At 37.1% G+C, this 72,089-nt stretch overlaps 1 protein-coding gene across 1 annotated transcript; it reads left to right on the top strand.

The window, feature by feature from the left end:
• The first annotated feature begins 25,091 nt into the window (after positions 1-25,091).
• Positions 25,092-65,674, top strand: FAM241A (family with sequence similarity 241 member A). Its single transcript, XM_021684482.1, has 2 exons — positions 25,092-25,413; positions 64,605-65,674. The coding sequence occupies exons 1-2, from the start codon at positions 25,252-25,254 to the stop codon at positions 64,848-64,850; spliced, it is 408 nt and encodes a 135-aa protein (XP_021540157.1). The 5' UTR covers positions 25,092-25,251; the 3' UTR covers positions 64,851-65,674.
• Positions 65,675-72,089: the final 6,415 nt, after the last annotated feature.

Below are 72,089 nucleotides of genomic sequence, written 5' to 3'. Positions count from 1 at the left end.
AGTTCATGGACTTCTGGGTTGTTTCCACTTTTTTGGTTATTATAAATAATGCTGCTATAAACACTCATGTGCAAATTTTTGTATGGATACAAGTTTCCAATTCTCTAATTGCTGGGTCATATGGCAATTCTATGTTTAACTTTTTGATTATTTCCAAAGCAACTGCACCCTTTTTGTATTCACACCAGCAATGCATAAGATTTCCAATTTCTATACATCCTGACCAAACTTGATATTGTTAGTCTTTTTTTATTATAGCTATTTTAGTGGGTATGTAATAGTATCTCATTGTGGTTTTATGTTGCCCTTTCCTAATTATGAGCATCTCTTCATGAACTTATTAGCCATTTCTATATCTTCTTTGTGAAATGTTTATTCACATCTTTTGCCCATTTTTAATTGAGTAGTTTGTCTTACAATTAGTGGGTTATAAGTGTTCTTTATACAGTCTGGATGCAAATAGTTTACCAGATATATTATTTGCAAATATGTTCTTCCAATCTGTGGCTTGTCTTTTGATTTTCTTCAGACTTTCAGGTTTTGAAATGGGAAAAAATATAATTAAACTCAATATTATGTAAGAAAGATACTTAATCTCCTAATAATTTTATTTTTTTAAATCCTCAAACACAAACATTAGAGCTTCTGGGTAATGATGCAGAATGAATTTAACTGGAATTAAAGTCTACCTCCTAAAGGATAAACTATAAGATGTTTTGATTAAAGACTAGTGGTTTACAGCTAACTGGCCTGCAGGGGGTGGGGGTGGTGGGTGGTGTGTGTGGAGATCCTGATTTGTAAGCTTTTCCGATTTCCATGGTGTAAATACTTCCCCTAGACTATTTCAAGGTACTAATGGTTTAACAACCAGCTCACAAAATACCTGAATATTTAGCGATTGTCTCTAGAGACCCAGAAGAAGCTAACTCTAGCACACTGCTGAAAATCTATGATTGGACCGGTAATAAGTCTTGAAGAGAAACTCCTTTTCAAAAAAAGGAAAAAAGCAACTGATTTGGAGGCATTTGCAGATTACCAAGAAAGAAGTCACTGATACTTCACATAAGAATGAAAGAAAGATGAGTTTTTAAGATCCAAGTCGACAGATTATAAAAATTTATAAGTAAATTCTACAAAGGATGAAAATGAAAATAGAAGCATTCTCTGGAGCAGAAAATAGAGAATATTTTATAACAGTGGTATCGCTGCTATTAATCAGGCAAACCAACTGGAGTGAACTATGAGAGCTGTATGGCACTCATTCCATGTGGTTTGAGTGGTGCTGACCCTTCCCATCTCCCTACAGCTGCAAACACACAACCCTGGCCATCCAGAGTACTTCACCCCCTTATCCTCTGAGATTGGTTCAGGAAAAGCAGATGAACCAAATCCAGAGTCCTCCCTTGAACTTTTGCTGGAAGGAGCAAGAAAGAGGTCTACTCTTTTTGCTGCGGTCACAGGGCATGCGGACAAGAGAAGCCTGGAGTTGTAGCTTTCTCAGATGGTGGTCCACTCTTCTCCCACTATTTAGACATGGGATTTGGGAGGAATTAAAAAACATCAACTGTCCCATCTCAGTACAGTGCAAAGCATTCCCCCTGGCTGCAGTGCTGGTCCAGAAGTAATCCAATTAAAGCCAAGTTCAGGAGTTTCAATCAGAGATAGGGAAGTTAAATGCTCTCTTTCCCAGGAAGTGACCTGGTGGCCTCTAGCAGTCTGAGAAAAGTCAGCCTAAGGATAAACCTAACACAAGGAAGATGGCAAAGCTTAGAGATTCTCAGAGAAAGATCCAAAGTCCTAATGAAGCTATTCTTGAAGACAGTGTATGAACAAATAAGTCTTTTCTTTTTTTTTTTAGTCAGTTTAAAATCAATGTTATTTTACTTACAACAAAAGTTTCCTATCTGGTTCAACATCTTTCTGCCCTGAGTTGTTTTGTTTTGTTTTGTTTTTCAGCTTTTTAGTATCATTGCTAATGATACCACTGCTAATACCTTTCTGGAATGTTGTCCTCCTGGGCTTCAACCCTTGACTCCTCTTCTGCTCTTTAAAGGTATACAGCATATCCACAGAAACAAGCATGGAAAGACATAAAGACATAAACAGCACAGCACATTGCTGTTGATCCAGGATCGTTTCTTCTTTTTCACCAGCAACCTCTTTTCATGCAGGCTATGTGACCCAATTTTGGACTGTATGCTCACTCTGACCTTGCACACTATCAGAACAGGGCATCTGCTAATTACCCACTGGATCCCTATGGAGAACTCCGGTCCCTCAGGTAAGAAACATCCCCAAGCCTGAGCTCCTGAGACTTGAGCCCATAGGATACCCTTGTCAAGAGAGGGAATCACACATCTGTGTCAGCACTTTCTACCAGTTCCCTTCCTGCCTTTTCAACAACTCTATTTCAATTCTTTTCAATAGCTCTACCTGCCATGCCTACTTCCTAAACATTAGCATTTCCCCAGGTTCCAGTGCCACATAGGAATCCCAATTTTTATCATCAAATAAAACTAAATCCTCGGGGTGCCTGGGTGGCTCAGTCGTTAAGCGTCTGCCTTCAGCTCAGGTCATGATCCCAGGGTCATGGGATCGAGCCCCGCATCGGGCTCCCTGCTCAGCGGGAAGCCTGCTTCTCCCTCTACCACTCCTCCTCCTGCTTGTGTTTCCTCTCTCGCTGTCTCTCTATCTGTCAGATAAATAAATAAAATCTTTAAAAAAAAAAAAACTAAATCCAGAAATTGAGTGATATGCGTCCATAGTAACAAAATCAGGCTTGGAATTCAACTTTCTAAACACTTCCCAGGGAAGTGTTTTATTTACTTCTACAGCAGGTGGAAAACTCCATGGAGCACTTTATATTTGATCCCGGGGGTGAAATTTTAAGCAGAATATTGATATTATAAGTCATTCTAAGAAGGAAGGATCAAAAAGCCATTTTCAGGTGAAGAAATTAAAGGGACTAAATGTGTCTCTTGGGAAGAAAATTCATAGGAGAGAGCAGACAGCTGTCTCAAATATCTAAACATCTGGGCTGTGTGAAGAAAACCAGATTTATTTCCTGCTTCTCATGAGGAAGATTAGGAACAATGAACAAAAGTTACAATTAAGTCAATCTGGGTGAAATACATAATAAGAGAATTTTCCAATAATTAGGATTGTTCCCAAATGTCACCTTGTGAAGTGGTGAGCTCCCATCAGTAAAAGATTTCAAGCAGAAGTTAGATGCCAAGAAGTTAGGGATATAGGAGACACACACTCTTGATTTGAATTGATCAGATGGCTTTTAAGATTCCAGATACTTTTTAAATTCTAGAATGTGTCTCAAGTGAAATACAATCGCTAACATTTTAATTGATGCTCCTCAAACTTCAGTGTGCATAACAATCACCTGGAGAGCTAGTTAAACCACACACCCAGGGCCCCACTCCCAAAAATTTGGATTCAGTCAGTCTGAGGTTGGGCCCAAGAACTTGCTTTTTTAATAAGCGCCCAAGCGATGCTAATTCTGCTGGTCCAGGGACCATGCTTTGAATAGCTCTACAAATCACAACTATTTATTAGGTATTTCTGAAGAGATGAAAGAAAATTAAGAGGCTTTGGCAAGCAAAAAGGGAACTAAAATGTAATGTGTACTTGGCATTCATATAGGAAATAAAACAGTGTAATGACTACTTCAAAGGAAAGAATCCTTCCAAAACATAGGCCACATCTACCCGACAGTATAAAAACATTTGGAGAGGAAATTAATTGGTACATATGGTTGTGGGTGTTCGTTTCTAACCATACTAAACATTCCATCAAAGCCTTTCTTTTACTCGTTTGGTTAAGTAATTCCAATGAGATGATGCCCTGTTAAAACTTCCTATTTGGAGTCAGATATCTACTCAGACCCAGGGATCTCTTCTGCTAACACCATCTTCAGCAACTCCACCTGGACCAGTAATAAAACTGAGGGTGAGTTTGTCAAGAGTAAGGGAGAGCTGTTTGGGACAAACAGTATAATTCAATTCGTAAATGTCTTTACCTTTGAAATGGAAATCTGAGACAATCATTTTAAAAATGTAAGCTCCCCAATGGCAAAAGGAAATCCTTATCCATCCTTCAAAGTTCATCTCAAATTGCATTCCCTCATTAATTCTTTACTGATCCTATCAACAGGCTGTGAGCTCCAAATCCTTAGCTCATGTTCAGATATCTTAAACGCTATTTCTATATTCTGAGTTGCAAATATTATCTGTTGCATTAGTGTAGGCCCAATAACACAGTGGGTTAAACAGAGAATGTGTAATGTAGATTATTAAATTCTGATACTTGAGTATATAGGAATACATATAAGGAAACTACGTGGTAGCTTAGGGTCAAGGGAGAGTAGCCAAGGAAGAATAAAGTTGAAAAGGATTCCCCTCCCCAAGGCTGGGGTTCAGACCTCATTGGAGAAGATATGGTTTAGCCCATTGGGTAAAAAAAGAGTTCACTGATTTGCTCTAGCCGGAGCTAAATTGGGGTCATGGAGAGCAGGAGGCATTCCTCTAGAGTATGGGTTGAGGATAGCTGATCAGCAACTAGAGGTGTGGGTATGTACAAAGGATCGGGGCCCTGGTAGCCTGCAGTCCACAGGAGCTAGAAGAAGGAGTGATGGCTCCAGGACTGAAAATCCTCCAAACTCCTGGCAATCCACATGCAGGCCTGCACAGGGAATTAGAACACTGATGTGGGCAGGAAGCCTTCAGGACACCAGTCTCTATGTCAAGGACAGGGCTGCTATGGGACTTTTATTGCCAGGCTAGGCTGAAACTGCAAGATCACCTACTGGTCACACATTCCAGGCATGTTGCTAAAGCAGAGCTCTACCAGATGTCCTCACACACTCCACCAGCTGGAAACAGCAGGAGACACCCTTCAAATAGCCTCTATTGAGAAAGCTTGGCATCATGCTTACTGTAAAAAAGGGTACTTAAATGAATTCTGCCCATTTTGAAGAGCATATACTGAAGAACAAATTTGGAGCTAAGAAGCAATAAGTTGATAATTGACACATCTGTGTAATTCATAGATCATTGGTTCTTTTAAGATTAAGAACTGTATTTCATTTTAGTAGTCTCTGTGGTGCCTAGTTTTTACAATAACCTATGCCTTAGTAAATATTGAGAATTTCCAGCTCCCTTTTTTTTCTTTTTCTTTTTCTTTTTTTTGCAGAAGTTGACAAGGTGATCCTAAAATTCATATGGAAATGTGAGGGACCCAGAATAGCCAAAACACTCTTGGGGGAAAAAAAAGTTGAAGGACTCATATTTCCTGATTTCACAACTTATCACAAAGCTACAGTAAACAAGACAATGTGGTGCTAGCATAACAAGAGAAATATAGACCAATGGAAATGAATTGAGACCCCAGAAATATACCATGAAATTTGTGATCAATTGATTTTTGACATAGGTACCAAAACCATTCAATGGGGTAAGAATATCTTTTCAATACATGCTACTGTGACAACTGAATATCCACATGCAAAAGAATGAATTTGGGTCCCACCTCACATCATATACAAAAATTCACTTTAAATTGGTCATAGATCTAAATGTTAGAACCAAAACTATAAAACTCTTAGAAGAAAAGACAGGAGTAAATCTTCATGACTTTGGATTAAGTGAGCACAAGTGACAAAATTAAAAAATAGATAAATTGGATTTCATCAAAATTCAAAACCTATGTGTTTCAAGGACATCATCAAGAAAGTAAAAGACAGCTTACCAAATGGGAAAAAGTATTTGCAAATCATGTATCTGATAAGGGACTTGTATCCAGAATATATGAAGAACTTGTACAAATCAAGAAATAAAACAAATAATCTATTGTTTATACTAGGCATGGACTTGAATAAACATTTCTACAAAGAAGATACACAAATGGCCAGTAGACATGAAAGAGGCTCAATATCATAATCATTAGGGAAATGTACATCAAAACCACAATGACCTACTACCTCATACCTACTAGGATGGCAATAATTAAAAAGACACTAATAAGTGTTGGCGAATATGTGGAGAAATTGGAACTCTCATGTATTGTTGGTGGGGCTATAAAATGGGACTAAAAACAGTCTCATAGTTTCTCAAATGTTAAACATAGAGTTACCATATGACCTATGAATTCCATTCCTAGGCATATACAAGAAAAAATGAAAACATACATCCACTCAAAAACTTGTACATGAATGTTTATAGCAGCATGTTTACAATAGCCAAAAAGAGAAAACAACTCAAATATCCATTAACTGATGAATGACAACAAAATATGCTATATCCATACAATGGAACACTTATTCTGTAATTAAAAGGAATGAAGAATTGCTACATGGTAAACATGGATGAACCTTAAATACATTATTCTAAGTGAAAGAAGTCACACACAAAGGGAAACATATGATTCTATTTATATTAAATGTTCAGAATAAAAAAATACATAGAGTAGATTAGTCATTGTCAGGGGCTGGGGATGAAAGGAAAATGGGGGATGATAATGGATATGGTGGGGAGAGATGAAAATATTCTAGAATTAGGTAGTAGTAATATATTCACAACATAGTGCACATGCTAAAAACCATTGGATCACACACTTTAGAGGGAATTTTGGTATGTGAATTGTATCTCAATAAAGCTATTATTTATTTTGAGAGCTAAGATTTCAATATTTACTTCCATTTTCTTCTTTCCTTTCCAAGTACAGTTACAGTCAAAGAACCTGTATTGAAAACCTAAAATTTCTCTTTCTTTTCTTGGAACAATGAGGATATATAGAAAATTGGAATGTACCAACCAGTCACTTCAAGTTTCAGACATTCTTATTAAGATATCTAATTACAGTTATTAGTCATCATGAATTTTGAAAACTCATGAAAACCACTGAGACAGTGGGGAGACTATGGGGCTAAATAACCAATGGAAGAGAAGACTTGGGCAAGCCACCTAGTTTCTCTCAGAGTTTCCAGTTGCTCACCTGTGAAATAGGGACGTTGGGATAGATGACCTCCAGCATCTACATGTCTCCCTAGAAAATTAACTTCAGAATCAAGTTTTCAAAGACCTTTAATGTTTATGAATTAAATATTAATAAGGATTATTTTCTAACCAAAAAAAACTTAAATGTAGATAGAATTATATATTATGCTTTTCTTTTTCTCCTGATGAAGCCTGTGTCTCTCTATCACTAGGCTAAAATATATAATTCTAACCCTGTGTGCATATGTATTATATTATTATATTTGAATTTTTATGTATTCTTTGAAGGAATCTTTATCCACTTGACAACTTGGGCCTTCTGATTTCTATATATACTTATGCATACTTTGATTACATAGATTTCATTTTTCTCTGTGTAAAGTTAAAATACAGGCAGCTAAAAAAAGCATGAGCTATTTCCGCCAGCCCTCTCCTGGGACTTTGTTCCCAAGTTAGGCAGTTATTTAAAACTCAGGATTGTGTTGTCTTTTTTTCTAATGGTTATCATTTCAAAAACTCATGGCACTTTAAAAAACAACAACAACAACAAAAACAGAAACTAAAGCAAACCTCCTTCAACTGGTTAGTGTACTTTCTTGAAACACAGCAGATACTCTCCTATCTATCCATATTTGGATTTAAGTATATATTTAGACTCTTTATCCTAGGGAGCTGAGTGCTTTGCACTCTAAAAGCACATGCTCCTCTATTAGTCATATTAGAAACCATTTTTCCCCTTCCCCCATCAAAAAAAAAAAAAAGTATAAAGGCTAAGAAAAAAAAATTGATCAAGAGCAGAAAGGGAGTATAACCAGAAAGAAAAAACCATGGCAAATCAAGTCTCTTGAGTCCTTATGTCCATCTGCTCTCCACAAAAGATCACTGCCTACTCACAAAGTCATCCTTGATCGTTGCATCAAAATTAACCCTGCCTTTCCTCTGCGTACCCACAGCATGTTACTTGAGACTCTTTTTAATATTTATTTTATACCGCTATGCATTATATTATGTAAATGTCTGTCTCCCCCATCAGAATTGTATTTCCTTGAATAATGTGTCAGAATACCACTAAGTCATATCAAATAGAAACCTACCCATTTTCCAATTTAAATCTCTCTAAATTTTCCTAAAAGGGGGAAGGATATCTACTCTATATTTATATTCCTTGAATAGCTCCTTGTACAATGATTTCATGAAGGGGGTTCTCAATACAGGTGGTTGAATTAAATTCACCTATGAGTTAAACCAAATGAAAAGGCCATTCCTCAGGTCAAAATTTAGTAATAATGCTATTACCCTGGCCCAAATGCATTTCAGAAACCCACTGTTCAGTGTTAGCTTTTTCTCTTCCTGTAGATGGGCTCTCCTATCAGGCGCTTCACATTCAAGTGATTTTGTCAACATTTCATGTGGGTCTATTTAATAATTTTCACCAAAAAGTTTTAAATTTATAGAAGTATATTCATTATAAAAGCACTATTTGAAATTAATTTCCTCCTGTCTCTTACAGATTTCATATTTAAAAAATGTAACAGGGCAGGGAACCTGGGTGGCATTCAGTATAGAGTCCACTTGGGATTTTCTCTCCCTCTCCCTTGCCCCTCCTGCTCATTCCCTCTCTGTCTCTCTATGTCTCTCTCTCTCTCTCAAATAAACAAATCTTAAAAAAAAAAGAAAGAAAGTGTAACAGGGCAACACGGCCAGTTACTTGTGAATGGAATAAAAGGTGGATTAGTCTTTTGGAGCAATGGTTCTTAGTCAATGGTTCTTACCTTTGAAAATATGGACATACTTCCCAGAAAAATACACACACACACACAACATTTTGCATATAGTTTCAGCAGGTTAATAGATCTTTTTATCTCCACAAAGCCATCAACTAATAACTCCTCTTCTAGAGAACTGCACTCAGAAAATTAAGAAAGTGTTGGGTAATTAATTGTCCAGTAATTCCAGTCATTTACCAACTTTAGAACCAGAGGAAAAAAGTAATCTGTTTTGGGATCTACCCAGTCCACAGATTACCAGATGGTTGCTACTCTTTGCCTATATAAATACAATTAAAGTGGAAGATCGTGTAATGCATTATCCAAACTGAGACACTTTTGACTGTGAAAGGAGCATTAATAATTACACTAAGACAACAGAATCATGATCTATTAAGAAATATTATCATTAAATATTAAATATATCAGACTTCTATTGTCCAGATGACCATCTCATTTTTTCCATTTTCCACAAAGAACTAATGTCCACCACCATAAAAAAATGACCAAATTTATGGATTTTTCTTCCTTTTATATTTCAATTGGAGTAAATCAGTTAAATCTATAGGACTCAGTCTCCTCACCAGTAAATCCATAGGTGGAATAGATGCTCTCTTAAGGTTTTTAATTGATTAAAAGTCTCTAATAGCTAACAATCTACCAAAATCTAATTTTGAAGCATATATTGTTAAAATGTATTATTATCGATAACCATATGACTAACATGTATATTTACTATATGCCAAGCACTTTGCTAAGCACATCATGTATTTCTCATATAATTATCACAAAGAGGTACATATCTTAGTCCCACTCTACAGACAAGGAAAACAGAACTTAGACACTTGACTGAGGTTACACTCCTAGTATGACAGAATTGAAGTCAAAACCCAGTCTGACTGCCCAGCCTGGGCCCTTTACTCCTAAATTAAAGTTAATGAATTTACCAAGTAATGTCCCTGCTTTGAACTTAGCTGTCATTCTACCAGTAGCCCTGACATAAAAAAATAACATTTCCAAGGTGTCATAAAAGATACCTCTCTTACAATCGCTAACTGCTTATTATCATAGTAAATCACAAAAGCCACTCTCTTGGTTTATATGGGGAGAATATAGTATATTCAATTACTGTTAGTACATATTAAAAATATCAAGTCTGTTGAGACCAATTATCTAAGGAATAAATCATAATGGACTACATTCCTGAATATGAAATAGCTGCGATTGTGAGGGATATGACTCCATCTGAAAGGATTTTTAAAATGACAAACTACAAATTACATTCTATATTTTTACCTGTGGTACTTAAAACCAAATCCTATTGAAGTTTTTTTTTTAAATCTTAAAATATGGTTTAAATGTGAAATTGTCAATTGCTTTCAGTATTGAGAAGCTACATTAGCACAACATATGATTCCTAATAATGCCATTTTAAAGACCCCACCTTATATTACCTAAATACTACGTTAGAGAAAGTCATAGGCTTTAGTGGATTTTTAAACCTAACGATAGGTTTAAAATGTCTTAAAGTGAAACTTATTATTGTAGGTTAACATGCAAGATTGTTAATGCAGATTTTCCTGGAGATATATGGAAATGACAAGCAAAATTTGGCAAAGGACATTTCATTAAATAATGAAAATAATGAAAGTGAATTGCTTCACCAACACTTAAATAAAATTACTGAGGACTATGCCATTTTATATGCTCAGGACTATACAGTAACTATACAGTTAACAAACATAAACAACCATAGGGTATCTGCCTGTAATTGCCCTCCTGTCCTTACATGAATCATATGATTTAGGTCTGGGACAAGGCAGAACAAAGTATTTTTTTTCCAGAATAGAAATCTTTGAAGACCCTGGCGTTGTCCCACTAACTCATTCTGACATTTTCTCAGCTCCAAAACATTTATTCTTAGTTGTATAAATGCTTTGTATCCCCTACAAGATTTTAAGCACTCAATAACATGGAAGATCTCTTAAGAAAATGTGTGATGCTAGCAAAATAACAAAAATAACAATAATATCGGAAGATGTAAATATTAAATAAGTCTATATTCTTAGTGATCTTTTAAGAAATATCTTAGAAAAGACGTGTTTTGTGCCTTTCACTTAGCACATAACTTAAGGTCATGTAAATCTTAATACTAACATAAATTATAACCAATTTATTTTCCTCCTACAATTACACTGAGAGTAGTATAAACTTCCCCTGGGAGGTCATTGAATGTACCAAATTACATAATTAAAGCTAAAAATAGTAAATATTTGTGCAAAATGTATCTAATAGAAATCCAAAGCTGGAGATAAATTGACTTGTAAATTGTATCAAAAAACAGGTCCAAAAATCAAAAGCATCTTTAAACACAGGCCAGAATTCCTATTAAATCAAAGGCAAAACCTGAAGGTTGTTATAGCACTGCTATCCAGAAACTTAAAACCAGCTGGGTACAGGAAAAATAGAGGGAGGTTTCTTCAAAACCACCCACACAGTGGCTGTCTTCCTCCTCCCAGGTCTGCCCATGGAGACCAGCTTCCTGCTCACGCATGAGGAGCACACAGTGCGTATGGAAAACTGTGAAGTCAGCCAAACTCCCACCCACCTCAGTTCCTATCCTCAGCAGCTCCCTGACAACCCACAGAAACCAATCAGTTCAATGTGATGGCAAGATGAAAGCCAGGACCCACTTCTCCTGTAAATGGAAATCTTTAGGTACATTGCAGAGACTCAACCAACCCCCAGAGCAGATGAATGAAACATCAAGTTTTAAAAAGCAAAAGTCGGGGTGCCTGGGTGGCTCAGTCTTTAAGCGTCTGCCTTCGGCTCAGGTCATGATCTCAGAGTCCTGGGATCGAGCCCCGCATCGGGGTCCCTGCTCTGCGGGAGGCCTGCTTCTCCCTCTCCCACTCCCGCTCCTTATGTTCCCTCTCTCACTGTGTCTCCCTCTGTCAAAAAATAAAATCTTTAAAAAAATAATAATAAATAAATCTTTAAAAAAAAATAAAAAGCAAAAGCTAAAAAAAGTGCATTTTATTAGAAAAGGAGACTTGGGCCATGAAGGACTGGAGTTTTCCTAATTATAAATGGAGGAAGGAGCAAAAGATACTAAGAAATTTAACTTTAGTGGATTTTAACTGCACAGGCCCACTTACACGCAGATTTTTTACAGTATAGTATGATAAATGTATTATCTCTTATAATTTTCTTAACCTTTTTTTTTTCTCTAGGTTACTTTATTGTAAGAACACAAGTATAATACATATAACATACAAAATATGTGTTAATTGACTATATTATCAGTAAGGCCTCCAGGTAACAATAGGCTATTAGTAGTTAAGTTTTGGGGGAGTCAAAAGTCACATGCAGATTTTTGACTCCACAAGGGATTGGCACCCATAATCCCTGCATTGTTCAAGGGTCAACTGTAGTCACACAAAGAAAACTAATATGAGAAATTAAATCCCTTTCAAAGGCATTAGGACAGTAAGAAAATAAATTGAGTGATGTAAACAAAAATGAAAACCCTGTCTTTCCAGAATCATTAGTGAATGAATTAAGGTATGCAGTTTTCAGAGAATTATATCCTTTATACACATGTAAAACAAATTAAACCATCTAGGGGTAGCTGGGTGGCTCAGTCAGTTGAGTGTCTGACTCTTGATTTCGGCTCAGGTCATGATCTCAGGGTCATAAGATCGAGCCCTCTGTTGGGGCCCAGTGTGGAGCATGCTTAAGATTCTCTCTCCCTATCCCCCTATCCGTACCCAGCCACCCCCGACCCCATGCGTGCACTTTCTCTTAAAAAAAAAAAAATTAACCATCTTGAATGCAAATATCTCTAAAATTTATTGTACATTACTTTGACTTCTTAAATGGGTTTATTCTTAAAGGTTTATGATAAGAAACATTTGTGCAATGATTTACAAACTGCAATCTGAGATCAGTTGGTAGGTTAACTCGTAAGAATCACGTGGGCCACCTCATAGAGGAAAGATTCTCATTTTCTAGGGCAGGAGTCAAGCCCAGAAATATGTGCTTTTTAAAAACTTTCTCAGGTGATTCTAATTCATAGCCAGTTTCATGAACGGAGTGTAAAAGAAAGAACACTTACCTGACTGTTAGTATTCAGGTAGCTTTATTTCTAATAGTTGTTCATGTACTCAATACACATTGATTGGGCATCTAATATGTCCTAATATTGAGCACCTAAAATGGACTTTGGTATATAAAGATGAATAAAACATGGTCTGTCAAAGAGTTCATATTCAAATAGGGGAGCCAAATACATAATTATGGTACAGGGAGTCAATCCAATAACAGGATGCCACAAAAATCAGTCACTGGACAGTGAAAGACCTCTTAGCTTAGCCAGGGCTTCCTAGAGGAGATGGCATCCGAGGTGGAATCCTAAAGGTTGAGATATTAGCTGAGTGAATTTGGAGTGAGAATGAGAAGGGAAAAGGGGGCAATGTGCCAAGTCTGCCGCTAATTATACATAGTATCAGGAATTGATGGTAGAAAGCAGGGAAGGAGTGGATAGGAGTTGGAAGTCCATCTTGCAGACCATGGAAAGCTGTTGCAGCATAAAGTCAGAGTGTCACCATCACACTTGCATTTCAGTCAGATGTCTCTGGCTGGATAAGTGGTATATAAATTTAAGAAGAATAAGAAATGGAAGGAGAAAGAGGATTTAGGTAATTGGTGGAAGAATTCCAGGCACGGGATCTCGAAGGCCTGATGTAGGCAGTGAAAACTGATACGGAAATGGGAATACAAATTTGAGGAAAATGGAGGCAAAAAAGATAAGGTGATTGATTAGATGGGGATGGCAGGTGGGGAGGGTGGAAAAGGACTGGGAAAGAGAAAAACGGAGTCAAGGATGACTCCACCCACCAGCAAGACTATAAGGCAAGTAACTAATCCTTTCTAAATGTCATTTAATAAAATGTGGAGCCTAGGGGCACCTGGGTGGCTCAGTTGGTTAGGCAGCTGGCTCTTGATTTTGGCTCAGGTCATGATCTCGGGGTCCTGGATCAAGCCCCATATTGGGCTCCCCTCTAAGTGGAGAGTCTACTGAGACTCTATCTTCTCCCTCTGCCCCACCCCCTGCTAGCTTGCACATGCTCTCTCAAATAAAAAAAAAAAAAACTTTAAAAAATAAAATAAAACAAAAATATGGAGTCTAGATGGCCTTTAAGAGAACTTCTATTCTAAAAGTCTTCGTAGGGACGCCTGGGTGGCTCAGTCGGTTAAGCGTCTGCCTTCGGCTCAGGTCATGATCCCAGGGTCCTGGGATCGAGTCCCGCATCGGGCTCCCTGCTCCACGGGGAGCCTGCTTCTCCCTCTGCCTCTGTCTCTCTCTCTGTCTCTCATGAATAAATAAATAAAATCTTTAAAAAAAAATAAATAAAAGTCTTTGTATCATTATAATACAGATTTTTGTATTATTCAATGATGTCCTCAAAGCCTCTTAAAGTTGACCTTACACTAAGTGACTCCTGGGCATTTTAAGTTCACATACCTGTTTTCTAGAACACTGCTAAGTTCTCTCTCGGTGTTAATTTATTAGCTATTAATAGTAGCTGCTGACAACATGCCAGCCTGCAACAGTTCTTCCCTCTTCCAAGTTTTCTATTTCATATGTATATTGTAGGTATGGAAGTTAGGTAACTAAGTAATCTCCCTCTCTTCTGAACTACATAGCACTTCATTTATAATTCCCTATGACATTTCTTCATTCTACACTGATTTGGTCTTAGTTGTATAAATGCTTTATATGCCTTGTTAAGGTTTAAGCAACTGAGAATAAAAAAGATCTCAATAGTCTTTGTGCCCTTTTCCCATAAGTGACCCCTTGCACAATCACACTGCATACAGAACTTAAATAATACATAGGTATCTTTCTGCACCAAGATTGTTAAAATTCTGAATAGATTATGAATAAACAGACTGAGGACCCAAGCAACAATTTTTTTCCTGAGTAGAGGTATTATAATGTTCAAAAGATTTAACAGTTTTTCAGAAGGCCTTTTGCTTAGTTCCTTATTCCTGTGCTCTAGATAGACAACATTATTAAGAGTCAGAGATACAAAACAGCAAAAACATCATTAGCACAGGAAAAACTGAAGATACTCAAGTACAGTTTGAGAAAAGAAGCAACTATCAAAAAAAAAAAATAAATAGAGGCAGCCCCCAGTTTTGCACATAATGAATTGCTGTAAATCTATGTGAGGGTTAAATGTGTATATTTTAGTTACAAAAATCCATTAGGTCCATACATTTCATTAGTGCAATTTGAGAATATATGTCTAGCAATTTGTATCAACCCTTTACTCTTATCTTCCCTGGTAATTGAACCTCACAGATGAACTGAACAAATTAAAGCTAAATAGTGTGTTGCTGATGCCAAAACTGTGCCATTAGGGACATGCCTGATGATTCTGACCTTTGTTCAACTGCAATTAACTTTATGAGGCCTTATATATGTCTCAACAGAACTTTTATTTATCTAGCACACTGCCACTTTTATCTATAAAATGTTATATCAAATTTCAATTAAATAAATTGTCACTTGTTCCAAAAAACACCACAATGGGGCCAAACTGATCTATTGGCCCTCTTCCTCTAATGGCTCAAAAGAATCATTCTCCAGCTGCTGAACACAACAGTACACATTTTATTTAAAAGTGTCAATTAATGATGTGGAAAGTCCAAGTTGGAAAAAGTCTCAGAAATTGTGAGTTAACAACTGCCTGTAATTTGAATAAGAAGGTAAGGGATCACAGAATTTTGATTTTTTTTTTTTTTTTTTTTTTTAGTTTTTAATAGATACTATATCTAATGCACTGCAGAAGCAGAAAGGAGCTGGTTAGTATTCACAGAAGGCCTAAAATTTGCTTTTCTAGAGTCTCCCAAGTCTACTCCCTACTTAAATTCTGTCCTACATGAACTCCAAAAAAAGAGTTTAGCTATCAGGGGCTTACTGCTTCTTCTCTGTAATGATCTATAATGATCAAAGTTTGGCAAACATCTTTTTTGGTCTTACCTTACTCGATACAAGATGGGAATTTTCTAAAGATATTTTTAATAGGAAACAAAGTAGAGGAGGAGACCTCAAAATAGATACGAGATGAGTGTTACAGAGTAAGCCTTTTAACTCAAACCTAATAAAAATTTAGATATGGCTGAATCAGCTCAAACATTGATTATGTACCTACTACATACCTGGCACTTGGTAAAGCACAAAGGATAACAGTGGATCTTCCCTCTAGAAACACATAGTTCAGAGAGAGGAACACATAAACAAAGGAATTACTATAATGTGGCAAATGCTAGAATAGACATATACACATATTACTGGTTTACTAACAGGCTTGATGGGATATTTCATTTAAATCTACTAATTTTTACTCTCCCCTCAGTCTTGACAGTATTTATTAGAAAGTTGTCAAAGTCACTCCTTATTCCTGAAACTTGCCTTCTTTGTCTTTCATACCTAAATCAAGGATGGCAAACACAGGGCACTTGTGTCGTCACTCATATTTCCCTTGCCATGGCAGTCATTCTTTCCCAAAAAGTTCTCACAAGCCATCTTATACAGTATACCAGGCAGTCATTAAGAGTAATTGGCACATGAGATGAAACCCATCTTCTTCCTTTATCTGGATTTACTTCCACTAGTACCATACTGGCAGATGGTATTTGAAACTTTCAGCATGGGGTCTGATTTCTTGCCCAGCAAAAAACACACACTCTTTAATTTCTGTTAAAGCTTTTTGTATTCCTTTTTGGGCCAACAACTAATTTATTTCTTATGTGAGGAAACCCAAGGTCCAAGCTCATCTGCAGAGCAGAGATAACTATGGATAGGTTTCCCATATGCAATGAAAATTCACACACACCTCATGTTATTCTACTCACATAACATTAGCACTAATTAATATGTTTTGAGTATGAACTTGAGTGCCACTAATACCTGTATATTGCAAATATGAAGACTGAGAATTAAAGAGAGTCAGGATTAGCATTCAGGCAAAGACTCTTGAATTGCTAACTTGTACTCTCTACCACCTTCATTCCTCCACTTCTCCAGATCCTTCTAAATCTTCCCAGACAAGGGTAGAATTCCTCTGAGAAGTCCTTAGTTTTTTTTTAAATTTTTTTAAGATTTTATTTATTGGAGAGAAAGAGAGTGTGTGTGTTGAGAGAGAGAGCATGAGCAGGGGGAGGGTCAGAGGGAGAAGCAGACTCCACGCTAAGCAGGGAGTCCGATGTGGGACTTGATCCTGGGACTCCAGGACCTCAGGATCATGACCTGAGCTGAAGGCAGTCGCTTAACCCACTGAGCCACCCAGGCACCCTGTCCTTAGTTTTTTTAAAAAGTCCTTAGTTTTCTTTATATGCTATTATAAGCATACATTGAGAGTAATAGACTTCCTCAGGAAAACACCCACAGGAAAGCAAACATGACAAAACATTAACACCTGGCCAATCTAGGAAAAAGCTCTCTTGGTATTCATTGTACCATTCCTGCAACTTTTTTGAAAGTTTGAAATCTTTCTAAATAACAAGATGGAGACAAAAGGGTTATAGACCTAATTTTCACTGAGTAAAGGGTCTTAAAATTATAGATCCCTTAGAATATTAATAGAACAATTTATATGTTCATTAAAACATTTTTAAGAATTTGAGGAGGGTGTAGAAAATAACCTTAGGTAATTTAAGTATGAGTGATAAAGGAATATGCAGCATAGGAAAATTGTTTCTATCCTTTTGCTTTTGAGAACTAACCTCCTAATAAGAACAGCTTGACCAACGGGAATAAATGCAAAGGACAGCAGCCAAGACAAGCAGGCTAGATCTGGAGGCAAAGTCATATGGAAATCATAGAATTTTAAAGCAGGAAGAGGTTTTTTAAATTGTCTACTTCAATCTGCTCATCTTACTGATGATGGAATTCAATACCAGGCTTTAAATGAACTGTCCAAATTTCTGTAGTCTGATAGCAGCAAAACTACTCATTTCTTCTGTGTCTCAGTTGGAGCCTGTATCATTCTAACTCCTTTATTAAGTGATGAAGCCATCCCAAGATGGCTTATGAGAAAAGGGGTGGGGGGGCCCACAGTGAACATTATGGTGATAGATTCATTGGCCAACATGACTGAAAAAGGCATATAGAGGTAACTTAACTTTTAGAGGAACTGGCTAAAAATGTTCATCTCTCAGTCATGTGTTCCACTAGGCCAACTTCATTATTAGGCTATAAGGTGGTTCTCCTGTAGTCCCCAGCTCATATCATCACACACCAATCCTATAGACAAGATTTTGCTTTTCCTATAATACAAACAAAAGTCCCCAAATTAAATTTGATTGACCCTGATCAGCCTGACTTGGGTCATGTGCCCATCCTTTAACCAATCACTGTGGCTATGGGAGGAAAAGGCCAAATGCATTTGATTTACTTAGTAAAGGTCATATTCCCCAGTCCTGGACTCAAGAAAAAGTCATAGTCACTGAAATCACAGACTGAGAGTGGGAGAGAGTTGGATCAATTACAAAAAGCTGGGATACTGTTAACACAAGAAGTAGGTACAGGGGTGCCTGGGTGGCTCAGTTGGTTAAGCGACTGCCTTCGGCTCAGGTCATGATCCTGGAGTCCCTGGATCGAGTCCCGCATCGGGCTCCCTGCTCGGCAGGGGGTCTGCTTCTCCCTCTGACCCTCTTCCCTCTCAGGCTCTCTGTCTCTCATTCTCTCTCTCTCAAATAAATAAATAAAATCTTTAAAAAAAAAAAAAAAAGAAGTAGGTACAGATAACAAATGGCAAAATCCAAAAATTCTACAACATCTATCCATAAGCAAAAGTTGAAAAAACAAAGGCTAAGAGAAGACAAAAATTGCCTTTTAAAAAACACCCCCCCAAAAAAAAACTATCTTAAGGAGAAAAGAAAGACTAATCTGTTTTCTAATACTTTAGGAAAGAATAAGGACAAATAGGCAGAGGAAAAAAGGATACAGATTCAATTCAGTAGTCGTGAAGAACTTTCTAACAATTAAAGATATCCAGTAACTGAACAGGTAGCATCATGAAGTAACGAGTTTCCCATAGTTGGAAGCCTTCAACCAGAAGGAGGGTGACCATCTGTCAGGAATGTTATAGAAGGGATCCCTATACTGGGTGGGAGGTTGCTCTAAACTGCCTGTTAGATTCCTTCCAACTCTAAGATTCTAAATTATTGAGAACAGCATGAATAAAAGATCTAAACCCATTCAAAAACTAAATTATTCAACAAAAGGTAATAGAACTTTTAGCTATGAAGTTGAATCAACCAGACTTTGGGTGCCAGCTATCCCATTTTATAAGGAAAACAGATACAAATCTTTAAAAATTATTATTTTTAAATTACAACATTAAAGTTAATTTTACAAGGGAGCACACCACCCTCCCCCCCAAATTTAAAAATTTTCTTTCAAATTTGATCAATGTTTACATAATTTGACTTCTATCAGACTTATTCCCTAATTGAACAAAGCTAACTTTTATATTACTCTTTTTAATCTTCCCAGCTCCTGGGATATAGGAGAGCTGGATGGCTCTGCTACCATCAAGCTGTACTTTTTCACTCAGCATTACAATAAATATGTTTACTACACTGATACAAAATCTACATTGTTAACATTTTAACACCTTATACATTCAGTTGTGTTGGTGTATCATATTTACTCAGCCATTTCCCTGTTGGCATTTAGGCTTCTTTGAACTCTTCACTATAGTTCTACCATGAACATCTTTATTCAAACAGCCTTTTCCCCTTTTGAATTATTTCCTAGGTCTGGGGTTAGTCAGCCAAAGGGTATGGATAATTTTATGGTTCTGAATATGTATGACCAAAAGAATGTTAGCAGTTTGCAGTGTTACTAGCAATAACTGAGTTTAACAGTTCCTTAAGGCATTGTCCTTATTAGGTTCAATTCAACATTTAAAAAATTTTTAATATATATTTAGTGGTACTTTTTAATTATTTACTTTGTTTTTTTTTTTTTCCCTCTACTAGTGAGTTGGAATAGCATTCTCAACTTTTTTTTTTTTTCTTTTTTTAAGCAAAACACAAGTCTTAATCTGCATTTCTACTGTAGGGAGAGAACTCAGCAGTGCATGTAGATCTAAAGTCACACCAAAGGAAGAGAATAAAACAGTGTTAAAGTAACCAAATTAGGCCCTAGTTGGAGTCCATTCATGCTAAGCTCCACGTTAGCAAACCAAAACTTAATTAAGTTTGTATGCTAGGCTCTCCCAGGAAACGAAGGCCTAGCTCAACCAGTCAGCACTTGCCTGCACAACACAAGTTACCTAACCCAGCTCCAAACTTCTCTTTGCTCCAATCAGCAAATGCCCAGTATAACTCCCCTGCTCCTCCTCACTTTGGTCTATAAAACCCTCTCGAATTGAACAATTCTTTGGAGCTCCCTTCTACCTGCTATACTGGATGTTGCTCAATTCATGAATCACTGGACAAAGCCAATACGATCCTTAAAATCTACTCAATTGAATTTTGTTCTTTAAAAACAACAAGTATAAAAATTAATTCCAAGAAGAAGGGCAAATCAATTTCTCCTCTGAATCAGAGTGGTCTCTCTGGGAAGGCTAGAGAACATTGAGCAAGCATAGGTTCAACATCTCTCTGATACAGCTTCCTGAAACTGAAGGAATGCTAAAGAAAGTGCAGGTTTTCCAATAAATTCCTTTTTCTTTAAATTCACATATGTTAATCCAGAAACCATACTTTTTCCTGGGATTTGAACAGAAATTTTTAATATATATTTAGTGGTACTTTTTAATTATTTACTTTGCTTTTTTTTTTTTCCCCTCTACTAGTGAGTTGGAATAGCATTCTCAACTTTTTTTTTTTTTAGGGGCGCCTGGGTGGCTCAGTTGGTTGAGCAACTGCCTTCGGCTCAGGTCATGATCCTGGAGTCCCGGGATCGAGTCCCGCATCGGGCTCCCTGCTCAGCAGGGAGTCTGCTTCTCCCTCTGACCCTCCTCCCTTTCATGCTCTTTGTCTCCCATTCTTTCTCTCGCAAATAAATAAATAAAATCTTTAAAAAAAAAAAAAAACTTTTTTTTTTTTCTTTTTTTAAGCAAAACACAAGTCTTAATCTGCATTTCTCCTGTAGGGAGAGAACTCAGCATTGCATGTAGATTCAACAGATTCCAAACATCTCAAAAATAATTCCCCATACTGAAGGCTCTGCTAAACAGAAAAGCAGATAAAAAATCATATATGAAGCAAAAATTAAAGCACATGAAACATAATAAACTAACATCATAGTATTATGAAAAAAAGCAAATTTTTTTGATTTGCACTTGTTTTTATAAGATTCTGTTACTAAATGAGTACAGATTGCTCTGATTTGTTCATTTTCCTCTGGAAAGATGTCCAAATAAGAGTGAAAGAACATTAAAAATAAGCTATTAAAGGTGTGAAAGTGAGAGATTAAAAGTTCTTATTCCCACAGCAACTGCACAAGACACATTTGCACTACATAGGCCACTCCTTAGACAGGCATCTATTTCTTACTACTTAACTAATTCCTATGAAAACACAAGGTAAATACACTAATAAAATCACAACTAAACTACGCACAATTTGAGACCAACATGTCATAGTTGCCTAGGTAATAGCGAATATATTTGCCACAGGTAACTAGCAATAATAGCTTTTTATGTATAATATCCATACTGTGCAGCCCAGTGAAAACAGGCTGCCCCCCCCCATAAGATGTGGTTGAAAGTGTGTTATCTGGGATGTAACCTGAATAATGTCTTTTTCACAAAATGCTACTATTAGATTTTTTTTTTAAGAGGTGATTCCCTAAATCTCCAGGAAAGACCAAAGTCTATGAACAAAAGAATCACAGTTCAAAGAGAAACTCATTCACTAAATGAAAGGTAGACAAACTAAGAAAAGGAAGAAGTTGTGACATCAGTCCTGGCTGAGGATCAGAGGATTCTGGCCACCCTTTGGCGGAAGTTCTTAAATTTTGCCAGATAATCAGATGAGAATTTGAAAGAGAATAAAATGGAAGCTTCTTAAGAGTAGGGACATAGACCTGGGGCTAATGCCTAGTGGTGTTCAATAAATACATGTTAAATGACTGACAACAATTCAGAAGAAGCCTGAATCTCTGAAAGGCCAGAGAGTATATTCTAAAGGACTTCTGTAAGACTTGACCACCAAGTTGAACAAAACTAATCTCTGTATTACTCTTTTTACCTGCCCTGCTATATATATATTCTGTGCCTTCTGAATCTTCATGTATATAAGCAATTTCTTTTCACTCTGTAGCCTGACTGAAGAGCACATAACTGCTTGACTTATCAAGTTGTCAGACACAAGCCAAAAGAGGGAGAACTTCAAAATGTGCCTTAAGCTCCATCCAGAGTTGGCAGTAAAAGGCTGATGTTCTCTGTGCCACTATATATAATCATAAAGCTTTTTGTAAAACATTTATAAGGCAACTTTTTATAAGAAACACTATTGAAAGCCAAAGCAAAATTTCAAGAATGAAAATGTTGTCATTAGAGCAAAGCAGAGAGGCCCATCAGGGAATGTTTTTGGCTTCCCATGGTGATATTTGTTTCTGATTATATATATAATATTAAATACTTTCCTCTGGGTTTTAAAAGGCTTTTAAGAAAGGAAATAGGGGCACCTGGGTGGGTCAGGTCATTAGGCATCTGCCTTCAGCTCAGGTCATGATCCCAGGGTCCGGGGATCGAGCCCCACATCGGGCTCCCTGCTCAGCGGGAAGCCTGCTTCTCCCTCTCCCACTCCCCCTGTTTGTGTTTTCTCTCTCTCGCTGTGTCTCTCTCTGTCAAATAAATCAATAAAATCTTAAAAAAAAAAAGGAAATAAACCAGATTAATTTTCTTTCTAATTTGTGATATCCAAAGGCATATCTTCTAGTTTCTATAGTCCTGATTATCAAAAACAGGAAATAGGTCTTTAAAATAAGTCTTTAAGGGGTGCCTGTGTGGCTCAGTCAGTTAAGCATCGGCCTTCAGCTCAGGTCATGATTCCAGGGTCCTGGGATTGAGCCCAGAGCAGGAAGCCTGCTTCCCCTTCTTCCTCTGCCCGCCGCTTCCCCTCCACCAACTGCCCACCTCCCGCCACCCCCCTGCTTGAGCACTCTCTTTCTCTGTCAAATAAATAAATAAAAATCTCTAAAAAAAAGATAAAAACAAGTCTTTAAGTTTCTGTCTATTTTAATTCCCTCTCTGGGCCTGAAGACATTTTAATCAAAGAGTCCAAGTAACTCATTCTTCTCCATACACAGGCATATTTATTTTCCATTGACAAATAGCTTGATATTTTCTCTATACAATAGTCTATAATTTTCTCAAAGAACAGATAAAAGATATAAAAAGTTTTTTTGTTTTTTTTTTTTTAAACACTGTCCAACTTCCCTTCAACAAAATGGGTAGGGTAGTTTGATGTGTGTTTTCTAACATCACCAAGCAGTTAACTCAGTTCTGACACTATCCCCTGGAGATAAGATCACAGATTTCACACCTTAAGAGCTCAGCGCCACAGACTGCCCTCCTTCTGATGCCAAGTGCAGGTCCAGGTTGTTACCTGTGCTTCTAACCAACTGGTTCTAAATTGGAGGTTTCCATGACCCCATCCTTGGTTCAGTGAATTTGCTGGAACAGCTCACAGACCTCAGAGAAACTTTTACTAGTTTATATATATAAAGGATAATATAAAGGATACAGATGAATAGCCAGATGTAGAGGTACATAGGACAAGATGTATTGGAAGGAGCACTGAGCTTCCATGTTCTCTGTGCAAATCACTCTGCTTACATGTTCTTGTGTTCACTAACCCAGAAGCTCTAGGAACCTCTGTCCTTTTGGGCTTCCATGGGGGCTTCACTGTATAGACATGATTGATTAAATCATTGACCATCATTGATTCAACTTCCAACACCTCTCTACCCTCCTGGAGTTCAGGCGGTGGGACTAAAAGTTCTAACCCTCTAATCACCAGGCTTATTCTCCTGGCAACTAGTCCCTCTCCTTAGTTAACAAGAGACTTTCCGAAAGTATCCTCATCAGCATAACAAAAGACATTTATTGCTCTCCTCCAGTAGGAAATTCCAAGATTCTAGGAGCTCTGTTCCCAGAATGGGATGAAAACCAAATATATGATTGACCCTTGAACAACACAGGTTTGAATTGTGCAGGTCCACTTATACTTGGATTTTTTACGGGACTATTAAGTATTTTTCTTCCCTACTGTTTTTTAGTAGCATATTCTTTTCTCTAGTGTAGTTTATTGTAAGAATACAGTATATAATACGTATAACATACAAAATATGCTAATCAACTATATATGTTATAGCAGTAAGGCTTCCAGTCAACACTAGGCTATTAGTAATTAAGTTTTGGAGGAGTCAAACATTATACATGGATTTTTGATTGTGCAGGTCAGTGCCCCTAACCCCTGCATCCTTCAAGGGTCAACTGTATATTTCTTATAAATCACAATATCACAGGTAGTAAGGAAAAGATTCATGAATTAGTTGTATCCCCCTTACCATCCACTGAGAGAGAGAGACATATCCTTGCCCATTTATAGAAATATACACAAAGGCAGATACCCTACCAAATGCTCTCAAGGCTCCAACAACCAACACACACCAGAGGAACACTTAACAGAGACAAAGACACAAACCTTCAGAGAGATACTAGACAGAAGACAAAAGGAACAAAAGAGACAGAGAAATGTGTATTACTTGCAAAGGATGGACGGCTACTCAGGCAGGCATCCAGCAGCACACCCAGGCACAGCCCCCGTGCCAGGGAAGAACAGAGGTACCCCGCTGGGGTGTAACTGTGTATTACACACACACCCCAATACACATGCTCTCCTCTCTCCCTCACAAACACACTTTCTTACATACACACACTGTCTCTCTCACACACTCCTTTTCTAACACTTTCACACACACACGCTCACACATACAATCTCTTAAAATCTGTTATGTAATCACTCTCACACAACAGTCTCACACACACACACAATCTCATACACACAGACACTCTCTTCACATACAATCTCACACACATACATACAGTCTCTTAATGTACATTGTCTTACACACAGTCTCACAAACGCGCGCGAACACACACATTCGCTCTTAGGTCTCACACACGCCCCCGTTGGCTCCGCCCCCGCCGTCGCCCCGCCCCCGGGTGGGCTCCGCCCCGGAGGCCGGGGCGGGGCGAGCCAGTGACAGGAGAGGCCGGGCCGGGCTGGTACTTCTGGCACCCTGGCCAGCGGGGCGCGCTCCGGAGGCTCGTGTGTGTGGCAACGCGGCCGATCTCCGGGCGGCCCTCGGGTGGCGGCCGCTGCCTCGCGTTTCACGCTCGGCTCCTCCGGCGGCCGCCCCGGCGGCGGGAGTTGGCGACGGGATGTGCTCGGCCGGGGAGCTGCTTGGCGGCGGCGGCAGCAGCGGTGGGGAGCGCGACGAGGACGGGGACGCGCTGGCGGAGCGGCCGGTGGCGGGGCCAGAGCCGGAGCCCAGGGCGAGCCCGCGCCGACGCGGGCAGCGGCCGCTGGAGGAGCGCGAGCAGGTGAGCGGGGAGAGGCGGCGCGGCCCGGCCGGTTTCCCGAGCCCCACCCGGCGGCGGAGGGAAGTAGGCGGGCGGGCGGAGCCTGTGCTCTGCTCGGCGTGGGGCGCTGGTCGCTGCGGCGTTCGGGGAAGCTGCCCCGAGGAGCGGTTAGACGGCGCGCTCTGGCCCGGGCTGCGGGGTCGTGCGTGCGCCGTGGCGAGTGCCCCGGGATCGCGTGCCTGGCGGGGTCAGCACGGCCCTTCCCCTGCCGTCGGGCTGAGGAGGCTCAGGGCGGCACCCAGGGCTCTGTGGAAGTACCTTCCATAACGGTCACTTATCTAAAGCCTTACATGTAAACACTTTTTTTTCAACTTCAAGCCCATACCCCTATGCTGTGTTTTAGGGGATAGCTGCTCCCTTCCTGCACTCCATCTTGGCATTTCTGAACCCACATGTAGCGCCTCTGAGAAGGTGTGGGTGTATTTCTCTAGATAAGCAATCAATGTCTGAAGGCATGTGTAGGAGCGAGTATTACAATGGATATCTTGACAGGGACTCTCCACGAGTAGGTTCTTCACATGAACACAAATGAGATCTAAACTTCATTTTAAAAGTGAAAAAGCAAGAAAATTGCTTTCAGTTAGTAGCAAAGGGAAAGAAGTATTAAGAGGCTAGAGGTAATAAGGGAAAGAAGTTGGGTAATTTTGGAAACTCTCTGAATTTGTTCTCACTACAATGAAGTATGATAATAGGCATTACAACATATCAAATGTCTTCAAGATTAAGCAAGAAATTTAATAAAAGAAATTGAATTATATGTAGGATGGATTTTCACCAGCAAAAACAGTAATTAGACTCTTGAAAATACCTGAGATCAGCCAACCTTCAGAATCACATTAAGGAGCAGAAATTCAAATGATTATTTGCCTTTGCTCCAGCCTATACTGTTGGGACAGTCAGCTGATACCTGTCTCCTTTCATTATTCTCCATCTGTCCTTTTTGTCACATTTCACAAACTCCAATATCATCACTAAATGCATTAATAAAGTATGACTTCTAGTATTTCAACATTTTATTTAGGAAACAGAAATACCATTGCATGGCACACACAAAATACGCCTTAGCATTAGGCTGGCTCACCATGTGGAAGTATAATTTTTGACTGAAGCAAATAATTGAAGCAAATTATTGGTCGCTAGGAGATCTTCCTGATTCCCTTCCTAGTGCCCCCCCCCCCCAACTATACCATGACTCAGTAGCTAAAGGGCTTAGTTTCCTCTTGGTTTAGTTGTTCAACTGGAAAAGTGAAGAAAACAGCAACAGGAACTCCCTGGATGTGGTGGTGGTGAGGGGGATACATTTGAACCGAGGTTCTCAAAGTAAATTTTCAAATGTTTTAAGGGAGCGTGTAAAATATTACTTCATTTACACTTCTGTGGATTTCACATCATCAGTATCTCTGGTCTTACCAAAACTGCTTATGGTACAAAGAAAAAGGATGAAACAAACAAACAAAAATGAAACATATATCCTAGAAAACATATATCCTATCACTTTGCGTACCTGCTTCTTTCATTGCCTGTCATGGAAATTTATTTTCCTATACTCCTTTGAAATGTTTGAAAAATTTTTTTTTATCAGATGATGTATTTATGTACTGTAAGCCTACATAGACAATAATTGAAAATTACACCAGAGATATGCACTTACCCCAAATCCATACCAAAGAAGAACTTCTTATCAAGAAACCAAAAATGAACAAAAAATTGGGGCAATGCAACCCTTTGGTATAAGAAGCAAGCTTTTGTGATAAATCATTTATTGATAATATTATCACCAAGGCTTGTTTTCTTATTTTTTTTCAAGTCCTGCAAATGAAATTTAAAATTTTTATGCACCCCCTTGCAATGATGGTGACTACAGATACACAAATGCTTGAGGAAGAAGTAAATGAATTCGGTGAAACCTAAGGATTTGTTTCATCTAGTTTTTCTTTAGGGGATGGTATGTGTTTGTTATTTTAAGAGCGCACCGACTCCAAATTACAAATAGAATATTTTTGAAATTTGGTTTGCAGACTAGTTATTTAGAATTTAAAGTGAATTTTTTCCACAGAAACAATGATAGAAAGAGAACCAACACTAATTAGCTGGAAATGAGGCAGAGGCTATCTTGCCGGTGTTCTTTCTGCTCAGCACACTCACTTGGTGTTCCACAGTCTTAGCCTTATGGATGTTGAGAGAGAACTGGTGGCATCCATGGGGGCAGCGGCAGCGGCCTCCATAGAGGCTCCTTTTTATGTGGATCAAGGCTACGGTGGTGCTCTTGAACGCAGTAGCTTTAGAAGACACCTGACTTTTGCTCCTCCAGCTTTCAGTGATTTTTTTCAGCCCCTAATTTTTTGTATTAAATTCTTTCTATTTTTATTTCCTTCACTGAGTTTTGCCCTTACCTGGTAACTTGATGAAGTTTCTTCAGTTAGCTCATTGGTATGATACCAGCTCAGAATGTATCTATAGCTTGGTATTTATTTCATGTAAAACTGAAATAGTTACATAGGTATTTTCTTTTCTTTTAAGATTTTATTTATTTATTTGACAGAGAGAGACACACCAAGAGAGGGAACACAAGCAGGGGGAGTGGGGGAGGGAGAAGCAGGCTTCCCGCTGAGCAGGGAGCCCGGTGCTGGGCTCAATGTGGGGCTCCATGCGGGGCTTGATGCCAGGCTCGATGCCGGGCTTGATCCCAGGACCCTGGGATCATGACCTGAGCCGAAGGCAGACGTTTAACAACTGAGCCACCCAAGCGCCCCATAGGTATTTTCTTAATAACTAAGATTGTCAGCATCATTTTTTTCTTACTATTTGTTCTTAAATGCTACTCCATCTGAGAGAAAACTAAGGTTCTTTTGTCTCTCCAGGTAGGGTGATTGACAAAGGAGGCCTGGTTAAAATCAAGGATCCTAATAGTCTATACCAACAGGAACATTGGGCTGATATGATCCAAATCTATACTCATCTGGGATTATATAGTCCTCCTTGCTTTCATCACTTTGGCCATCTGCACTTTCACTTGTATCTTTGTTGGGATCATCAGCATTCTCAGCAGATTCAGCACCTGGTTCTGTATTTTCCTCATTTTTAATTCCATTTTCCAATGCTGCTTCGTTTTCTTGATCAAGTTCCTCGATCTTGTCCACCTTTTTTAGCTTTTCCTTTGCAGCTGCCGAACTATGTGATACCTAAACAGGGTTTTACTGTAAGCTGTGTTCACTCTTATACAAATGAAGAAGTTGCAAAGAATACTCATTGCAGCAGCCTTCCTCATTATCAGAAATTAAAGAAATTTCTGAATAAATTGGCAGAAGAGTGCAGGCAGAAGAAGGAAGCTTAAGATGTGCAAGAAGCTTAACGATTTCAAAGAAAATAATGGTTCTTTGTTTTTAATGTTAACCTTTTTTAAATACAATACTGATAGAAGAAAACTATTGTACTCTTTTGTTTTAGTGCAAAAATCATAGATGTCTGTTCATGTGTTAAGAGTTACAGCAAAAATACATATACGGTTAAGTTAATGAAGAATTGTTTTTGTTAAGTTAATGAAGAATTGTTTTTGTTTTATCAGAATGGTAACAGACCGAAGTACTTTGTAGAGACTGACTCGCTACTTAAGACAACTTGCACCACTAAGAAAAATGATGTAGAATCATTCAGAGAAATGAAATTTAGTTCCAAGCTTCAAAGAAATGTCAAAACTTTTGATTCCATTCAATAAAGAACAAAACCAAAAAAAAAAAAAAATCAAGTATCCTAAGAAAGGAGGACTTGAGGGCGCCTGGGTGGCTCAGTTGGTTAAGCGACTGCCTTCGGCTCAGGTCATGATCCTGGAGTCCCGGGATCGAGTCCCGCATCGGGCTCCCTGCTCAGCAGGGAGTCTGCTTCTCCCTCTGACCCTCTGCCCTCTCATGCTCTCTGTCTCTCATTCTCTATCTCTCAAATAAATAAATAAAATCTTTAAAAAAAAAAAAAAAGAAAGGAGGACTTGAAAGAATAGAACAGGTCCTTTAGATGAAGGAACTGTGTCAAGTTTGAAGTAGGCATCAGGCATCTAAGAGAGATAAGCAAGGGAAAGAAGCAAAACTATCTCACGTGTGTGTTGTTCATTGTGTGTATGAGAGATGATTCAATTATGTTCATGACTATGAACGTCAGGTGGCTTTATATAAGAGAGTCTCTGATCTACTGCATAACTGAAAAGGCTAAACATCTGTAGTCCTTTTATTATATGCCTACAATGTGAATAGCATCTGCCTAGATGTGGCGGTTCACAACCTGAATAACCTAAGATGGCCTTTCTTACCTCCTAGAGCATAGAGATCCCATTATCCTCAGATTGACTTTAGAATCATTATCTTTAGCTCTAAGGTCTTTCTTTATGATTATTGAAGTAATGTACTTTGGAAAATGTAGGAATAAAGAAAACTCTAAGGAAGAAAACAAAAGCATTTGAAATCACACTCCAAGTAACATTCTGTTAAAAAATATCAAACATTTAAAAAAATGTATCTCATACATTTGGTATTAGTACATTCATCTCTCTTTCATATATTACTATACCTGTATATATGTATACACAAATATATTTTTAACATTTTTTTAAAGATTTTATTTATTTATTTGACAGAGAGACACAGTGAGAGAGGGAACACAAGCAGGGGGAGAGGGGGAGGGAGAAGCAGGCTCCCCGCTGAGCAGGGAGCCCAACCCTGGGATCATGACCTGAGCCAAAGGCAGACGCTTAATGACTGAGCCACCCATGCACCCCTATTTTTAACATGTTTTAATGTACTATTGAATTTGCTTCCTTGTTTTAACTACTTAGCATGTTGTGTCATTTTCTTGTGTTATGAAAAATTATTTGTAAAAATTATTTTTACGGCTGCCTAATAGTCCATTTTTCTACTACTGTACATTTACGGTGTTTCAAACTTTCTTTTTAAATAAGGCTGTAAGGTTGCTTGTAAATCTTCACAGTTCTACCTTGCAGTAGATTCCTAGAAATGAAAGAACTAGGTCAATGAGTGAAACTCATTGAAGCCTCTTGGAACATTCTAAAGGATTGCATTCAAGAAAGGTCACACCAATGTACACTTCCAACATTGGTGTGTGAGAGTGCTGATTGGAAACCATCTGTGCCTGTAATGAATGGTATAATTTATAGATTAATCTTTGCCAATTTAGTGGGTCAAAATTATCTTATGTTGTAAAATATTGCTGGAGAGGTTTACTAAACCTTTCATATATTTATTGAGCATTTGAATTTCTTTTTAATCATGTTCTTTGATCTTTTTTGACACTAAGATGTTAATCTCTTACTTCACATTGATTATAGATATTTTCTCTGCTTGCTATTGACTTTATAATTTTGTTAATGATGTTTTTGATTTAGAAATGCTTTAAATTTTTATTAGCTAAAGGAATTTATTTTGGTAATTTCATTCGCACATATCACACATACACGCATAATATATATACAAATCTATATCTGTTTAGAACATTCTTTCTAACCCTACAATCAGTTAAATATCCTCCAATATTTTCATGTGTATGTGTGTGTTTATGATTTTATTATTATTTTTTAAATTCTGTATGTTTAGTCTCTTTAGAATAACTTTATGTATTGTGTGAGGTATGGAACTAATCTGTCTTGTTTTGTTTTGTTTTTTTTCCAATGATTGAATAATCCACTTTCTCCCTGGCTTTACAATCCTTTATAGTAGTTAAATAGTAAAATCTATATTAAGCTTTTATATTTTTGTTGGTATTGTGAAAGAGATTGTTTCCCCACAAATTATCCTTTTGCTGCTGGTTTCTAGCTACTGGCTTTTATATATTTAGTTTTTAACTAGTTACCTTTCTGAATTGTTTTATTAATTCTAATGCTAGTAACTACCAGCATCTCTTAGACTTGATTCTTTTGCATCTTCTTTTGCATCCAGTCTATAGATAAGGTTGACTTTGCTTCCTTTTAAATGGTAATGCTTCATTTCTATTTCTTGCCTTTGTGATACCTAGAACTTTCAGATCAATGCTGGTTCATAGATATGTAGGTGAATAAATGAAGATAGCTTTATAAAAGCATTTGCTTTTGGTCTGGGGTGCCTGGGTGGCTCAGTTGGTCGAGCGTCTGACTCTTGGTTTCACCTCAGGTCTTGATCTCAGAGTCCTGAGATCGAGTTCCCCCTGGCTCTGCACTCAGCGGGGAGTCAGCTGGAGAAATTCTTTCTCTCTCCCTCTCTCTCTGCTCCTCCCACTCATGCATATGCATGCACTCTCTCTTTAAAATAAGTAAATTAAAAATAAATAAACAAAATAAAAGCACTTGCCAGAGTATGTTCCACAGGATTATCTGTTAAAAAAAAAAAAAAAAAACTGCAGCAAAAGGAAGCCTTAAACTTCCTCTTTGATCTATTAAAAATTTGATCAACAGTATAGATTCTAGATCCAGAACACCTGGGTTTGAGTCCTAACTCTGCACTTACTAACTGTAACTTTGGGCAAGTTAATTAACCTCTCTAGACTTCAGTTTCTTCATCTATATAAAGAGAATAATAATTGTATTACCTTATAGGATTGTTGGGAGGATTACATGAGTGAATAATGTGTGTAAAGTGCTTACAGCAATCCCTAGCACATAATAATCATATAAATGTTAGCTTTGGAGCCTAATTTTCAAACAGAACCCACACTGAAAAGAAATCTAAGAAATACAGTTTTCAAGTTTCCTAGCCTCTGCATTTAGAAAGTCACCATAGGAGGAAGGTGCTCCTGTTTTAATGTGCATACAAATCATCTCTTGTTAAGAGCAGATTGTGATTTCCTTGGTCTGGGGTGAGGCCTAAGATTTTGCATCTCTAATAAGCACCCAAGTGATGCTAATCCTATGTCTTTGTACTGTACTTTGAGTGGCAAGGGAATAGAGAGGATAAGGAAGTCAATCCATAGTATCACCATATTTGCCCTTAACATAGTAGATATATGTAAGGAAGTCATTTAACTATTATTCTCTAGAAGGAGATATTTGAACTCGTGGTGAGGTACAAGAAGCCAACAGTCATTCCTCAAGCCAGTGATTTGTTCTAGGTCCTACAACTAACTAGTCCTGGAGAAAACCAGAACCCAGGTCTCCAAATTCTAGTATATGTGCTGCCGAAGCGAGCACTAGGTCTCCAAATTCTAAAGCCAGTGTTTTTTCATATATGCAAAGAGGCCTCCCACATAATGGGAGAACAGTCCTGACAAAAAGCTGCTGCTCTCCCTTAGACTGTGTAGTTCAAAACTAGATATCTGTTTATACCTACTTCTTTTCACACTTTTATTTATTTTTTATATGTGTATTATTTATCTAATAGAGGAATTTGGTCTGAAGCAATTGTGGGAACTGGTTAAGCAGTCTGTAAATCTGTTGAATTTGGATTTGATTTGAAATCAACCCACTGTTGGAGCTTGAGGTCCACTGGGCAGGCAGTTGGGAGGAAAGATGGATATAAATAATGGGGAGAATCAGCAGCAGCCTGGAACCCATAAGCATGTGCTGAAACTCCATGAAAACTAACTGGAACCTTGACTTTCACTGCTTCCCAGCTTGCCAGTGTGGATGACCTGCTAGAGCCAGGGCCTTTTCTCAAGTAGCTAAACACATACATCTGGATGAGGAGTTGGAGAAGCTGGAGGAGGATCCGGGGAAAGGGAAAGCAACTGCAGGCCCAGATGCTGCTTTGTGCTGACCAGGTGAGGCAGCAGATCAGCAAGGACACATGAGCTACAGAGTGGTTACTGCTTCCCTTCCATCCTCCAATCTTCCAAGAATGCCATGGCCACCCTAACTTTGTGTTGTGCAAGAGTCCCTCAATCATCAAGATTTAAAGCCAGGTTCACCACCATATCTTGCTGAATGGTGTGTTCTAGAAAGTGGTTCAGTCAACTGGGTGGGTGGGGGTGATGCTGGGGAAAAGGAAGCCCCAAGGTCTGGATTGAAGAAACTGGATGATGTTTGCCCAAGATTTCCAGGGCCATGAGTCAGAAATCATCACCAAAAAAAAAAAAAAAAAAAATGTGCCTCTTATTAAAATGCAGGTTCTGATTCAGTAGATCTGGGGTGAGGCCTGAGGTGCTTCATTCCTCATAAGCCCCCAGATGATGCTGATGACACTGGTGAAGGGACTGCACTTTGAGTAGCAAGATCTGCTCCCTTTCATGTTTTTTTTTTTAGATTTTTATTTATTTATTTGACAGAGAGACGGGGAGAGAGGGAACACAAGCAGGGGGAGGGGCAGAGGGAGAGGGAGAAGCAGGCTACCTGCTGAGCAAGGAGACCTAGGTGGGGCGCGATCCCAGGACCCTAGGATCATGATCTGAGCCTAAGGCAGACACTTAACGACTGAGCCATCCAGGCGCCCCCCTTTCATACTTTTAAAAGCAGTTTCCAAGCAATAACTATAACAAGTGTTATGAGCTTAGTGAATTCATCCCTAAACTTAACCTCATCTTGTTCCCAAGGACATCCAGTCTTTAGAGTAACTCAGGGAATAATTTTGCATATGGTAGGCATCTTTTGTTTGTTTTTATCGTTATTCAGAGTGAAACCTCTAAATCAGTGGTTCTTTACTGGGGCAGTTTTGTTCACAGGAGACATTGGCAATGGCTAGAGACATTTTTCATTGTGAAAACTAGGGGGATACCACTGGCATCTAATAGAAAGAGTCCAGGGATACTGCTAAACATCCTATAATGCACAGAACAGTCCCTTACAACAAAACATTATTTGGCCCAAATGTCAATAGTGCCAAAGTTGAGAAACCCGTCTCAAAATGTATTAGGGTTACAGCAGTTTGAGTTGTCAAGAATAATTACTCTACTAATAGATATTTCAATGGATAGTAAAAATTGTTTATTTTCTGAAGACTATGTGCCAAACAGGTTGTCCCTCAACTGATCATTTCTCTTATCTCTTCTTCCAACAACATCTCTTAAACAATGTTCTCTATTTTGCTCTCTCTCTCACATCCTTTTTCCTCCCTTCTCTCTTACTACCCATCTCCTTTCTCTCTCTTCCTATCGAGTGTCTCATTCTCCCATTGTCTTTTATTCTTCCCTAACCATCTCAGCTACTTTCTCTTTTTCTCCATGCATCTCTCTACTACCTCCTCTCCTCTGTAGAAGCTAAGCATTATGGAGCAATGAAAAGGGTTTTGGAGTATGACAGTTCTAAGTTTGAATTCTGGCTTTTCAATTTTATAGCCATGTCATTCTAATCACTTAATCCCTCAGAGACTCAGTTTCCTCATTGTGACAGGTATTTTGCTACCTACTTCTTAAAGTTTGTATGAGGATTCGGTGACATTTTGTATTCAAAATACCTAGCATATAGTAGACTTTCAATGAATTTTAGTTCCTTATTTTATCTTTACCTTTCCTCTCATTTTTCCCTCTGGTTCCCTTCTTTTTATTCCTCTCAACTAATCACATCATAAAACTGTATTTTTAGTATATGTAATATTTAGCTTTATAGGATAAATATTACTTATGTATTGAATAAAGTATTAAGATTTACTAATCTAAAAACTAACTGTTTAATATTTCTCTAAAAAAAATTAACTCACCAACCTAAATTATGTTGCATTTTGTGGGGATCTTCAGTTGATTATTTTTTCAGTTGTGAGTCACTGATCCTTCCTAGGAAAAAGAATATCCACCTTTCTGTGTACAAGTTATTCTCAATTCCTATTCAACAAAAGTGGTAAAGCAAGGTTAAAGGGAAAAAAATAAAAGTACCATGACGTTAGCTTGTCCTGAGAGGCCTAAGTAGAAACTCTTTATCTTTATCCCTACCTTCTTTTTTTTTTTAATGCTTTATTTATTTATTTATTCATGAGAGTCAGAGGGAGAGATAGAGAGAGGCAGCGGCAGAAGGAGAAGCAGGCTCCCCGCCTAGCAGGGAGCCCGATGAGGGACTCGATCCCAGGACTCTGGGATCGTGACCTGAGCCGAAGGCAGACGCTTAACCATCTGAGCCACCCAGGCGCCCCTATCCCTACCTTCCTTAAGCCTCAGGACACTATCTTCATTTTCTGCCTTCTTCTCTGGAATTGCTATCTTATCTTGCTGTAGTGGCCTTCAAAAATATTAGGAGTCCCTACTGGTCATGTTTTGGTTCATTAAGTGTGTTGTGTGTTTGTGTGTATGTGTGGGTATATTTAAGGGAAATGATAAGACAAGCAAAGAGTAGTTTCATTTCAGCAGAGAAACTGAATTTCTAGTTAACTTGATGCAAAAGATATGTTCTGTCTTCTGATCTGTTTTTCCCCCATATCCAGTGGGGTTTTTTTTTTTTTTTTTCCATTTAACCTCTTTGGCAGCTACACCTTATCTTGGCAAAGGAAGAGAAAATTATTGGCTTTATTTGTTGTTGCTGTTTTCTTACAGCATCAACTATAGTTTATCGGTGTTCTGATCAAAGAGAAAGCAGAGTGCAAATGTTTTGAACTTTATGTTCAATATACGATAAAATTACTATTAATACTTAATATTTAAACACAGTATTAAGAAAAACTTCTATTTGTGGTTTTTACTATATTCTCTTTGATATTTTCTAACATCTCTGAGATTTTTAAATTCTTTTTCAATTAATCTGAAAAAATTGATTTTTTTTCATCTGCCTGATCAAAATTTTACTTGAACATATGCAGACCATCTACAGAGGCAGGGAACTTACATTTGATTTCCCATGACCGGCAGATTTCATCAGTCTGACTGAATTCAGAATTCCTTATTTATGGTGCTCAGAAGTAATAACATATAACGGAAGCTATTGTCACTTCCCCAAGTTGAGAGTTAAAAAGGAAAGTCAGGGTCCCTGGGTGGCTCAGTCGGTTAGGCATCCGACTCTTGGTTTTGGCTCAGGTCATGATCTCATGGGTTGTGGCATCAAGCCCCTCATCAGGCTCCATGCTCAGCAGGGGGTCTGCTTTGGGATTCTCTCCCTCTGCCCCTCCCCAAGGCTCATGCGTGCATTGTCTCTCTCTCTTTCAAATAAATAAATCAATCTTAAAAAAAAAAAAAAGGAAAGTCATTTTTAAGGAAACATACTTGATTTTGACTACTTTCAATAGATAAGCTATTCCATCTTGTGGTAACATCTAGTGTACCACCCTGCACATGTAAGATACTCAAAGTCACCAGATACTTCATGTCTTAAAAAATATGTAGATTTTAGGAAAAGTACAAAGTGTAGAAATTTTTAACCTACAGTTTGAATTAATCATATTCTTCACTTCATGGCCTAATACTATCTCTCATTAGTTCATGCATAGCCCTTTTTTTTCTTATTTAATTATTTTTTCATTATGTAACAATTCTCTTCCTCTACAATAGGCAACTTTTTTTTTTAAGTAATCTCCACCCTCAAGGAGGGGCTTTAACTCATGATCCTGAGATCAAGAGTCACATGCTCTACTGACTGAGCCAGCCAGGCAGCCCATAGGCAAATTTTAAGCATGTTTAATAGCTTTGGCTGAAATTGTGTTATCTTTTGGAATACTTGATGGTTTCATTTGGGTATGTTTGCACATGTGATTTAACACATTGGATCCTAACTCTTAACTACAGAGAACAAACTGATGGTTACCAGAGGGAAGGTAGGTAGGAGATGGGTAAAATAGGTGATGGGGATTAAAGAGTACACTTATCATGATGAGCACTGGGTAATGTATAGAAATGTTAAACCACTATATTGTACACCTGAAACTAATATAACACTGCATGTTAACTACACTGGAATTAAAGTTTTAAAACTTAATAAAATAAATAAAATAAAATATTGGATCCTATTGGTTAAAATGGAAATGAATACAAATTTTCATATTTTTCAGTTTACAGTAATTTGACAGACCAATTCAAGAACTAGCCAATAGTACACTTGAAACTAATGTATCAATTATACTTCAATAATAATTTTTTAAAAACAATTTACAGTACTGTATATTAAAAAGGGTTACTTGAACTATATTTAAATTATACTTTAATAAACCAAACCAACTTAAAATAAAACAAACAAAAAGAACTAGCTGATATTCTCATTGATTTTCTCCTCAAAAAGTTTTTTTTTTCCTTTACTGGTTCTGTGTAATTTTAGGAGATAAATGGAAATAAATAATAAATGCTCTAAGTTTGCATCTAGTTAGAAATGGCAAACAAGGAGCACCAGCGTGGCTCTTAATTTCTGCTCTTGATTTCAGCTAAGGTCATGATCTCAGGGTCGTGAGATTGAGCCCCACATTGGGCTCCGCACTCAATGGAGAGTCTGCTTCTCTCCCTCTCTCTTTCTCTCTCCCCCTGCCACTCCCCTGCCTCTAAAATAAATAAATAAATCTTAAATAAGAGGAAATAGCAAACAAATATAAATCTAATAATAAACATAAGTTATAATATACAATGCTGTAGTTAGGTGAAGCTTTATATGGTTAGTAAATTTTTATGTTTAACATTATTTTTGTACATTTTATAGGAAATGAAAACTGCAATTATATTTAATATCCAATGAACAAGAAAAATGTCCAGCCTCACTAGAAATAAAAGAAATGCAAATTAAAACTATTAGGAATTATTTTTCACCCATCCAGTTGTTAAAGATTAAAAAGATAAGTGGTGAGGGTTTAGAGAAATTATATGACATAAGAATACGCTACAGTTAAAAGTATAAACTGGTTCTGTGTTTCTGGAGGGAAATCTGGTATAAGATCTCATGAGTACATACTATTATTGCCCCCACTTTAAAGATGTAAAAAATGTAGCACAGAGAGGTTAAGTAATTTACTGAAAGTATCACAGCTAGTAAGTTGTGAAGTTGAGATTCAAACCCATGCTTAAAGCCTGAGTTTTTAACCACCAAGCTAGTGTTGGGCCATGAAACCAATTTAGTGGATTGTGAACAGGATAATATAGATAAAAAGTGTTAGAATCTATCACACATGGTATGAGTGTCATTTTGTAGAACTTTAGTTTATATGTACTGAGTCAAGATATAAAATATATTTCTAATGCAGATCATAGTCAAGATCTCAAGTCAAGATCAAGAAAATAGCCAGCTCCTTTCTGTCTCAGGATTTTTGCCTGGACTCTTTTCCCCAGATCTTCCCTTGATGGATCTTATATCATCAACCTAACTGTTACCTCTCTGAGATCCCAGCTCTGCTTACCACGTAGAAAGAACCTCCAACACATCCCAACTTCTTCTATTCCACTATTATGTTATATTTCCTTCATAGCTCTTCTCATTATTTGAAATTATCTTAATCATTTGTTTGTTAAAGTATTTATTCTCTGCCACTCTCCACTCCCCCCTCACAGGCTCACAGAAGAACGTGAGAGCAGAGATCACATTTTGTGGCAAATGCTTCAATTATTTTGGCATCTCTGAGGTGCAGTATGGGTCTGTAAAAACTTCTATCCAAAACAACACTGCTGGTAAAAACTCAATTAATGTTTTGGCTGAAGTAATGTGGCTTCCCAGGGGTAATTATGACAAAAATTAGTTTTGAAAGAGAGAGGACTTTGTATATAACAGGAACATTCTCTATTGTCAGAATCAGCAGAAAAGAAACTAGTAGTGTTAGTTGTGTATTGAGCTAAGGATCCTTCTAAGATACTTGTAAGAATGTAGGCAAGGATTGTGTTTCTTGATATGCTGTATTTTAAAACCACCCCATTATTGAGAAGGCGAAAGGCTAATGAACATAGGATCTTGAAATACTAACTGGTATTAACTTATGTAATGGGTCTAAATTTGCAAATTTAATTTTTAATTTTTCTTGAGCTCGACATAGAAAAGATAGTAGATAAAACCAAGAGCTAACATAAATTAAAATTCAGATCAGTCATTTTAATAACAGCATTGTTAAAGGATAATTTTCAAGAAGAGGTAAAAGTATAGTGTCATTAAATATAAAATGATCACATGTTAAGGATTTTACTTAACTCATCATTAATGAGGAAACCGAGCAAATGTTACAACTGATTCACAGGTGAAATCAAAAAACCAAAAATGTATATGGGAAAAAGATATCTTGAAGTAAACTTACAAATGTACTCGAAACTGGCTTTTTCCCATAGGCAGGGGAGGGAAGACAATTGAACTCCACTGGAACAGAATTTATTTGTGTGTCTATAGATAAGAATTATTTTTCATTGCTATTGGTTATCTGTAATTATAGATGTAAAATACCTCAAAAGCTATGAAAGCTAAACAATATCCTCAACAAGGCAGAGTTTCCATAATTTTTTTACTTTTTCTTAATTTCCTTATAGTAATAAAGAAAGTAATTTCTAAAATTTGCTACATGGATAGATTAATTTTTGGATAGTGAGGGTACTTGATCTCTCCTATTATAATGTTTCATGCTGCTAGAAAATATTAATTCTATTCTAATCTTTTCCCATTGTAATATTATATATATATATTCAATGTGCATATAAAAATACATGATTTATATGTATGTGAAAAGCAAGGATTGATTTATATTTGAAGTTCTTTCTGTTGGGTTATATAGCTAAACTTCCCCTGATACTAAGATAACTACTGAAAAATTTTGATGAGAACAGGATTGCTGCTTTCATATCTATGTTGAGTTTTTATTTAGCGCACAAATTCCAACTGCTTGCTTATATCATCCTGGCATGTGTCAAATGGTTATTGGTTTCAAAGACAATTTTGTCAACTCAAGAGTTTCACAGGAATGTAGAGGTACATTAGTTTAAGTTTTTAAATTTAAAGAAGGGTAAGAACAAAGTGATTTCTTCATAGAGAGTTAACCACTTAGTATGACCATCCATGGTATCAATCAAATTACCCAGTGTAATACACTGGAGAATAAATATCTGAAGAAAAAATTAAATACCAAACTTCTTAATTATTCAATATGTAAGCATAGTCTATTTAACAGTAATATAATTAAAAGGATATAATGATTCTGCTATTTCTGGATAATAATATTTTCCCTTTGGAGTTTAAATGATTAACTATTTGGAAATCTGTCTTTGGACACTTCATACTTAGGCAGTGTTTTAAGACCTCAGTTGCTTTAACAACCTGGCCATAGATTGAAGATATTTTCTTTTTCCATTTGGTTCATACTAAACATGAATTGCTTTAACAACTGATTATCGTTATTGTATTATAGACAGTTTTCTGTATTATTTGTTTTTTCCTTATTTTTCTGTTTAGCGTATGCTTTCTCGATAGCTTTTTATTCATTCATTCATTCAAAAAATTTATTGAGCTCCTCCTATTTTCCAGGTACTGTTCTATGAACCCAGGATACAAAGAAACAAACAGAAATAGGCCCAAATTGCTTTCCTCATTAAACTTGCATTGTAGTAAGGGGAGAGACAATGAATAAATGAACAAGAAACTGGGTTATAAGTGCTATGGAAAAAAATACAAGGACGGAAGGTGGTAGGGAATGTGGGCATGGCGTAAGGTTGCTGTTGTAAAGAAGGTGATCATGGAAGGCCTCACTAAGGTGATATTTGAGCAGAGAACTAAAGGAAATGAGAATTACGTGGCTGTGCCCCTTCTTTTGCTTTGACTTCCTAGGATGGTAGAATCAAATTTGAGGTTTGGTTTTAGTAATTGTGGTAACTTATCTTTCCCCAATCTAAATTCTCAATCTTTCCCACCCATCCCACCTTCCAGTTCTCTGTTTTTTTAATTACTATTTCATTTGTTCCTACTGTAAGTAAATTCAAATCCTTTGTGGAAAGAAGAGAGGGAAAAGTAAAGGAAATTAATTATGGACTTACAAATTTCATCTCTTAAAAAATACATTTCTTAAGGGGTATCATATAATCACACCTTACAATGAATTTGTTTAAATATTTGCTTTCTTTTTAATGACTGGCTCAGTTCTTTTGCACAAAGGTTTGCATCACAGTTTATTAGAAAGAGCTCAGATTTATATTCAGAAGTCTGCCTTCAAATCCTGGCTGGTTCTCTGATTCTGGGGAAGTCACTTGACCTCTAAAGTCTAACAACACCCACATAATGACGTTTTGGAGGACCAAAGGCTTGGAATGTGTGTGTTTAATAAGATTATTGAACAGAGGGGCCTGGGTGGCTCAGTTGTTGGGCATCTGCCTTCAGCTCGGGTCATGGTCCCGGGGTCCTGGGATCGAGCCCCACATTGGGCTCCCTGCTCCGCAGGCAGCCTGCTTCTCCTTCTCCCACTCCCCCTGCTTGTGTTCGCTCTCTCACTGTGTCTCCGTCAAATAAATAAATAAAATCTTAAAAAAAAAAAAAGCTTATTGAACAAATGGCTAATAAGCAAATAAAAATGGGAGGGGATTCCATTTAAAAATGGGGGAAAATAAAATTAAAACTACAGAGATTTTTTTTTCCTGGATAGATTAAAAATATTTTGCTAATAGTTTTCTCTTGGCCAGAGTGTGATCTAAAAAGTGAGAGTCTTTAGCATATAAGCCATATAAGCAGTAATAAAATCATTAGAGTGCATGAAATCTTCAACGGAAAAGACTATAGAGTAAGAAGAGAAGATGGCCTACAGATAAGTCCCTGAGGAGTTCTAACATAAACTCAGAGGGAAATGAGCCAGCAGAAGTAGACCAAAAAGGACAAAGGAGGTGAAGATATCTAGAATGACTAACGGGTTTCTTGCTTGCACTTCTGAGTTGTGCCATTCTCTGAGGTAAGAGACCCTGGAGGAAGACCAATTTCAGGGCAGATGATTATGAATTTGGTACAGAGCATGTTGATTTTGGGGTTCCTATAAGCATCTACATGGAAATGTTGAATATGGAGTTGAGCATACAAGTCTAGAAATCTGAAGAGTTGCCTGAGCTGAGAAGTAATGCTCAGAAAAATAAAAAGAAACTATGAACCTTTTATAAAAGTGCAGGTCATTTTAATTAGTAAGGGAGAGTGCAGCAGTGTTTTAATATGGTGATTTGAGTATATATCCTTCCTTATATATTAAAAACAGCTTAATGGGATGGAATATGGATAATTTATTTTGTGTACCCCATAGCACTTACCTTGCTCTAGTAGGCATTCAATTATTATTTACTGAATTGAACTAAATTGACTAAAGGGATTATTTTGCGAGGCCAGGCTGTTCTGTGAGTCAAGGATTGTGAATTATTGGAGTTGGAGTTAAGTAATGAGAGGTTAGTGGTACTCAGGGAGGACGTGACACACACCGAGAACCGGAGTGTGGTTTCCTGAAGGTAAGCAGCTGTCGGTCTGGCAAATCAGTCAGGTCTGTGCAGATTTGCCACAAGTAGAGCACAATACATCTTGCATAAAATGCAGGTGCAAAACATGCTAAGAGGAGAGGATCATAACTTTAGAACGTAACTACAGACTTTATTACAGTGGGCAGAAAACTTATAGTCATTTTCACTATATCACCATTTACCTAACATTAAAACAACTATTATACTTCATTATAAAATAAGGTGGCTTTATGTAGATATACTTTTTTCAAAATATTTCTCCCGGAAGAAACGTAATAGGCCCACATACTTCTCCTTATTTATAAAACTAGATGCCTATAGATTCTTTAGTGCCATAAAAAATAAAGAGCGAACTTTTCCCCCACTTCATCTAAATGGTTGATTAATAATTTAGTAGGCATTTCATTTCAAAAGAATTGCACCATTATGGTTAAATCAGAACTGCAAAGAAAAATATCATCCAAGTCACTGGATTTGACAAAAAGTGCAGTGTATAAAACAAGAAGCTATTATTGTACAAAACACAATAAACAACTCCCAAGCATTGTTATATTAGTGGCATTTTCATAGCTTTTTGAAAAATTGTCATATTCGTAAGTACTGTTAACTTTGCTATGAGACAAAATCTCATTATAGATCTTAGTAAGAAATTAAAGATAAAGAGTTAATTTTATTTTTATTTTTATTTTTTTTAAAGATTTGATTTATTTATTTGAGAGAGAATGAGAGAGAGCACATGAGAGGGGGGAGGGTCAGAGGGAGAAGCAGACTCCCTGCCGAGCAGGGAGCCCGATGCGGGACTCGATTCAGGGACTCCAGGATCATGACCTGAGCCGAAGGCAGTCGCTCAACCAACTGAGCCACCCAGGCGCCCAAGAGTTAACTTTAAAGGCAACTTAATTCCAATAAGGATGTTTCATATATTTGCATAGTTCTGTTAGACGCAACAGTCATGTTTACCCTTAACTCTTCAAATATAATACGGAGAAGATAGATAATACCATAAGCAAGTAGAATTTTCAGGTTTTCATAAAGCTATACTTTTGTGGCTTAGGTACAAACTTAAACTCCTGTCCTAAAATCTGATTTTCCCCCCTAATGTTTCAAGTTATTTAAATTCTAGTTAGTCAAAATATAGTGTAATACTAGTTTCAGGAGTAGTATTAGTGATTCATCACTTACATATAACACCTAGTGCTCATCACAACAAGTGCCCTCCATAACTGATTTCAGCTCAGGTTATGATCTCAGTGTTGTGGGATTGCCCCGCGTCAGGCTCCATCCTCAGCACCGAGGTGGCTTGAGATTCTCTCTTTCCATCTGCCCCTCCCAAACCCCCATGTGCGCACGCTCACGTGTGCTCTCTCTCTCTCTCAAATAAGTAAATCTTTAAAAAAAAAAAAAAAATCTCTGGGCACCTGGGTGGCTCAGTTGGTTAAGCGACTGCCTTCGGCTCAGGTCATGATCCTGGAGTCCCGGGATCGAGTCCTGCATCGGGCTCCCTGCTCAGCAGGGAGTCTGCTTCTCCCTCTGGCCCTCCCCCCTCTCATGTGCTCTCTCTCATTCTCTCTCTCTCAAATAAATAAATAAAATCTTTTAAAAAATAAAAAAAATTAAAATAAAAAAATCTCTTATGGTTTGCCTCCCTCTCTCCCTTTTTTTTCTTTCCCCTGTGTTCATCTGTTTTCTTCCTTAAATTCCACATATGAGTGAAATCATATGGTATTTGTCCTTCCTTGACTGGCTTATTTTGCTTAGCATAATATCCTCTAGCTCCATCCACATTGTTGCAATGGCAAGATTTCATTCTTTTAAAATCTAATTTAAAAGAGGTATTCACAAAGTCATAAATGTTGATAATTCTTTTTTTTTAAGTTTTATTTATTTATTTGAGAGAATAAGAGAGAGAGAGCATGGTGGGGGGAAAGTGAGAGGGAGCAGCAGACTCCCTGCTGGGCAGGGAGCCCGATGCGATGCGGGACTCGATCCTGGGAATCCAGGATCATGACCTGAGCTGAAAGCAGTCTTTTAACCAACTGAGCCACCCAGGTGCCCATAAATGTTGATGATTCTTTCAATAGAATCAAGCAACCAGAACAGTGGCCTTCACTAATAGACCTGGTACTTTAAAGAATCCATCTTCACCTAGTTGGTGCTTTAGATTCTGACCAGTGCCTCTAATTTTGTAATATCTTTGCCTTTCTTGGTTTTGTTTTTAAAGGACGTGTGACTTGCCTAATACTAAGTGGTACAATTCCAATCAGTATCTCTACTTTGCTTCTTTTGTTTTAGGAGTAAAAATGTGTGTTACAGTATAAAATTCATTTTTGTACTTAGATGTATGGGTGAGAGCATTTGGAATTATGAATATAGGTTAACCTTAAAAGCAAATAGCAATACCTCTAAGGAAGGAGAAGAGAGAAGAGTGGGAAAGATTTGGAACAATAAATATGAAAAATTGGATTAACAGTTAGCAAGAAGTAGCTGCAAGGACTTGAGAGTATGGAAGGAGTACCAGGAACACTGAACCAACATGGTTTTATAACAAGGCATCTGAGCACAATTTTTACCTTAACACTTAGCCTAGAAAAAGGAGCAGGGAAATTGGAGGCTACTGAAAGTTAGGGAGTGGGAGAGAACATGAGACTATGAATTCATAGTTGAAATACTAGGCAGTGGATTCTAAACTGCAAGGAGAAAGTAAAAGCCAAAAGGGCTAAATCTGTAACTAACCCAGAAGTTTTTTTTGTTTGCTTGTTTTTGGGGCTTTTTTTATAATTTAAAATTACTACTTTCTTAATATATGTTTTCATGTATTTGTTTATCATATGATACTGTGTCTTATTGGTGTTTTAGGAATGTGAGACTCCTGCCCTTTTGAAAGAAAGTAACAAGATCTTTTTCAAAAAAAAAGTCTTTCTTTTAGAGGCTGAGTGGGACGGTGGAGTGGATTGAGTGAAAAATAATTAGAGTGTTTGGAAGTGAGGGGAGAATTTTCAGTCTAAAATGCCTCTGAAACTGACTCCCAGCTTGTTTCTATCATTGTTCTCCTTCCTTCATTTTTATCTCTCCATAATTATATTCATTCAAAAATTACGTTATTTATAAAGGCAGCCTTCCTATGATAACTGGAGCACATTCTACTATGTTAGGACTGTTGTTTATACTACTAAGGCAAGACCATTGCAAGGGGGGGAATAAAAGATGGTTATTTTCTGTCCAAATAAGATACATTTTTCTTTTTTAACTGAATATAGTTGGAAAAATGAAACCCAAAGAACCTGTGGGGTGAACCCAAGGTAAATACCACAAAACCATTTTTAAATAATTTAACATTTTTGCTGAATATAAATGAATCCAGACAAGTGTGACTGTTTGAACAGCTGTTAAAAACTGATATATTAAAACAAATAGAATGTGAATATTTACAAGATTGATTTTTTTATTTATAAGAAAGCATATAGTGTAGGGCTTTAGAACATGGACTTTAGAGCAGAATGCCTGAATGTATGTCTTCACTCCACCAATTACTAGGTGATCTTGACAAAATTACATAATCTCTCTTCCTCAGTTTCCATTATGTTTTGAAGATCAAAGTACTTAAAACACTGCCCAGCACATAATATTCAGTAAATGTTAAGATTTTTTAAATTAATAAATATGTTGTGAAATTCATTAAAAACTTCACTTAAACATTATTTAGTTGTTGTTTATAAGGCTTATACATCTCTACATAGGGCCAGCCTTTAATATGAAGAGGAATAAAAAACAAAAATGAGTCTTTGCAGGTGATTAAATGCTGAAGTAAAGATATTTTTGATAACCACAGAATCAGTTTATAGTACATCAGCTATAACAACTGTTCTATTATATAACAAGACAAAAGCAGTTAAACACACCATATCATTTTTTTTAACATCATTTAACTAAATATTTGAAAGCATTATGTTAATGATTGTTTTTGGTGGTGGTGGTGGTGGGTTTTTTGCCAACTCTCCTGATTTAATTTTTTGACAAAAGTGACCTTTTTTGAACTAAAGGCCAGGCATTTTGCAACTCTTACACACATATTTAGCCTTAAAATATACTTATTTTTACGTAAATGTTAACCTCCTTACTAAATTTTTTTAACTTTTTAAAGTTAAGGATATAGTCTTATTTATCCAATACATTACAGGCACCAGAAAAATGTTTGTTTTTTGTTTGGGGGTGTTTTTTTTTTTTTAAAGATTTGTTTATTTATTTGAGAGAGAGAGTGCATGCATGTAAGTGGAGGGAAGGAAGATGGGGAGAGGGAAAAAATATCAAGCAGGCTCCATGCTGAGCACAGAACCCATTTCAGGACTCAGTCCCACAACCCTGAGATCATGACCTGAGCCGAAACCAAGAGTCAGATGCTCAACGAACTGAGCCACCCAGGTGCCCCCAGAAAAATGTTTGTTGAATTGAACTGGTTCTATAAATAAAAGTGTTTTTACAGCAAAATTATAGAGCAATTTTACATACAGCAATTATAAATGTTATATTGAATATGCATGATAACTTAAGGTAGTTTTATTCTTATATGTATTGGGGATATTTTCTTCTTTGCTTATTATTTTCTTTTTGGGCTGCCAGGGATTTAATGTGGGGAGGAGGAAGAAGACAGTGATTTTAATGCTCAAAGCATTTTTTTTTTCTTAGAGAGAGGGGGTGGGAGAGGGAGAAGGAAAAAGAGAATCTTAAGCAGGCTCCATGATTAGCAGGGAACCTGATGTGGGGACATGGGCCTGATCTCACAACCCTGAGATCATGACCTTAGCCAAAGTCAAGAGTCAGACACTTAACTGACTGAGCCACTCAGGCGCCCCAATGTTCAGAGAATTCTTGATTTACTCCTGACATTTCTGCACCTTTTAAAAACTTTTCCAGGTGTTATAAATACTAATAAAAAAATATTTTAATTATGCTAAAAATTATTTTAGAAAACAGATTTGGGTGTGACATTTAATGTATTGATAGCAACTAAGGGAAAAACAAGACTTCTGAGATTTTAATTTCTGAATATAATAAGAACAGTCTTTGGGAATTATTTTAGGCTTACTTTAAAAAATGAGTTAAATCAGCTAAAGTACTTGCTAGACTCTGCTGAGCAAAGAAGGAAAATTGCCTCTTTAATGTTGCGTGTGAGAGGAACTGAGAAAGGAAGAAAAGAAACACATTGATTTTTATTTGTTTAAACTTTAAGTATAAGTAAACAAAGACTTTTTTAAGTGTTAGTAGAAGAACCATTTGATTAAATGGATCCTCAAAAGTTGAGTTTTTATACTCAGAATTTGACCATTACAGGACATATGAAAAATAATAAACACTCTTCAAAGGCTTAAGATTCCAGGACTGAATGAAAAAAAAACTATCCGTCAGGTCATGATCTCAGGGTTATGAGATCAAGCCCTGCATCGGGCTTCACGCTGGGCATGGAGCCTCCTGACAATTCTCTCTCTCTCCCCCCCTCTCCTTCACCTCCCCCACCCTGCTCTCTTGCTCTCTCTTTATAAAAAACAAACAAAACAAAACAAAAAAACCCCAACCATCCACCATCCAGGATCATCCAATTCACTCTTACAGGAATTGTACCTCAATTCATCATCAAAAACCATTAATGTCCAGAAACAACCAAGGTAGGATTTCCAGAACAATGAAGTAAGGAACTCAGTGGGCTTTTCCCCCAGCAAAACAGCAATTTTACTGGTGAAAATTATTTAAAAACAACAATTATTCAGTCTTTGGGAATTATTCTAAGGGCATAGAGCAAATCAAGAAAGATCCATTAAAGGAAATCTACTATATATATCAGAACATGAGTTTTTATGGCATTTGAGCCACAACCCATTACTTCTTCCTCATAATGTCCCCCTCACAGGGCTCCAACCCCAGCATGTTAGCCAAGAAGCCAAGAAGATGGGGTTTCTTCTCTCCCTAACCCCAGCTGTCTAGAGCTACAGTTTGACCATAGAGGAGTAGGCATCTGGTGTTTCTCATCCCCCTGGGCCCCCCATCAACTCCATATTACAGGAATTCTATTCCACATAGGCATGACTGAGAGGACCAACTCGCTCTTCAACCAGCCCCTACTCTCAGCAGAGCAAGCTGAGAACACTGTGGCCGATTACCCTGCCCTAACTCACCACAGGGTAGAGGTTCCACATGAAGTGAGACAAGCCAAGACCAGAGCTGCTCCCCGACTTTCAGTGTATACTTGTAGAGTAGGGTTGTCACTGGAAAAAGAGGGTCTCTGTCCCCAACTCCAGTGCATTGGTGCAGATGTTCTGCCCAGGGGTAAAGACAGATCATACAGGTAAACAGCTCCACAGATCTGACTGACAAGACTGACTTTATTTGTAAGAAAGAGTGTAGAATTCCATGCCTAAGGCTGTACAAAACAAATCTTGTTGGGGAGCCATTAAGAGGAGGCTGGTAGCTCCATAATGCATCAAACCAACAGAGCAGCCAAAAGTTTTAAAGAAAGAACCACGGAAAGAGTCAGCCAAGAATAGCCCTCCTGGCATCATAATCAACTGTGACGATCAGGAAGGTAATGTGCATGTGCAAGGCTGCACGCACTCAGCAGCAATCAGAGCAGGATGTGGGGCAGACTTGAAAGCATTCCCCAAGCTGCACACAGACCCATCAACACAGGGCAGAAGCCTCACAGGAACAAGGGGCTTCAACACAACCTGTGATCAAACACTTATTGAGCAATAGTAAGTTACTCTGACCCAGAGGTAACTCCTAGGAAGCAAGGCCCACAAATAATATCACAATCACTCCTGGCATTCTGAAAAACTGTGCACATGCCCAAGGCTGTGCCCTCTCAGGAGCAGTCAGAGTGGGAACTTCCAAGCTACTAGTCCCTGGTGAATGTGGGGCAAACAAGTAAAATCACTGAACTAGAATAGCAATGTCTAACCTACAGATACAGCCAATAGTAGAGAGTAAAATTGACTGGCAAAGGAGGCTTGAACACAACCTTTAACCAATGGCTTGTGCTAACTCAGGAGCAACCCCTAAATAATAAGCCTAAAAGAAAAATAGTGGGGAAAAATATGAGTAGAAACATCAGAAGCTGCAAGCTGCAGGGAAACAGACTTTGCAGAATTCATTCAGGCAAGTCACAAAGCAAATAAACAATCAAGCAAACAACAGCAACCACCTCTAGGGTCGGGTAGGAGATCAGTATCTAGTGTTGCTAAAATATATTATCTACAGTGCCCAATTATCAACACAAAATTATGAGACATGGAAAGAAATAGGAAAGTATTACCCATAAACAGGGGGGGAAAAGGAAGTAGAAAATGCCTTTGATGGGTCCCAGATAATGTACTTAGCAGACAAAGACTTTAAAACAGTAATATAAATACATTCAAAGAACTTAAAGGAAACCAAGCTTAAAGAATGAAAGGAAAGTATAATGACCATGTCTCATCAAACAGTGAATATTTTTTTAATTAAGTGGAAATTGTGGAATTAAAAATATAGTAAACCAAGTAAAAATTATTTGAGCTGGCAAAAGATAAAAATCCGTGAATTTGAAGATAGATTAATAGAGATTACATGCTCTGAAGAACAGAGAAAAACAATGGGAAAAAGTGAGTAAAACTTTAGAGACTTGTAGGACATGATTAAGCACACCAATGTACAAATAATGGGAATAACAAATAGAGGAGAGAAAAGGAGAGAGTAAAAGTATTCTAAGATCTAATAGCTGAAATTATTTTCAAATTTAATGAAAAGCACTAAGTCAGACATCCAGGAAATTCGATAAAGTCCAAATAGAATAAACACAAAGCAGTCCACTTCCAGACACATCATAGTCAAAATGTTGAAAGATAGAGAGAAAAAGAAAATCTTGAAAGCAGTACAGGAAAACAACTCATCACATACAAGGGAACCCCAGTAAGATTAATAGTTGACTTCTCATCAGAAATACTGGAGAATAGAAGGCAGTAGGGTATCAATATCAATATCAATGAATGATCTTATATCCAGCAAAATTATCTTTCATAAATGAAGGTGAAACACATTCCCAGATAAACAAAAGCTGAGAATTTTTTGCCAGCAGATCTGTCTTACAAGAACTATCAAAGAAAGTTAGGAGGATGAAAGCATGTAACACCAGAGAGTACTTTGAATCCACACACACAAAAACAAAGAGCACTTGTAAAGGTAATTATGTAGATAATTCCAAAAGAGTATAATTACATATATCTTCTCAACTGATTTAAAAAGCAATTGCATAAAACAATATGTATATAATTGTATTGTTGAGTCTAAAACATATTGAAATGTAGTACACTTGATAATATCAACACAAGAAAGGTAGTGGTATTGTTGTGGGAGCTTGTATTAGAGTGAGGAAATGACACCAAATAGTAACTCAAATCCACAGGAAGAAATGAAGAGAACCAGAAAGGGAGAGATGTTGAAAAGACAGATTTCATACCAGCCAAAGAACAAGAGATATTTAAAAATATATAAATGCTTATTCTTTTATCTTCTTTTGAGACACTTCCTCTTAATTGCTTATGACTAGGAACTGTACCTTTTCCCTACTTATAAAAGTTCACTTACAAAGACAAAGGGCAAGATTTAGAATGAAAGACAATGGGTGTGCCCGTGCACATTTGTGTGTGTGTGTATATGTGTGTGTGTGTTGGGGGGAAGGCGCATACAAGCTAAAATAAGCCTCTTGAACCATTATAGTACATAATCTTGCCAGGTGCTCTGGTTAATGCAGTAAGGAAAAACATTATTCTAGGATTTAATCTTTTAATTAATTGGTAAAGTACTATTTATTAGTGTTCTTCATATTGATTTTCCTGGAATGCAGTAATTGGGATCTTCACTGTTATTTGTTTGGTTACATCTTGCCTATTTTCAATATTCATGCATTAATCCTCTTGGAGAGGAAGTCTTCTCCATTTAAGAGGCTATCCTTGACCCTGTCCCCAAATTTTCCGTCTTATCTAAAAATTTAGGTTTTGGCTTTATAAATGCTCAGTGCATACTTTATGGCCAAGCTATACAGAAACGTTTACATACTGAGGTTTAAAATGGGAATAGTATTACCTAACTGGTAGAGTGCCATAGTTCTGGAATCAGTCCAAGATTCAATCTTCGTTCTTCCATATACTATTTATATATTATGTATCTCTTTTTGAGTGAGTAGTCTCAGACACATAATACACCTTCCCCATAAGGTTATTTTGGATATTAAATAGAATAACATAGGAAACAGGCATATAGCGGGTATTTAATACAATGTTTGTTACCTTAAGCCATAAATGTGAGTGGGGAGGATGCAGAGAACAGAGGGATGTGACCAGAATAGAATTTATTTTAGGGGACAGTTAGAAAGTAGGCTGAATTAGTAGATTGGTTACATAGAATACTTCGTAAGGTCTTATAATCTAGATGGAAATGTCTAAAATATGGCAGACACTGAGAATTAAAAAGTTAAGAGGGAAAAACATGATTTTTGCTGATTTGCTACTTACAGCCCATTGAGAAAGATAAACATAAATTAGATAACCACACAAACAAAACACAAAATTCATCTGATGTAAGGATAGCTATGTGGTATGACAAGAGCATTTAACAAGGAGATTTTTCTAGCAGAGGTCAGGACTGACTTTCTTGAGATCTGAAGAATGAATAGGAGTTGTTAGATGAAAAGAAGAAGGTAGAACATACCGGGCAGAGGAAATAACTTTTAAAAAGCTTTGGGTCAAGAAAAGCAAGCAAGTATGAGAGATGCAAATTAGGACAGGGAGGGGAAAGTAAAGAAAGTGAAGGAGGGAACAAAGTATAAGATGAGGCTGAGTGAGAAAAGCAAGTAGAATCATGCAGGAAGAATTAGGTAGATTAGGGAGAAATGGATTCAGATGTCAGAATCAACAGGACCTACTGATAAATTGGATGTAGGAAATGAGGAAAAGCATTTTGCAGATCATTCCGAGGGTTCTGGCCTATAGAAACTAAGGATGGATTTCATTCCTGACAATCTGTTCATTGAATGAAGGCCAGTTTTGAGGAGGGAAATCATGTGTTTGGCCTTGGATGTGTTGAATATTGAAGTATATTCAAGATATTCAAGTGTAAATGTCAAGAAGGCAATTGAATATATGGGTCTAATGTGCAAAAGAAAGGTCTGAGTTGGACATAATATTTAATTGATTTATTGATAGTAAATATAACTAATTTTTAGGGAAAAATGTGGAGTGAAAAGAGATGAGGGCTTGGACCAGAGATTGATGGCAATATTTAATAGCTGTGTTGAGGATGATGAACCCACAAAGGAGACAAAGACATAACCAGATGGAGTAAAGTAGAACCAGGAGAATGTGATATCATAAAATGCAAAAGAAGAGAAAAAATGGTCATCATAAATGCTACTTAGGAATGGAATAAATGAGAACTGAAAAATGCCTATTTAATTTATTTATATGACAGTTTATTGGCAACCTTTTCAAGAGCTGTTTTGGTGGTGTAATGGGGACAGAGCCAGACTGGAATAGGATGAGATGTGAATGGATAGAGTAATTATCCATGGATCTCTTGACCTAAGAGCTTTTGTTCAGGACTGTTTTTTCAAGGGTATTTGTTGTTAAGTGAACAGACTTGGAAGATAGGGACACTGTCTCCTTCTGGAACAGAGAGCAAATTTGTTTGCTGTCCAGTGTAATAAAGATAATGTCTCCCTCTGGGACAAAGGTCCGGCAGGTTTGCCTGTAGCCCATAATAGAAGATTAGAGTCCTCAAAATTCGCAGTTCCTCAGCTGTGTACAAACTCACTGCCTGCAGCATCTACCTGTGCCACTCTGTGTCACCCTGTGGGACTTAGGAGGAAAGGGGAACCAACATCAACATGAAACTCATGCCGCTTCATGTGGCCTGAGTAATAAAGTCCTTTGCCTCTAACCCAAACATCTTATGTCTTCTGCCAGCATCCATGAAACTGTGATAGGCTAATTTGTTAACTTGCAAGTAGGATAAAATATCAGTCTCTTAGAGGTCTTGGTAACCATGAAAAAAAAAATGGAAACAAGCCAAGTGAATTGTTTCAAACAGTTGGGCTATGAACAAGAAGAAAAGACAAGGCAGAATTAATAGAGGATGTGGCATGGAGGGAGTCTTGTATTAAAGAGTAAAGATCTAAGCATGTAGAAATACTGATGAAGGGCCAGCTGAGAGGGAGAGATTGAATATATATGAGACAGAGGATAATGGTAGAGGGATAATCTAAGGTAGGAAAAGAGCCTACATATAGGTAAGAGGAATTGGGACAAAGAAGGGGAACACTTCCTTGTTTCTTTATGTGTAACAAAAAAGAATACAGAGAAGAGGGACATAAACTGAAGTAGGTTGTTACATTTAGTATCACAAACTTAAGGAAGCTCTTTTCTGACTGCTTTTCTTTTCCCTGAGAAGTAGGAGCTCAGGTAATTTGCTGGAGGAGGGGGATAGAGAAAGAGAGAAGCAGAGGTTTGAAAGAGAGAAGAGGTCTGAAAGTCTGTGAAGGGAGCAGAAAAAATGAGCTGAGCAGAGAAATGAAGTAGGAATGCAGGGTGTTTGAAGATCTGTTTGGGGGCTAGTGGTCAAAAACTAGTGGTACCAATATACCCAATGTTATGACTTTCTCTAGCACCACCCAGGTGCGGGCAGAGAAAATAGTTACGTTCCTCTAAAAGTAAGGTTTTGCCCAATAAGACAATGGAGTTGAAAACTTTATTGAAATTCTGGGCCATAGAACTCAAGCTGAATGAGGATAAAGAAGAAGGGAATGGACTCGGCTAGTGGATGGAGGGAAGTTAGAGATCAGTGGACTACAAGCCCAATGAGGTTGAAAAAATAGTCAGTGGGAGTAGTTGAATAAGCAAGGTAAAAGGAGAAAAGGTTGTAGCGAGAAGATTTAGGAGTTGTTCATTCATTCATTAGTTCTGTCATTCATTCAATAAAAACCTCAATTCACAGACTAGTATGTGCTATCTAAAAATTACTTTCCTATTCCTTGGTATGCATCTTGAGATGTATACTTGAGATGTATAAATTTACCTCCCCAGTTATGATTTCCTTAGGTTTGCTTTATTGTGACTGGCTGTCCTTGATAGCTACGGAAGACCAACCAAAAGTAGCAAGGAAAAATCAGCATTTTAGTTTTTACCCTATATTTTCTTGTGTTGTCTGAATATGTATAATAACCATTTATCCATGTGTTCAAATGTAGTTTTTTAAAACAACTTTTAGAAAGTTATATCTAAAAATGCCCACTTGGATAACTCCCATTAATTGCTGTTTTTAATATTATCAATACATTTATCATATTAGTTATTGCTAGTAACAATAAATCCACATTAATGAGGAAGTAGTTGAGCACTATTGTGAAGAACACAGGCTTTGGAATTAACAATACTTACTGTAAAAATGGAGATTAAATGCCGTAAAGAATGTAAAGTACTTAACACAATATCCAGTATATAGTACACATTCAGTTAATAATAGCTATTATTTTTATTGTCATCACCATCATCATCATCATCCATAGTCAGAACTCTTGATTCCAAGTGACAAAATTCAACTCCCCTAAATTTTGCAAAATAGGAATTTACTGGCTCATGTAACTAAAGACCAGAGGTAGATGCACTAGCTAGAGTCTGGTGTTGAAACTATATCGACGATATCATTTCTTGGCTTTACTTTATATTGGCTTCATTTATAGCAAGCTTTCCCCTCATGGTAATAAGATGCCCTGCATCTTACCAGCTAACCAACAGGAGTGAAAGAAAAATGTCTCTTTTTTAATAGTTGCAGCAAAAGTCTTGGGTAGAGGTGTTTCGTTGGCCTATCTTGGGTTACATGCTCATTCCTTAACTAATCATATGTCCAAGGAAATGGAATATTCTGATTGGCCAGGCCTCGAACAGGGGAAGTGGAACCTCTTCAACCAAGACACAGGGACTAAGAACGGATGGGGGATGGTTTCTCCAAAGTTAAATCAAGGGGCTGCTAGCAGGAAAAGGTGGAGTAAATACCAGGCAGGCAAAAACAGCAGATTTCCAATACTGTACATGTAATACTGTGCAGTAATACAAATGTTATACTGCAAACAGGAAAACAGTTGAAAGTGCATTTTCAATTGTCACGCACTCAGCGAAAGCCTGTTTACAGAATGTAGCCTATACTCTTCTTAAAGTGAATAAACAGAGGTCTTGCCATACTCGTGTGCACAGATTGTGCCATAGGAAACATCCCACCTCAACTTCTATATAATTAAATTGTCATAACACTGGAAGAAAAATACAACTGAATTTAATTATCATGAGAAAGATGATCACTAAGGTATTAATTATCTCAAGCAACACGGTACAATAGAAAGAGAAGTAAAAATCACAAGATATAAGGCTACCAAAAATATAGTAGTAATAATAGTTACCATATATTGAATGATCAGTATGTGTATTCTAAAAGCTTTTTACCCATTTCTTCATTTTAGTATCACAACTCTCTTGAGTTAGGTATTACTGTATTCCTTTTATACATGGGGAAACTGAGGGTCAGTGGTTAAGTAATTTACCTTCTATGTGTGCAGAGCAACATTTGAATCTGTCCTAGTTGCTTCTAAAGCCTGCTGTCATTAATAAGCTGAGTGACTTAACCTCTTACTCCTTATTTCTTAAAGTAGATTTTGTTTTAATTATCTTTAAGGATACTTCTCTCTTAAAAATCCTATGATTATGTAAGGGTTCACCTTTAATTTCTCATCATTAATTTTGTGTGTCTATAAGAAGGTTTTGAATCAATTATAACGCCTCTTTATTTTTATGTATGTCTTTAATCATGGACGAAAAAATAATAATATCACTATCTTGGTAAGAACACTTCAGCGTGCATGTCATAGCATTATTGTATGATCATGAAGGAAACTGCGCTTTTGACAAATGTTCTTTCATCAGGACCTCAAATACAAAGAATAAAATCTGGCAAATACACAAAGTGACTGATGTTAGAACAGAGGGAAAAGCACCATCTGAATTTCTGCACTGGTGTACCACTTTCTGTATGAAGTGTTTTGTGTGGTTGGCTTTTTGGTTTTTGTTGTTGTTGTTGCCATATTGCATTTCTGCCAAGTATATCTCCTCATACTTGTTTGGAATCTTTTTTTCCACATTTGAATCTGAATTCTAGTCAATACTGAAAGGGCTATGAAAAATCCACTCAACTGTTGCATGGTTTACATTTTTATATAAGATAAAAATAAAAATTTGAGTAATTTTTTGCTTGATAAACTCACTTTCAATATACTGTAAACTGTGAGAAAAGATGTAAAGCAAAAAAAGATGCCAGTGTTCATTTCACTTTGTTAAATGTATTCATTCTGTGAAAAATGAAAACGTGTTTACATAGCTTTTTTTTTTGCAGTTCAAATATGTAAAATTTACTCTGAAAACTAAGTAGCATTAGACAGAGGCTAGCTATTAATATAATAATAACTGGAGGGAGTATAGTATAGGGATTAATGGAGTGGTCTCTGGAGTAAGAGCTCCTCCATTTACTAAGAATAAGTCAATGGCCAGACATTTAATACCTGTGAAATTTAGTTACCTTATCTGCAAATGAGGGAAAATAATAATGCTTCCACAGCTTGTGGAAAGATCAAACAAGATAAAGTTTGTAAAGCCAGTACCTAGCCCATAGTAGGCACGCAGTTTTAGCTTTTCTACCATATCATTGATAATACTGCCACTTATTACTATTACTCTGAAAATTACAAACGTGAGAGAGTCAAGGACTCAAGATCTCCTCTGTTTATATTACTCTCTACTCTTCAAATACAATGGTTTAGAAATTGAGCTGAGCATGTAAATTTTTTTAATTTTGTTTAATTTTATTATATTATGTTAATCACCATACATTACATCATTAGTTTTTGATGTAGTGTTCCATGATTCATTGTTTGCATATAACACCCAGTGCTCCATTCAGTACGTGCCCTCTTTAATACCCATCACCGGGCTAACCCATCCCCCCACCCCCCTAATTTTTTTTTTTTTTAGAGAGAGAGGGGTGGGGGGGGGGGCAGAAGAAGAGGAAGAGATAATCCAAGCAGGCTCCATGCCCAACATGGATTTAGGGGGTGGGCTCGATCTCACAACCCTGAGATCATGACCTGAGTCAAAACCGAGTCAGATCCTTAACCAAGTGAGCCACCCAGGCGCCCCAAGCATGTACATTTCAGCTAGCAGCTACCATATCTTGTAATCTAGTCTAGAATCTAGAATTTATAAATATTTGAACAAATTCACATCTGTACTCATGGAGGAACAAAATATTTGATGTTACATGTAACTTTTGTTTATTTTTTGTGGGTTTTTTGTTTTGTTTTGTTGCCTAACGTGTTATTATTGTAAAATACTTCTATTGTTCATTCAACAAATACTTATTATGAACCTACAATAGGCCAGGCACAGTGCGATATACTAAGTATTAATGTTAAAATTTATAAGACATGGGGCGCCTGGGTGGCTCAGTCTTTAAGCATCTGCCTTCGGCTCAGGTCATGATACCAGGGTCCTGGGATCGAGCCCCGCATCGGGCTCCCTGCTCCACAGGAAGCCTGCTTCTCCCTCTCCCACTCCCCCTGCTTGTGCTCCCTCTCTCGCTGTGTCTCTCTCTGTCAAATAAATAAATAAAATCCTTAAAAAAAAAAAAATTTGTTAAGACATGGTTCTAGCCATTAATGGCCTTGCCCTTCCTATCAAAGCTGGTGACAGGAAATAGATATATAAAGAAATAATTTTTATAATAAAATATTGTGGTAGGCAGAATAATGCCTCCCCAGAAATGTCCATATTTTAGTCCTTAGAATTTGTGAATGTGATACCTTAAATGGCAAAAGGGATTTTGCAGATGGGATTAAATTTAAGGACTTTGAGATGGGGAGATTATCTGGATTATCCCATTAGGCTAGATCTAATCACATGGGTCCTTAACCGCCGAGAAAGCAGAGAACCTTTCCCTGCTGTGGTCAGAGAGAAAAGTTAACTAAGAAGAATGGTCAGAAGAGCTGCAACATTGCTGGCTTTGAAGATGGAGGAAGGGGGCCAGGAGCCAAGGAATATGGACAGCCATTAGGAGCTAGTAAAGGTAGGCAAATAGATTCTCTCCTAGAGCTTCTAAAAAGAAATGCAATCCTGCTGACATGACTTCTAACCTACAGAACAATAAGGTGATAATTTTTTGTTGTTTTAAGCCACTAAGTTTATCGTAATTTCTTATATCAGGAGTAGAAAACTGATAAAAATACAATAAACTGTCTTTACTTAAAGGATTATATGTGGAGAAATAGAAGAAGATAAGGATCACTTTCCAAAGTTGTGTCAGAAGAGCTAGGAAGACTTTTTCAAGAAGACCCACAAAAGTCATTGTTCCAAAGTGGATCACATGCACTTTCCAAAGCCAGCTTCTGGTAAAGAGAAGTTTATTACTCTTAAGACTTGTCATCTCTGGAGCTGTAGGTGGGGTCTGCCTCACCTGAGGAATGTGGGCTGGAATAGGTTCTAATAAGAAAGAGGAAAGAGGGAATGGATGCTTAATAATTTCCCAAACAGAAATACTGCTAACCTCATTAAAATCTATACATTGCTTTGAAATTACTATAATAAAAATACTTTGGAAAAAAAAGATCATCTTTTGTTTGGCAAGAAGTGAGCAAGGTAGAAAACCTATCAAGATATTGCTCCAGTGCTTGCCAGACACATGATAAATTTTCTCCATTTATTCAACAAATATTTATTGAGTTCCTTCTGTATGCTGCTATTCCCAACACAGCCCCTGCTACATACTGATACTAGAGGATAAGTGGTCAGCAAAAATAGATATTGTCCGTATCCTCATGTACAGTGATAGAGACATTCATCAAATAATCACACACACATCTACACTGATTTAGAATACACTGAAAGAGCATTATATGGTGCTATGAGATTGAGTTGAGGCTTAGGCTGAGGCTAAATGAGGAGCAGGCATTAACTGAGCAAGGGAGGGAGGAGAGTGTTGTTAGGCAGAGAAAACAGCACGTGCAAATCTTCGGCAGACGAAAGCATGGCCTGTTCAAGAAGTTAGAGATCTGTGTGGCTGAAACACAAAAAGGCAGAGGGAGGCTGATGACAGGAAGAGGCCAGAGATCCAGGGAGAACCCAGACTAAACAGGGCCTCCTGGGTCATGTAAAAATTTTGGCCTTAATCCTAAAAGCACGGTGGAGTGATTGGATTTGCATTTAAAAGGATCACTTTGGCTGCTGTGTGGTAGTTTATAGGGGAACCAAGGAATATGTGCAAGAGCAGTTAGGAAACTACTAGAATAGTCAAGGCAAGAGATGTTAATAGATTATTTTGGGATTACAGCAGCAGATGGAATAGCAATATACACAATAAGGAAATATTTAGAAGGTAAAATAGAGAGGATATGTTGATGAGCTAGATGTAACGGGGAGGGATGTGGGAGGAGTCATGAAGGCCTCAGGTTTCTGGCCTTTGGATCTGGCATATGGATGGTGGTATCATTCGTGTAGCTAGAGAGCATTGAAGGAGCACTACTTCCTCACAAACCATCCAGGCTTTTAAAATTTTATTGTAAATAAGAATTTATAAAAATTATTGAATTGAATGCACTTTTGATATCTGCATGAGGCAGACCAGAAAAAGCAAAATTCTGTTAATTGTGGTAGTTTTGTAGCATTACATGTATTTCATTTTATCTACCCTATCCACTACTCAAATCATAATATATTTTTAATACAACTTTCCTAATTTCAATATACTGTATTGCAGTAATTCTATTTAGCTATCCCACCTATTAACTTTGTAAACTTAAAAAAAAAAAAAAGCCTTAAATGCACTAATTGATCGAAAGAAGGGAGAGATCAAACTAATCAATTATAAGCATGCAGGTCTTTATCTCAACTAATGTACCTACAATGGAGTACTGATGGCAGCCCTACCAGAGCTCAAGAGCCAATTGTTAAATTTCTAGGAACCTTGCAAGCTGGTTGTAAGTAGCCTGAAATTGAGTACAGCAGAAGGACTGGCTACAGAAACTGGAAAAAACTATGGAATTGGCAAACAATTCAAATCAGAGATCCACCCACCCCAACTCCCACCCTGGACAAAGCCTACTGCTAAACACTTACCAGCGTACCAATGTTTGTACCTTTTAGAATTATGGTATTTGGGGTGGATGTTATGGATATAGAAAATACTGTAATAAAACTGACTATAATCTCACTGATTTAAAAATGTTGCCTATTTTTTTTTTTCCATGTGCTTAAATGTCTTTCCTTTAGGATTGTTTCAAACCTATCTAATTCTTTGCTGGATATTTTGGATGTTTCCACAGAACTTCATTTGTATATAGGCCACTTTTAGGCATTCTTCTAATGATTTTTACTTTTTCCTCTCCTTTAGATTGCCCAGATTAAGAAGTGCTGCAGTCAAGTGGCAAAATTTTAGTAATTATTGAATCTGATTATAGGTATATAGGGGATCATTGTATTTATTTTTCTCTAATTTTGTGTGTGCTTGAAGTTTTTCATATTAAAAAACGAAGCAGGCTGGAGCAGCCATATCTTGCCCAGACCAGCCCTTCCTGGGTCTTCCACTTCCAGTCTCAATCCCAGCAGGTATTCTCAGATCTAAGAGGATGTGATCCATTGCTGCCTCCTCGCTTGGCCTCTAGGAGTTAGCTAATTCCTTGTTTTGATTTAAGTCTTGCAATACCTACTTCTTCCCTGAAAAACCCACAAGCAGTCTGTAGAAAAATTTAAAGTGAATCTTCAGAAGGAACCATATCAGATTAGGGTACTTTCTTTGTACTACAACCACAAAAATACTGAAAGAAAAAAGTCTTAAAATTCTTCAGTAACAACAGAAAACCCCAAAGTACAATGAGTGCATAGATTAAAAGAAATTGGACAAGGAAAAAAGAAAACAAAAAACTTTAATAAAAAGTAAAAAAAAAAAAGGAGGCCAGAAATGATTATCAACAATACAAGACACTGGAGGAGTAGAGAAAAGTGAGGCACTGGAAGAATTACAAACTAAATCAAGTAGTCTTCAAGTTCTGTCCTGAAGAAGAGAAGGGCTTGATCTCAGGCAAGAACAAGATTTTTTTTTCTTTTATAATGTAGAATATCATCATGGAACACATAAAAGTATGAGAAGCTGAGAAACATAAAATTCACCCAATCACAGCACATCGGTGAGGAATAAACTAGTTTAGAAATGAAACACAAATATTGAGGAAAGGTTAACAAGTAAATTATAATTCAAGAGAAAATTATCATTATCAAAAGGAATCATGTAAATACATTTTATGGATTAGAAAACTGAAGCTCACGAAAGTGATTTGGTCAAGGTCACTCAGTTTAAGTGTTAGAGCCTGGATTTTAACTCTCTGGATTTCAACTCCCTCTACAGCATTTTGTTTTTTCCACTCTTTTTTTTCTTTTTTTTTGGTAGAAATGCAAGTTCAAAACTAATTTTAAAATTATATGTAAATATAATTCAAAAATAATTTTGGCTTAAAATATACTTAACAATGATGCCCCAATAAGTTTCATTTTTCTACTACTTCATCAATGACACTCTGTTCTACATAAATTGTTGTTATAAGGGGAAAGATCACTTTAAAGTCCTATTGAAAATCATTTTATCTGCTATTGCAAATAAAAATTAGATTTTTTTCACTCCCTCTTCCCTTAAATATATACTTTAAATTGTATATATTTAGACTAGATAATAAGGCATTTTTAAAATGAAAAAATATTTTTATTTACATATTGATGGCTGAAATGATCAAGCTTTGGTTTCTACTACAGGAATCTAAGTTTGATTCATGTATTTGAAGAGTGCCTCAAAACTTGCTCCAATTCATTGGCTCTTTTTGGCAGGTGACTTTTGTCTTCTAAGTTTACTTTCCTCTGGTATAGACAGCATACTTAATGGTATTTTACTGCTTTTTACTATGTCAAACCCTATACCTAAAAATTTTTTGTTATATGAATAATTCTCCATCTTGCACCTACAATGAGCTAGTAGGTACTCAGTAAATAATTACTGATTTGAATCATGACTCCTAAATGCAATTAGGTTTAATAAATTACCAGACAATTATGTCACCTACATGACATAGTTTTTCTTTTGTGGCTGTATTAGGGTCTAGTGAGGAGAAATTATATCAATGATTTCAACAAAGATAATTTAAAGAATTATTAATTAGGTGTTTAAGAATGGAAAAGGCAGAAACAGAACAGTAAGGCAGTGATTTCTCGAATGATGGTCACCAGGCAGGCATCATAATCATCACCTGGAAACTTATTAGAAACGCAAATTCTGACTCCAACCCCTAGCCCTGGTTTATGAATCAGAAACCCTGGTGATAGGCCCAACAGCCTGTGCTGTAACAAGCCCTCCAGGGGATTACAAAGTATGCTAAAATTTAAAAATCATGTAGGTAACAACAACTGGAAGCAGCCCCCACTCCTAGGCCTGGCCTGGGGCAGCAAAGAAAGAGGTAGAATTACTAAAACTGAGAAGATTGGGGAAAGGCCCTGTGGAGCTGAAACTCAGACTTTCAAGAACCCATCATTGCTCGCCCAGTTCTGGTGTCTCTGTACTCAGAGCGGGGGATCCCACAGAACTAAGAACAAGATAGCTGAGGAATAGGCACCCACAAGTTGGATCTGGTGTCTCAAGAGGCACATTGAGATTGGTTCTGCAAGTGTTGGGAAATCCCCAAATTGAGATCAGTGGCTGCTACTGGAAGAAATTACTACTACCAGAGTGAAGAACTGTGCTAGAGCAAAACTGACACACCAACAAACCCATCAGGAGCAAACGAGAGCAAATCCCTTTCCTCCTCCAGCTGTGCAATGTCTCATTCACCCCTCTATTGGCAGAGACTAACACGGAGCCAAATATGTTCTAGAATTACAAGGAGTGGTTTCAAGCTGAGAGACAGTAGCTCAATAACTGGCATGAAGGCCTTACTTGTAATAAGAGGTAATAGAAATAGTAAACATTTTTTGATATGCATATTGGGTACACGTGGACATTTTCTTAGGAGCTGATTTCTAGGTGGACTTTTGGACGTATCGTACAAAATTATTCCTATGTGAAAACTCTTTGTCTCTCCTGATGGGGTTAATAAGATGCACTTAGGACATTTCTAGAATTTGGACAAGAAACCATGCAAGGGCCTACACGGAGGTCTCCTTAGCCAAAGCTAAGACTGAAAGATCACAGCAATGATGGCTGAGGAATGCTCAATGGTAGCAACAAGATTTGCTCAAGTCAGCTGAGGCTAGGTTTCTTAAAGTCTCAGTGTCAAGGGAATGGACAAAAAAGCTTACTTACACAAGACAGAGCAATCTGGGTCCCTGCCTCAAAACAGGAAGTTGGTAGAAAAGTTATTTTAAAATCATGGTAAAGAATAAGGACAATACAAACATGATTCCTCATTTAAGCAGCTGTCTTTTATAATCCCAGGAAACTAGAAAATAAATGGAAATGAATCAGCTCCTTCCTTAATCTTATAAATCAGTGTTCTGATAGTTGAGGGTCCAGTGTTGATTCTACAGAAATCAATAAATCAGTGCTTTCCATATTCTTGAAAGGTGGGCACAGACATAGTTGTTCTATATGTTAATCAAAAGGAACATTCCCAAATATTTACTGAATGATTATCAGAATTATGCCCCATACTTTGGGAGAATGATGAGATAGTCGTTATTCTTATGGACCTTCCCCTATTTCTCATTTTATGTTTATGTTTTGTTTTCTGTTTCTTTGTTTTTGTTTTTGTTATAAAGGATATTGAAGAATCACAAAACCACACTGGCGAACCTGTTGGAGATGACTACAAAAAGATGGGAACGCTTTTTGGTGAATTGAACAAAAGCCTCATCGCCATGGGCTTCACAAGGATGTATTTTGGAGAACGAATTGTGGAACCAGTAATAGTCATTTTCTTTTGGATTATGCTGTGGTTCCTTGGCTTACAAGCCCTTGGACTAGTTGCTGTTCTTTGCCTTGTCATTATTTATGTGCAACAGTAAAATACGGCTGAATAAGCTGTTGTTTCACATTTGGTAGCCATATATGTGATTGGTGAAGTTATACATTTCACTACATGAAAGCCGAAAAGTTTGCCTTGTTTCAAATTGTGTGCTGTTTTGTAATTAAATTTATAAGTGGATGTCGTTTCAAATTAAACTCAACTCTTGATTATAACAGGGTTGAATATACATTTTGTAGCTTATTCAAAAGTCTTGTTTTACTACTGTGATCTGTGCCCACTTTTAAACACCCCACCCTATTCCCAAGCCAAATCTTAACACCACCAAAAAGTGAGCAGGGAAAATAACAGGATATGGAATTCAAACCAGGTTGTAGAGAATTCCAATAAAACATTTTAGAAGAAAAAGGATGAAACGAGCTAAAACAAAGTTTTAATGGGAGAATTGTCCCCACCCATACCCACCAAATAACCCCTTATTATTTGGGAAATAACTTGGGTATCTACTGTTCCTGCTCAGCCCAAACCAATATAAATGATAATTACTATACACTACCTTAATACTGTGATGAAAATCAGTAAAGCTAGCACATTTTCTAAAGATTGAAAAGGATATATTTATTATGGCTGATGAAAGTTAAATGTAACTTTTTTATAATGTAATATTTGGGCCTGGAATCACTTCAGTATATCATTTGAAGTTTTAGACAATTTTGGTGCTAATTACCTTTTGTGAATTTTTTAAGTCTCATAAGCCACGTCCATTGCTGGCTGCACCCCATGGTAATGCTATATTTTCTTGTATCTAACAAGTTGTGTATTTTTTTTCTAGAGAGACATTTTCCATGTATTTTTTTCCAGGAATTTACATTTTATAGTTCTTTTATAACAATTATTCTAAGATTTTAAAAAATCTATTTCCTATCTTGGCATGGATTTTTTTCCCCCAAAGTTGATTTGTATTATGGCTAAAATATTTTACTATGCCTTTAAGGAAAAAAAAAAATCAGCTCATTTTCTTTGATATCTGTATAGGAAAGTACAGTATTACAGTATAAAACCAAACGCTTCAGTTTGAAATTTAACAGCCAATTGTAATAATATTCCTCTAAGGCTAAAGCCAAGTCAGTAATTGGCCAGTGATGTTATTAATGTGTTTTAATTCAGCACTTTGGGGTTTTATATTGAAACAAGCATTTCTTTAAATACACTTTGAAAACAGAAAATGGCTTAGTGGTATTTTGGATTTTGTTGAAGAACCTAAAATCTGTACACTTGTGTCTCAGAGACCTTCTATACAGATAAAAGAGGGGTACTAAAGATAATTATCTAGAAATTCAAATTAAATAAGAGGGAAATGGGACAATGGGGTATTTTTATCTTTGGCAGGGTAGTAACTAAAGCATATAAAGTGTTTAATATTCTGCTTTGTAAAGTTTTTACCCAATCCTGTTTAAAAATTTTATTCTATGAGTTCTCAGTGTCTTCCATGCTGAAGCAGAAAACTGATGAAAAATGTTCAACTTAGATTTCTAAAATCAGATAATCCTGAACAAAATTACCAATCAGAGGGCACTAAAAAGTATTGTGGATTTGTATAAATACAGCCCTTTTAAAGTTTGACAAAAAAGAAAAGACTTTGTACTATATCATTGTGTTTTTATTGGGTTTGAAATATTTTTATAAAAACCTTTATGAATTTGGCATAAGGCCAAGTTATTTGAAAAGGTGTCTTCATTTGTACACAGTAGAATTGTGAGGCTTTTAATAGAAGTCATGAGATTTTGTATATCTGCATTAAATATTTAAAAGTACATTCTTTTCTAATGCTACCAAGAATTTTAATTTTCCTTTGGAATATAAAAAAGATACAGTATGCATAATAATAGCTCTAATTCCACCAGTGCTAATATTGAAAAAAAAAAACTTAAAGTAAGTTTGAATAGTAATTATTTAAAGTATACTGTCAATACTATGTATCTGCACACTGCTGTTAATAGGGTATATATTAAATCACATAAAGAGATATTTTGCTGCTATTCTTTCTGAATTTTTTATTGGTTACAGCAGTATACCATCAAATTGTTTGCTTTGATAGGGAAAAAACAAACTTTGCTTATTTGATGGAAATAGTATATTTTCTTTTATGAAATATATTAGAATGTAGATTATGCTTGTACCCTGAAATGAAAAGAAACTGGTCATTTCTTTGGTTCACAGTATAAGGAATTAAATGGAAAATGGTTCTCAATCATTTCAGTGTCAGATACAAGCCAATTATAGAAACTGTTATTCCTTATGAATAAGGACATAGAAGTTATATTGCTAAGGTTATTAGATTATTAATGTATACATCATTCATACCACAGCTCTCAATTCAAATGGAAAAGGTTAAAACCTACAAATAAACTGGCCAGAGATGAATAAGTCAATTTTCCTTAAAGCGGAAACTAAGTGTCTTGTAGAATTCACTCCTCTCATATCTTAAGCTGTGATATGCAAGGTATTTTCCCATTCCTGGTCACCAGTCAAATCATACTTGGTCCAGTACTGTGCCAGAGCCAGCTTGCACTGACTTGCAGAAATCAATTGTATACCTTTTTCCCCCAGTCCGCCTTCAGTGGCATCAGTTGGTAGCCTGAAATTGTCTATGAGGGGAGTATTTACACTATCAAAATTGGCAAACACAACAAATCGGGGCTCTTTTCTCCTGGCAAGCCAGTTGTTAAACATATGTCAGCATGCCACCTATTAACCACCCTAGAGGTCACATCCCCATTTCGACTTCTATAGATCGAAAAGGAAGCATATTGAGGCAAATCCTCATCAACCCATCCAAACTGTATTTGGATCTTTTCCATGTGGCAATTATGAATTATGGTTGTCTTCTGACCAACACATCTCTACATAATCACATGTTTTGATCAGAGAAAATCTCTCTGGGCTGTCACTGAGCTGCATATCGATTGATCCAGATGATCAGGAAATAAACAGTTACAGAACTGATGGAAGGCAAATAATAGCATAAGTGAAGATTTGTTGTAAAGTGGAAAGCTCAAAATAGTCAAAGCTAGATATTGAGCAATTAAGGGCTGTTTGTATGGTTTGTAGATTATATTTAACCATTATTTTACAAATGTTTACTGATTTCAGGTTATTTTAAATGTTTTTATTGTCAATTCATGGCTTCAAAAGGTCAAAGAAGAGAAAACAATAAGACTTGCATACCTGTTGATACTTCTAGTAATAGACTTGGCCAAGGAGAATATAAGGAGAACACAGCCTACTCTCTCAACCACCCTGCACATTGCCTTGGACACGATGTGTCCACTCCCATGGATTCCGTTACCATTTCATACGAACAACTCTGCAATCGGTATCTCCAGTTCAGAGCACTGTACAGAATATAAAATCCATACATTCAGTTGCTTGCCCAACATTTGTACTTGCTTATCCCTTAGTACCTCAGGTTCGGTATATGCAAAATAAAAAAGAACTCAGCATCCTTCTCCCAAACCTTTTTTTTCTTTCGATGTTTCCAATCTCAGCAAATGACAGTTGTCTCCTACACTGCCCACTTATAACCAGTCACTGAGTTCTGTCTAACTTCCTAAAAAATGTCTTTAATCTTTACACTTCTCTTGATTCCCAGTATCACTAACTTAGTTCAAACCACCATCATCTCCCTAGATTGCTATCATGGAATCCTAATTTGTCTCCCCTGCCTTCATTTTTCCCTCTACAGTCAGGATAATCTTTCTAAATCATAACTCTGATCTCTTGGGCCTAAATCTTTTCAATGGCTTCCTGTTGCCATTATGATAAAGTGTTTACTCCTTACTATGTTTTACAAGGCCCCTCAAGAACTGGTTCTTGTGTACCTCATCTCTTTGTGCTACTACTGTCCCTTTCCAGCACTCAGCTTTACTGAATTTGTTTTTTTCAGTTCCTTGTGAGAGACATGCTTACTCACTTTCAGAACTCTGTACATGCTTTAGCTTCTCTCTTTAGCCCCTTCCCACCAACCCGACCAACCCATCCACAGCTTTAAGACCTTTAGACATAATGTTCCCCAGGAAGATGTCTCTGTTAAATCCAGTTTTGACATTTTATGTGCTTTCAGAGAACTCTGCACTTCCCCTATCAGTACTTGTCATGCTATATTGCAATAGCTTATTTGTCAGCTTCTTCCTTTAAAAAAAAAAAAAAGATTTATTCATTTATTTGAGAGAGATTGAGAGCGCACAAGCACCCACTCAAGTGGGGAGGGGTAAGGGGAGAGGGAGAGAAAGAATCCCAAGCAGGCTCTGTGCTGAACACAAGCCCGAGGCTGGGCTGGATCCCTCCACCCCAAAATCACTACCCTAGCCGAAACCAAGGGTCCACTGCCCAACCTACCAAAGCCACACAGGCAGCCCTGTCAACTTCTTCCCTTAGACAATAGGCTTCACAAAGACAGAGAACATATCTATCTGGTTCATACATTGCATTGTCTAACACAATGCCTGGCACATAATATATGCTCAAAATATTTAGCAAATTAATAAATCAACTTCATTTATTTGTGTACTCCCTATAGTGCATTAACAAAGACTTAGCATTGGTTGTATTTTAGAGTTCTTTCACTCCAAAAGTATGCTTATAATGCATAAAGAAAGTGAATTGATGTATACGTTATCATTTATAAAGTTTATTCACTTTTGATGGAAGAATATTGCTATTATTTGCATATACAGTATTACTACCATACACTTGCATATTTTTAGGAGACTGTATGTATTTTCAGTGTTGTACTTGATGAAATCACTATTTGTCCAGAAAGGATATTTTAGAACACATGTGGTCATTGATGCTACCTAAATTTCATATTTTTCCAGTATTTTTCAATAGACTTTTATCTACTCAATTTTAATTTTTTAAAAAAAACTCAGAAGTTGTGATCAGGAATTCTCAAGTATCTAAGCTTGGGTATTTCAGGCTACAGAATAAATCCACCGCTAGAATGTTCTAGTCACCCAGATCATATATGTTAAATAACATGTATATAAAGTACTTTGTTATTTTTTTCCAATAAATAATAGTCTTTCACAACCCTGCATCCTGAGCCTCTCTCCTGACTCTCTATATCATGTTCTATATATCAGTTAATTGCTGCCACACCAAGTTTGGAAATTGCCAAAGTAACACCATACCTGAGAGTGAATCATCCCTAATGCTGCAACAGAAAGCTAAGGCCTGATGTGTGTATGGCTTTCCAGGCGATAGAGAAGTAGGAAAACCTAGCTCAGGATCAACCTCTGCATCCAAACTGTATTTCTCCTTTGTTGCCTTGACTATTGTGTAAGTTAGAATTATTGAATGAGCTCTGCCGGGACCTGCTAAGATCCAGAACTTAATCATACACATGCTTATTAAATTTGAGTTATCTTTTCAGCAGTTAAAGTCATTTAGCCTTTCAGCAACTTAATTATTTGGAAATTTCCTTGATAGCTTTCCAATGCACCACAGAATACAATGAATTTTATCATAAGACCACAGTCCTTTTTTGTTATTGGTTTACTCCTTTATTACAAGAGGCTAGTCGATGGTATATTTTTTCATGTGAGTTTTTTTTTTAACAGAAGAATGAAAATTCTATATACAATACCCTTATTTATACCATAGCTGTTTTAGGTCAAAATCTTAAGAGTTATTTTTTGAGGGTAGGGGACAGGATATGTAAAAAACTCTATCAACATTTGAGTATATATGCCGTCTCCTGAATGCCCTTCTCTGGTCTGCTACAATTGCTTCTGTTTTATCGCTTCTTCGTTTTACATACGTAATATGAAAAATATTTTTTTTCATTATTTAATGTATTTTCAGCTTTAACAAGCACATGAGTATGTATGTAAATGCAACATACAAATAAAGGCTAAGAAGAAACAATTACAAAAGGAGAAAACACTGCTTAGTTGTTGGTTTGGAAGGATTAACGTAAATAAATTGGTCTTGCACAAAACTGTAAGGATGATTTTTCATATAAGGTGAAGCATTTGTTTAAACATTAGATCAGTGGCTTTCAAAGATTTTTAGTTTGGTTTGCCCTAAGTGAAATCTTACATGGATAGTCAATATTTATAAACGATAAAAGCAGAGCTGCTTTAATTGATTTTGCTGTAGGTCCAGTTCTGGAAACAGACTCAGAAGAAATTAGCATGCAGGAAGTTTATTAGGGAGTGCTCTGGGATCAGCAACTGTGAAGGAAGTAAAAGAAACAGGATTAGACAAAGGGAGGTATGCAATACAGTCACAGCAAGGCCTCAGCGACTCTATGGGGTGCCCTCAAACAGAAACAGCCCTTAAGCATTGACCTGTGTTGGGACAGGGGAGCTCTTCAGCCAAAAGCAATCCCCAGAGAGAGCTGACAGCTGGGGCTTGTCATCTGGCAGCACTCCCAGCAGTTAACAGAGTAAATCCTTTGGCTCTGAAGAGAGGATCTGAGCTGCCCAAAACAGGACCCACTATCGACCCTTTTGTTCTCACCTTGCCCTCCATGATACCTGAGTCACTTCCAAAAGCCCCTCTCTTTAGAGTAAAATATGAAGGTGACTAATTTAAATCAGAAACTCATTGGTCAAAATGGATTTTAAAAAAATAGGGGTAGAGCCTTTAGTCTTTGTGTTGCCTGCTTCTACTGTGAGATTCAGTTCTTCAATTATGATAAAGTTTTAGTTGACTAAACATTATGCCCAGGAGTCAGCAAAGGCTTGAAGCTACTAGGAACAGGTGAAAAAATGATTGACAGAAAAGCCCATTACTTAAAACTAAGAGTAGGAAATCCATGAGATTTTGTATATGTAAACTGCTTAGATCAACTATAAGCTCAGATGGGGCCTCACAAGACATCAGGACAAACCATCTTTGGGTGTGTCTTGGAGGCTGGGTATGTTCAAGCCTAGACATAGGTAAGTCTGCTTAGTGCTTTCTGGCCTCTTTCCTAAGTTCCAAGCAGTTTTAATTCTCAAATTTTTGGAGCATATTTAAAATAAAATTTTCAACGGCAAAGCAGAACTCATTTGTAAAGAAATCCCGTATCTGGGGCGCCTGGGTGGCTCAGTTGGTTAGGCGACTGCCTTCGGCTCAGGTCATGATCCTGGAGTCCCAGGATCGAGTCCTGCATCGGGCTCCCTGCTCGGCAGGGAGTCTACTTCTCCCTCTGACCCTCCTCCCTCTCATGCTCTCTGTCTCTCATTCTCTCTGTCTCAAATAAATAAAATCTTTAAAAAAAAAAAAAAAA

Source organism: Neomonachus schauinslandi, chromosome 2 (genome assembly GCF_002201575.2).
Source record: "Neomonachus schauinslandi chromosome 2, ASM220157v2, whole genome shotgun sequence".
NCBI lineage: Eukaryota > Metazoa > Chordata > Mammalia > Carnivora > Phocidae > Neomonachus > Neomonachus schauinslandi.
Note: the sequence above shows the minus strand (reverse complement) of the source record. Positions and strands in the feature narration are given on the sequence as shown.

What these genes read in the sequence shown, in the direction of transcription:
- FAM241A (XM_021684482.1), top strand. Translation starts at nt 25,252, where the DNA reads ATGTGCTCGGCCGGGGAGCTGCTTGGCGGCGGCGGCAGCAGCGGTGGG. An exon ending in CGCTGGAGGAGCGCGAGCAG is followed by an intron (nt 25,414 to 64,604) that starts GTGAGCGGGGAG and finishes TTTGTTATAAAG; the next exon opens with GATATTGAAGAATCACAAAA.